Here is a 72089-nt window from a genome sequence, read left to right as displayed (position 1 = left end):
TCGCTGGAGATGCGTAGGCCAAGCGTCAGGTCGCAGGCAAGATTAGATATGTTGGGATCAGCTGCCGGTAGGAATCTAAGCGAAATTAGGAGCTACCTCGTCCCCTGGGAGCAAATACAGGCAGCGATACCTTCGAAACTGGTAATTTCTGTTGTAAATTAATTATATGATAAAAGTTATTACCGCAAATACAATTCTGAATTTGCTGAACTGACATCGGTGAAAATTACTGAACCTAATTTTGAAATGGCCTAACAGACATTCGATGAAATTCTGGAATGCATCAATTAATGGAAAGTTTTACCGAAGACAAATTTCTGAGTTAGCTTAAAATTTATGCAGCCACTGCGCAGTTTGACCGTGATTGACATCCTGTGAATGACATCAACGTACCTTATCAAGAGCATTTTGAACAATAGATTCGCTCTGGTTGTCCAGCGCAGAAGTCGCTTCGTCCAACAGGAGAACTTTGGGCCGCTTGACCAGAGCTCGAGCGATGGCAAGGCGCTGCTTTTGTCCACCAGACATCTGGGCACCTCGGTCGCCCACTTGAGTCTGGTATTGCTGCACAAGAAACATTTGATTTATGAACCAAATAATCACTAAATGAATGAAAATTATTACATTAATTTTTTTATGGAGAGGTATTCAAATTTTGCTGGAGTATTGAGCAGCTAAAGGCTTTCTAAACTTGAAACACCGATAACTTACAATACTCCTCCAGCTGAAACATTAACGCTCATTTTCGAAAACGATGCTCAAGAGTATTGAAAATAAAGAATAACGTAAATGATCTTCTAAATCAGTGGTTCCCAAACTTTTTCAGGCTGGCGCCCCCTTTGGCTCCCTAGTGAACTTCTAGCGCCCCCCACAGACACATAAAAACATACGCTTCTTTCTTGAAATTTAGTACGCTGCAATTTTAATAGATAAATGTTAAACACAACTGTGTATTTCACAAATAGAACCCCATTTAGTGAACCAATATGTTTTTAAGCTGTTTTTACTGTTTCAGCACTAGAAACCTAGGACGTCTCGGGCAAATTCACGGCCGGACTCGTGGCCAGTCGCACGACCAATCTCCAAATTCAATTATCAAGTAATATCTCCCAATCGGTGATTTTTAGCTCGCGACAATTTTTCTATTTTGTTTTCGTTCGCGAGTTATACAAATATAGGGGGAACGACCGGCTTTTCTTCCGGCCGGATTAACCAAGAGCCGTATACGTATAGCCGTGTAACTCGCAAACGAAGGCAAAACGAAAAAATTGTAGCAAGCTAAACATCACCGTTGCTGAGGTTAGGTATTTAAATACTAAGTTTCGTTCAAATCCATTCAGTAGTTTTGGATTAATTTCATGATTACTGCGAATTTAAGCGCGTATTGCTATTTAAATCACGAATGAAGGTGAAATAGAAAAAAACTCGTGAACAAAGGCACAATCGAATAAATTTTTAAGAGCTAAAACTTAACGTTCGGTAGTTAGGTCGGTAAATTCAAAATTTCGTTCGAATCTGCTCAATAGTTTGGAAAATTTTTTTTGAGAACCCGGTACTGCTATGTGAATATCGGCCCGTATTGCCATATAACTATGGCAAAAACAAATGAAGGCAAAATTAATAAAAAATTCACCAGCTTAACATTACCGTTAGGTCCTAATGAATACGTGTACCAATTTTCATCAAGTTGAGTTCATTAGTTTGAGAGATATTATTTGAACATTGAATTGGAAATTGGCCGTGAGATCGGCCCCGAGTCCGGCCGTTAATTTGTCCGAGACATAAACCAGGAGAGGTTAAGAAAACAGATCTGGGTGAAAAAAACATCGCTGGGAGTCATGTGCTGCACGTGTTGTGTACAAATCATCAAACAAACGTTCGAACTTCTGACTTCGACTTCGGACTACCGCCCCCCTATCGCCCCCCAAACGCCCTCTTCTTCCCTACCGCCCCCCAAAATCTTTCCACCGCCCCTAGGGGGGCGATATCGCCCACTTTGGGAACCACTGTTCTAAATTCTTTACGTATTTCCTCTGGCAAAACTTTCTTTTTTAAGGAGATAGGCTAGTCGGAGGCTATACTTTTCTTTCATTCGTGTATCGATTCCAGCCGCACAGCTTGCTGTTCCTCATTCGTAACCTAACTAAAGCTTCAAAATCACAACATATTGAAGGGTCTCCATATAGTCTTTTCACAATATAAGTTTTCGTCCCGAACACGAAAAGTATCTGAACAGTATTACTGGCGGCAGAGTTGATTCTGCTTATTTAGGCAATCAAATTCAGTAGGGGCAAAATATTTCTTGATTAGCTGTGATTGACTTCACAAAAAGTCTTCTAGACAACATTGTATCAATCAAATTGCAATAAATTTCTTGGAGCTCTAGCAGAGGCACAATAGATTGCGTATTATCTTAATGCTCACTTGAACGAAATCAAAGACTGAAGTGAACATTTCAAACAGTTCAAATTCTCTAAATTCGTAAAACATGCTGTAGCTGCGCAATACTCCCGTCTATTGATGTCCAGGTTCACGCTGGTAACGAGTAGGATGCGCTGCATTCGTACTGGCTATTTTTAGGTGATCAGCGTTGGGAGTGACTGCGATCTCGTCGCGTGAATCTAGTGAAATTAATCAGTAATTTTATTTACATACATTGCTGAATCTCAGTTCTATGGTTATTATATCGCGGCCGCGGCGAACTACAAGATCTCTTTTAGTGGCGGGTGGACGGGGGCACCAGACTTACCTTCTCTCTTATGGTTACGAGAATTTCGAATGAGACACCTTGAATTTCCTAATTTACTTTAGAAATTAAAGAGCACAAACTTTATACGAGTGGAAACCCAAGTTTCATGTAGTTGAGGTGTTCTCGCTTGTCGAGAATACTGAATACACCAGGAGGCCAATTCTTCTACTGCGAAATTAGGCGATTATCTCTCTACTCGTAGTTGGTTCATGATCATGAGTTTTCGTGTTGCGGTTCAATGGTTTTTGACAAGGGGGATTAGGGTTAGTGTTTGCAGCAGATATTAACAGGTCTCATTGTTGAGGGCTTTACGTTTACCTAGAAATGATTCGCAATGTTTTTTGGAAGCTCCAAATAAAATTTTGTCCCCTGGATTCTAAAATGTTTTTATTATCACTATCGCGTCAAAAATTTACGGATAGCCTATATATGTTGGAAGCTCTCCCACAACAATGCTAAGTCAACATCCAGTGCGATAATACCTTAGGAAGTTTCATGACGAAATCATGAGCATTGGCCTGCTTGGCGGCAGCGACGACGTCCTCGAAGGAGATTCCGTCTCTGCCGTAGCGGATGTTCTCCTCGATGGTCGTGGCGAAGAGTACGGGCTCCTGGCCGACTACGCCGATCTGGTCACGCAGCCAGCCGATGTTCAGCGAGCGCACATCAACTGAGTCCAGAGTTACCTGAAGAAAGCGAGAACTTTCCTCTTGAGTGTTATGGTAGAACAAAAGGATTTTACATAGAACAGAACTATTATATAGAGAAAAAAAGCTATTTTGCGAATAAAAAAACAATTTTACCAAGAAAACAACTATTTTACCAAAAAGCTATTTTGCGAAGAACAGAGCTATTTTACAAAGAAAAGCTACTTTAAGAACTACTTTCAACTTAGTCGCAAGGAAATAATGAACCTTCTTTGTACAAAAAAGGAGGAAGTGCTGCAAACTTTAAAAATAAAAGCGTAGAATTTTTCATCTTAATTTTGCAATCTGGAGAGAACAATGAAGCGTCTCGCTCAATAACGTCTCAATTTTCTTGGTATGTCTTTATAGGTATAAATTTTACACAAGGTAAGAAGTGCTCGAACGTCGTGCCAAAAATAACAACATGACACATAACTCATCGGATTCGTGTTATCGCACCTCTCCTTGTCTGGGATCGTAGAAGCGCTGCAGCAGCTGAATGCACGTGGATTTCCCGCAGCCCGAGGAGCCCACGAGGGCGACGGTCTCGCCAGGCTGAATGCGCAGCGACAGGCCCTGTAGCACCGGCACGTCGCTCCGGGACGGGTACTCGAAGTGAACACGCCGGAATTCTGCGAAAAATTCAAATCCCAACTTGACATTTACGATCACTCATAATTCTCACATCTCCGTTACCATAATTTTACTTTGTACATACACTACCTTTGTTATGTATTTCCCAGTACAATTACATATATTAAACAATATTTCGGGGTATAACTCACCAATGTTTCCGTGAACCTCATTTGGTCTGAGGCCGTCTTCAGACATGGGGTCGATGGCAGAGGGGCGCTCGAGGATGTCATACACGTTGGCAGCAGCACCGCGGGCGATGTTGAAAGCTTCCACAAATGGGGCAACTTGACCCATGTTCAGTGCGCCAACGAGGACACTGAAGAAAACCTGCAACGGGAAACTAAACTTTATTCTCATCTAGCAATGTCACCAAGCTTGTGAAAAAAGTTGTCACAAGCAAATTGAGAATATCATGCGAAAGTAAAACAACGCTGCAGCACACCTGATATTCGATCTAAAGAAACAAGTTTATCAATAGGATACCTACCAAACAATCAATATTAATGACGAAATCTCACCACAATAAGTACGGCAGGATCGTAATCGCCGTCGTTGGGGTATCGGGAATCAAGGATGAGTCCTGTGCCATACCAGAAGGCGATGGAGTAGGACGCGTAAATGATGAGCCACACCAGACCCAGGCTGATGCCCGAGAACATGCCGCGTCTTACGCCAGCGTTGCGAGCGTGTACCAAGTTAGATTCGTACCTGCCAAGTTATATACAGTTTCTTAACACTTGCTCGGCATTCCAATGAGGGCGATTTCCTTAAACAATTGACATCTAAAGGGCTAAATTTACATTTATTCCTCCAAACGAATACCTAACAAATTTGGGACGCCTGTCGGAGACCACCACTGCCGTGCATCGAATGGACTATCATGATCCCTTGATTCCCTTCCCCCAAGAACGTAGCCTATAACACTTTTTGACTGTAACATTATCAGCCGCAAGCCACCAGACAGATCACATCCACTGAATTAGATCAATCAGCCCACAGGAAAGTAGCCTGACGTAGAATGGCCCAGCATCGTCTGCCAGTACGCGAAAAAATTTTACACCACCCGGACGGAGCGCGCCGGAGCCGTCCGTATTTGTCCCGTGTGTCGAATCAGCCTACGGTCGTACGGCCACGAGTCGTACGACGATAAATTTTGGGACAGAACTATGCTATCTGAAACCTAACCCCTAGATGCTGTCAGCTAAAAGTTACGTAATTTAGCGAAGCTGCGGAAGTCGTTCGTCGAAGGACGGTAGATTTTGGAACAGAACTATGCTTTCTGAAACCCAACCCCAATGTTGTGAGCTAAAAGTGACGGTCTGGTGGTGCACGGCAGGATGCATGCAGTTCCACTGGCGACCTGGGTTGGTTGAGCGCAGCCCGTTGTCCGCTAGTTACAGTTCGAGCTGAAGTCAGGGCATGAAGTAATGATTCGGTGCAACGTTTAGTGGTGGACAACCATTACACTCTGGGCTATTCGATTCTGAATATAGTGGCGTTAAGCTCCTAATATTTAAAGCAAGATGATGTCATGGGCTGGTTACTAACGGCAGAGTTAATGTGCGGCTGATTGGTGGTCATCCGGAAATATGCTAGGCGTTCCTTTCAGGGCTGATTGGTGCAGAAATCTAGTGGTGCATGGCTGCGTACCCAACAAATTTTATAACAATGAAGTTATATCCGTACCTGCCTCGTTTTAGCTTCTCAACCTTTGGTCACCGTTCACGTGAATGTAAATACAGCAATCTATTCACAATAATTATTGAAAGGTGAAATTTATATTCATTCATCGCAAATTAAAAAAAAATTTAGGACATGAAAAGTAAAATAGAACATAATCTCTGATCAAATTTAAATATGTAATAAACAGAAGTTTTTACCTTTTAACCTCTTTAGTTTCTCCACCAAAAGCTAGGACAGTCTTGATACCCGATAGAACTTCTTCAGCTATACTGCCAGCCTTGGCATACTCTGCCATCTCCTGAGTCGTGAGTGACGACTGGATCTGCATATCAATATAAAAACTGGAAACTATGAATAGAAAAATATATCTTGTTGAACTTTACGACTTTACGCATTTAAAGGCGAATTTACAATCGGTGTAGAATTTCTTGAAAATGTTCATGTAAATAAGCCATCCAACCATAGTTACTGCATCAATCAGCAGGCATAATCATTTTACGCTTCCGTGGATCTTATAGTTCTAAGCAACATTTAGCAAATCACGTAACGGTTTTACTTAGCAGTTTCACAGACAGAGCATGTGACAATAATAAAAAGTTTGTATTAGGTATACGACGTAAGCAATTTATCACTAACAAAATTTCCGTTGATGGCGATAATATTTTAGCAAAGGCACCTATTGAATATCCTAAAAAAAACGTAGATACAGTTTCTCTATACATAAGTAGTTAAGGACTAACCTTTGATATAAGCCCTGCGGTGATGGCTAGCAGAGGGAACACCGACATGATCACAAGGGTCAGCTCCCAGCCGTGCACGAAGGCAATAATCACATGCGCTATGAAATTCACAAAGAAGAACACAATCATGCCCACTTTCTCTCCCATGCCTTCCTGTAGCTTATTCAGATCTCTGTAAAATGAAGACAATTTTTCAGTATGATTTTTTCGTAAAATTAAATGCACAAAATGTTCATCTCAAAAATTTCATAACAAATTTCCATTTCAAAGAACACTGAATTAAAAAAATAAAAAGTTTGCCACAATTACCACCTAAACTTGGCTGGTGTTCTGGAAAGACACATTATTTATTCTAAAAGTCACAAATATGGGAAAAAATCAATAATGAGGACATTGATCATTATAATGAACACAATGCTCGCTATACACACTCAACTGACTCGGTATATAATGAACACAATGCTCGCTATACACACTCAACTGACTCGGTATATAATGAACACAATGCTCGCTATACTGACTCGGTAACTTTGGAAGCGAAGTCGTTCGTTTTGTGCGTGTCGAACCAGCCCATCTCTTGGCGCAGAGTGCACCGCAGAAACTGCGTTCGTATCCTGTGAACCTGCAATGAACAAGTTTTAATAGCGTTGGGATAACAGGCAAAATGCATAAGATTATTCATGTACGTAGTGGGTCAGTAAGCAGTCTGTTGATGATGTGCATCAGGTGCTGTGAAAATTAACCGGGTTGCAGGCTAATTTTCCGGTTAACAGTCGATAAATGCAATATATTTAGTACTCGATTATTGCAATAAATGTAGACACGCATACATGTGTGACGGGACGCATATTATGTGATATTTTTTTTTATTTTTAGGAGCACCGTTTTGGCCGCGTGTTATTTTAATGATGTTCTTTTGTTAGATTAGTAACTCAATATGATTGTATATATTTTTATGACTAGAATATGGAATCTCGTTACTGTGATATTATTTTGTATGACTAAGGATTGCGTAAACATATTTTTATTTCGTAACTGTAACAAGGAATCTCCTTTGCTCTGATATCTGTCTGTAGCGTTGCGTTGCAATCGTCTGCTGGGCGCCATGCGTCGTCTGCTAGCCCTGACAAGTTTATAGACTTATTTCTGCATGTTAATCGTAAAACATTACTTGACCTAAGATTTATTCGCTTTAATGTGCAATTATTTTGTCGAAGGACTTTATTCTTTTCCGATAATCGTAATGATTTGCTGTTGTCCGAGAGTCAGTGCTGTCAACCTACGATACTATCATTAAAGAAAAGACGGCTAGGCCGCGATCTTGCGTAAGGAAGCTAGACATCTTAGAGGTAGATGTTCTATAAGACGTCGATTATAACTTGTAGTCATGTTGTCAAATGTTTAAACTCTCCATTAATATGATTTTATTAGGTGATAATACTTCTCATTGTATTTGATAATGCTTGGTCAATGTTCATTTGCTAGTCTATTAACGAACTGGTATCGACTCACGCGCTTGCAAGTTAATTATCCTCGAGAGTTATTCTATCTCATGTCAACTTTCACTTATCATTATTTGACCAAAGGATTATATTATGATTCTATTTTATTGTGATATATTATATTATCTATTTTTTTCATATAGACGTTTTTATCAGCCTATTTCTTGTACATTGTAAACGGGGTGTTGAGGTAAGCTCATTTTAGCTGAGTTACCCCTCGCGGGAAAGTTGTGTGTGCTCAGTGTTACTGGGTTGGGGTACACACGTTTCGACTCTAATTCAAGTAGCCAGATCTGGACTTCCATGAATAAACTCCACCGTGATTAAAGAGATAACTCTTAATGAGTTCCTCTATAGGAGTAATATATTTATCAGCGTTCTGGTAAAGCTTCTGCGGTACCGTTCACGCCTCTCGTGCCGTGGGAGTTACCGATTACACCTTCCGCGCTCGAGAGTAATCGGAACTTTGCAGTGCATTAGGGCTACAACCACTAGTCGCTGCGGCTGGTCGTCGGCATCTCGGTGCGGTTAGTTCCCGTACCACTTGCTGTCCGTTTTTGTGATTTGGCAGTGTATTAGGGCTAGAACCCCTAGTCTCTGCGGCTGGTCGTTGGCATCTTGGTGCAGCTAGTTCCCGTACCATTGGCTGTCCGTTTTGTGATTCGCTGCGGTGCATTAGGACCAGAATCCCTAGTCTCTGCGGATGGTCGTTGGCATATTTGTGCGGCTAGTTTCCGTACCATTTGCTGTCCATCTTTGTTATTCTTGCGGTGCATTGGGGCTAGAACCCCTAGTCTCTGCGGCTGGTTTTTGGCATCTCGGTGCGACTAGTTCCCGTACCATTTGCTATCCATTTTCTTACTCAACTGTGTATTAGGGCTTATACTGTGTGGTTTTTCGGCTGTTTGTACTCCTGAAGTGTCAAGCCTTTTCCACTGAACTTTTGGACTAAGACGAACAATAAATTGTGCGCCTCGTATGAAGAACCTTGTAATTCGCCTGAAGATTACCAGTATACTACGAAAAGTTCCTTGTGCTCATTTCTCCTCTCTCCAACGCAAGGGAATTTAGAGCCGGACCAAAGAGCGGCTCTTTAGCCCTTGTGTTTAGAATCAGCCGAAAGTCTCCACCAAGTCGGCACGCTACCCGTAATTATTTCAACTTCGCGGCGGTGTTTCCGGTTACACATGCAATGAACGTGTTATAGTTCTGTAAACGTGGAACAACCACGCGACCTAACACGTATATACACGATGAAAAAATACACCTGTATGAAATAGTTCAGTATCGTATCGTTTGATTGTAAACTGGTCTAACCTGTCCTTCTGCGGCGTAGTTTAGACACGTGACGAAGATGTAACCCGTCACCAGCTGCACGCCGCCGATGATTGCATTGCCCGCACCGAAACGAATAACGTCGCTGAAGAAATCATCTGAGTACATGGCCTGGAACGTAGTATTCGCCCTGACGAAGTACATAATTATTTCTTTTTTAGCAGCAAGTAAAACTTTTCCTCGTCATAATTGTGAAAAATGTAAACAGCGTACGACCAACATCAATTCTTGCACAATCGCACAACAGTAACCACAACAATAATACAACAGTATATAAATTAGCTGTCCATGAGCTACTGTTCGACATTTGATGGTGTGGTCAAGTTGAATTTTTAGCGAACTACTTACTCCTCGACTGTCATGTTGAGTTCGTATGCGACGACGGTTAGGTTGAAGTCGCTGTAAACGAAGGCGTTGGTTATGTCACCGAAGAGGATGGTCATTGCGGGCATGCATAGCCCGGCCAACGATGCTGCTGCAAGCGCTAAGATGATCAACGCGCGCTCAGTGCAGGTGGAGTAGCGAAACTAGAAGAATCACCACACATTATGGATAAGTAAGATATTTCTAGAACAAATATTGTATAGTCTCAATTGGACAGTTCTTGTGTCAATTTAACATTGATATTTGAAACAGTGAATCCATGTTTCCACAGAAAACCTGAAACATTTCTCTCTGACATTTATTTCCTACCCTATTTGCACATTTTTAGCAACAGTACTTGTGGTATAATAAACTGACCAGCTGAAATACGCCCACTGGAGGCTTCATTTCTTCCTTTTCCTCCTCTTTATTTTCCGATTTCTCTTTCTCTTTCATCTTGAATGGTCGCCTGAAAAGAGACATATTTGTAGAAAAGTTACATATAACTTTCCAACGAAGTGATTTAGACTGCAACTATTTGCAAAATCTGAAGATGAGTAATCAATAATGGACGCGAATCGATCCCTCGCGACAGTAGCACAGTACCATCGAGTCAAGCTTTTTCATTGAAAACGTGTATTTGTATCATGTATACGCGCCGTCATGCAGCAACCTAATTCTTCCTACCGTGAATTGAGTGCCAGGTGGCCATTAGTGATAGCGAGTCAAAGCACATGCACGAAAGTGTACCAAAAAATACTGGAGTCGACAGTGTTGGAAGAAATTAGAACACAATCAGTTCGGAATGTTACCCACCGCACGGTGTTTAAGCACCTCTACACAGCGTAAAATAAGGATGATAGCCGATTTAACGAACCGAAAGAAGTTTCAGCTATTCCCAAAAATCTATTCTTCAGAAATTGTGTTTATTTTCAAGTATTTAGTCAGCCAGTAGAAATATGTAGAGGCTATTGGACTTCAAATCCTAGTAACAATTGTGTCCGGATATTACCGAAATACGAGCAGTACCTATTTCAAGTTTTGGAATCAAGGCACCGCTGGATGTTCGGATAAACTATTTAATGAAACTATAAATTTAAAGAATAATGTTATTCTGGCACAAGAAAAAAAACTCAAAACAACAGCTAAATGGGATTTGTATTATGAAACAGGTTTGAATTATAGGCATGTTTCTATTTCATCACTTTCGTTTAGAAATAATCATGAAGTTTCGAAAGACGATTTGAAGAAGACGTCTCCACATCTCGGGGATTATCTAACCGGAATAACGTTGAGTTATACAAGCGGAGAAAAGAAGGGTGGAAACTTCCACATACGCAAATGTTGGTTCATTTAAAACTTAAATAATTATGTAACCCTCAAACTCATTTGCTCATGTGGTAAAGAAAATGATGTGTGTATGAAAACTTGTGACCACATTAAAGCCTGATAAATTTGTAAAAATATCCTCACTAACTGCTGCAAGGAAGCCGCTAATTCAGGATTGTCATCAATTATTTTGAACAAAGTAGTACCGTCTCTCACCATTTTGGCGGCTTCTTGTCGGGATGGGCGCCGTCGGAGACAAAGACTGCGGTGTGGTCTGCCTTGTGTTCAGGGGAAATAGATTCCGAGGTGCCGTTTATACAAGGCTTTGGTTCCTTCGTTGTACAAGTAGTTAAACAATTACTTAATCACAGTAAAAAATGAGCTAATCAAAAACTAGAAGCGTTATCATTATTTAAATTATTCCCTCAGATAGATAATAATATGTACTATCTTGCATCAAACAAGACGAGACTTTCTAATCAAATAGTCCCATTACATAATTGTAGTTGTTAAATGTATTTACTACGCCATTTATTACACAAATTTAGAGGCGTACCATAAACTTCTAGCAACAACTGGCTCACCTCAGCAGATTCAAGCTCAATGTTGGCATTCCCAGTAAATCTTCTAGAAGCACGTGAGGTCTGAGGACTCTTGTTGTGGTAATTATTGTGAGGCGGGACAGAGCCCGAAATGTGCTCGTAGCGGATGGAGTTAGTCACCATCGCTGTAGCAATCTCTAAATAGGCTTCTTAGAATCAAATCACATCTAATACTTATTGGCTTTATCTGCAATGAACAGTTTTATGGAAAAGTTTTTGTTATTGCATCAAAAAAATGGATATAGCACCTTTGAACAAACAACACTGAGAGTCCAACAATTCTAAAGTAATTCTACAAAAAAAAATAATTTTTCATTCAACCCCCAAAAATTTAACACTTTCAAACGCGACCAAATTAAGGCAAAGTCAATAAGAATGTTCGGTACAATTAAAAAAGCAGTTAGAACTTTAATACCACTTAATCATATAACCAGAAAACAATGACTTGCCAACATCGCAGTTGACTTGCGGTTAAGGAGCCGAAGTTTACTACAATTTACGATATAATTTATGCTGCGATAACGATTTATGGACCCAAAAAATTTGGAGTTCATTAAGCTCTTGTAAGCCCTAGAAGCTGGTAAGAAAGAGGGCTTTGCTCTGAAATACGCAGGGACTGCAGGCCACATCCTGGAAGAATGTGCATCCAGCATACCATCAAGAATAATTGAGCATGCATGTGATCGCTAGCCACATCCACTAGTATCAAAACGTTATAAGCATTGAAAAAACTGCTAACCAAGGCCTCTGTTCTCTCATGAAAGGACAGTCGGAACAGAAAACGGTTGCGGATATGTACTATCTTGCTATGGAGGAGGTAGTAATTTGGAAAATTTTGGCTGGCATTGTACCTTGTAAAAAAAAGAAAGATAATAACGTCACAGAAGTAACCGGCGTTCAAAGTGATCGCGGAAGTGGCTTTAAAAAGGCAGGACTTTCCCATATCACATTACTGAGCGAATTACGTGATGAACCTCATGACTGGCGGGCGGAATTACTCAAGGATGGACGTAGACACCTAAAACATATTTCTTGGAATTAGTGATACCAAATATAATAAAATAAAGACCAATTGAAACTGTGCTACCGTCTACACATTCCGACTAGTCCGCGCAGTTCATCGAAAACTATGCTCGGTATCTCAGATATCGCTGCAACTGTGCATGCTTCGCGCCGGCTTTAAGACTGCGTAGTTTTCCCGTCCACACGCAACGTTTTATCTGCAACGTTTTTGTCAGAGCGTCATCACCCTCGATGTCATTTGTCTCTCTTAAGGCTGGTAGTCAGAATGCAGCGAAGTCCGAGAGCGAGTTTTTCGCGACCATCGTGTGAAATCCTTCTGCCCGAAGCTCGGCCAGTCGCTACCCTGGAGCTTGTACTCTTTGTAAAATGATATCTGATATCCAAGCAAGACCCTTTTTCGCGGCAACTGGTCGTTTTCAGGTGGCCGAGGAATGGCCATTTTACAATTGTCCATTTGTGCCGCCCACTGCAGTATTTGTTGAAGATTAGGAGGGCGTTGACCACAGTACATCCACACGATGGTTCAAACATAATTTCCTGTGCAATTTTTTACCTTTTCTCAACGGACTGCCACTCACTCAATTCATCACTTTCATTCATTTCTTTCATCACTCAATTCATGACACTGAACCATCGGTCCCCTCTGGTGAGAACGTGTCACTGATGGAATGGTATCATCACTGTCGGAAAAAGGTTCATCACGTTTCTTTCTCTTAGATCTAACATAAAACTACACGTTTCCATCATGAACAGTCTGAAAATACAAGAAAGTGAGTCGTGAAATAAAAAAATATCGCAAAATAAATTTATCAGCAAATTGTTGCACGACCCATATGTGGGTCGTATTGCAGTGACATGATAAATCTCACACTCAGTTGCAAACCGACCCACAGGTTGGTTGTGGAATTTATTGCGTTAACATGCAGCACATTATCAAATATACATATATACACGCACACACATCCTCCCACTTCAATATCTCGGCAGGCACTAACGTGACGGTGACGTTCAGTGTTGCCAGGTTTTTTCTTGGCGAGAATACCAGATTGCCTAGCTCAAAATACCAGAAATATACCAGAAATTTCATCGTTCAAAAAAAGACTAATACCTCCAAATTTTATAAAACTATTCGTCAGAAACGTTGGTTAGAAAAGAATTACCTTATGTACTGTGCAGTTATCTGGCTTGACGATAATAAGCCAAATTGAACACGCTATATTTTTTCCCCTCTGTTTGGAACATTTTGACACTTTTCTTTTCCTGTGTTTGATTACATTGACAGTTTTTCATTTTTTTATCAGTGTCATTGTGGCACTTTTTCTTCTTCGCTCAACATGAGCAAGCCACGGAAACAGGTCATCTTTATTTTGCTTATTTACGTACATGCTTGCATAATACATTAATCTAACATTTCGGGTGTGATCACTTGTTGCGGCTGAGCAGATAGCTTTTGGTCCGAATAAGGGACTCCAGTACCGTAGTTGAAATTTTATTCCGTTGCTTGTTTTTCACATAGGTGACTTGTGAAAACACTTGCACCACGAATGCTTTGGAGACAGGTCAAAGTAGACAAGTGATGCAGTAGGCAGCCAGTTCCTTGAATGGATGATAATTGTCAAGATCAGTGAAATGTTGAATGGCACCCCAGAATTCAAGTGGCACTCCACTCTAGAATTCAAAACCACCAAACAAAAATGGTGGAGCTTGCGTCGCAGAGATCGGTTCGACATCCTCACTCGTCCTAGGCCATATCATCAGTTCATCACTGATCAGTAATCAATCGAAGATGGATCATCACTCTCATGCTCATATTGCACTAATCACTTCTGTTAAATGTTAACAATTAAATTGGGGTTATTTCATCAAGCGGTAAACTTGCGGTTCTAAAAATAGCGGGAAACCTCTAGTCGCGCCACTCTGAAGTTAATCTATATAATTCACGCCTACGTTGGAGGAAATTCAAACTTCAGAGGTGGAACTTAATGCAGTAAATTTGCAGTAAGTCAGAAAATACCAGAAAAATACCAGATTAGGGCAAATATACCAGATCTAAAATGTTCATACCAGACACCGTCTGAAAATACCAGATTTGTGAAATCTGGTATAGAAATATACCATCTGGCAACGCTGGTGACGTTCTGACGCTTGCGGCTTTACTGCTAGAGCAACCCAAACATAGCCGCACCAAGAGCCTCAGGCAGTCGGCAGTTTCGGCTCCCGCACGTGACGTGTTAAGCTCCGACATAATAAGCTTTTATCCCATTAACTGTAAGCTGCATTTACGATCTTCAAATAATACTATATAAACCGTACCGCTGTACCTCATTAATCCCCGCACTTACTACCACTTACCGAATTAACTGAGGGGAGTGACGGAAAACGCACTCCCTCCACAACCCAACTGCAAACACGCTTTGGGGAAGGAAGCTCACCGTCGTTGGACAGAACTTCGTGGTGAGGGGCTCAACTTACTGTGTCAGGGCAATGCAAAACTTAAAATTTACAAACGAAAATCAACATAAATAAACCAATTACACACAAGAAACAGATAACTTACAAACAAAACTAATCAACAGACAACAATCATTATGGGCATTGCCGTTAAGCCCCGTCCACACGCTCAAACTTATCGTCAGTCTTGCATGTCATGCTAGGTTTGACGACAAGACGGAGCGTGTGGACGCTCAAAGTTTGACGTCTTGCATGACGGGTGGGCGGAGTTTGAGGTTTGACAAACCTGGAAAAGACGGATGGGCGAGACCTTTGGGTTCATGCAAGACTGACGATAAGTTTGAGCGTGTGGACGGGCAACCGACTAATTTGTCTAACTTTTACTCTATATCAGTCTATATTGATGATGAGAGCTGTGGCATTGTTCCTCGCTAGGTCTAGTTTTTCATATCCCAGGATATCCGACACTGGTTTAGCGATTTATTTTGTTGAGTTTATGGAGTTATATCGTAGTTTCCCATGTTTATGGTAAATTCAATCAAAAAGCTACAGTGAGAAGAACAAGAGAGCACTGGCCTATGCGGCATTGATAGCTAAGTGCAAAGAAGTAACGACTTTGTAACGAAGAAAATAAACTCTTTATCGAAAAGAATGTGCCAAAATGAAGTCGTCAATGCTGTCTGGTGCTGGTAGGGATGCTGTCTATCAACCCTCATTGTATTTTTTAAAAACATTTTTTGGTACTACCGCGTACGTTTGCCTCTCTCTAACCTAATTATGGTGTCACAAGCTGCTCTCACTAGCTGCAGCGAGCAGCACTAGCTCGTCCATTGCCGCGAACGCACTAAAAACTGGAGGAAAGTTTGAGCGTGTGGACGCTCTTCAGCCTTCCGTCAAAATCGCTCAAACCTGGCATGACATGCAAGACTGACGATAAGTTTGAACGTGTGGAAGGGGTCACGGGGCTTAAAATAGAGCTTCCTAGGTACTTCATTTGGCTGACGTATGAAGAAGTTCCAGAATTCGCATTCAATATGAAACTATCTCTGCCCCCGCTGCATTAGTTCCCATTTATTTCAAGAAGCTTCGGCAATTCGTTCACTGACTCCTGCAACAGCAGCCAATCCAGTTTGTCACTGATGCTTGGTTTCCTATTTTGATTGCGAATAATTGAGCTAATCTAATAGAATCTTCTGCCCCGGGTTGTTATTGGAGTTAACATGGGGTAAATCCTGTAAGACAAGCCTGACTACCTTTAGAAATCAGGACGTAAGCATGGGCCCTACGGGAATGAGCGCGTCTTGGTTTCCTGCATAGAGACGCTTAACGGCATATAGCATTTTTAATTTCTTTGGTGCATTTCCATTTTTCAGAATCAAACCACGGCTTTAAATTTTTTAATTAAGGGTTGAACAGAGGCGATAGCGAGTCTCAAATCCTCTCCCTCAATCACGCTGGGTGAAAAGAACTCGCTTCTGAAATTCAGACGGAGGCAGCATGGACCAAATTTCAGAGCAGACAGAAAAGTTATTACAGGAACTTCCTGTAATAACTGTCCTCTCTGCTGTCAGGAACCGTACCACATAAAACGTACCTACTAAAATATTATGGGGGGGATACACCAAACGATTACAATGTTTTTTCTTTATCTGAAGACGTGTAAAATTGAAATACCAAGTAGGACAAACGGTTATGCCCCGTTCTCACATAGCCGGTTAAAGGGCCGGAAGTCCCGGAAACGCCAAGCCGGTTAAAATGCCGGATTCAAAGCCGGTATATGGGGCAGGGCGTAATATGCAAGGGGCAGGGCTTAATATGTAATGCCCTCTAGGTAGCTGTCCCGCGGTAAGAGCCGATAGGTTTCCCGGAAGAGCCGGATATCCGGGTGATCCGGGTTCAGTAGCCGGGAGATCCTGCAATACCGGCTATCAACGTATTCCCGGTACTCCCGGGAGCCTGCCGGAAGTCCCGTATGCCTACCGGATTTCCAGGTAGATCGCCGGAATTCCCGGAAAAAAGCCGGTAAAACAGCAGGTAGAGCCGTTTGAGCAGTAAGAACTGCCGTAAAACCAGGGTAGGCCCGGCTCTTTTCCCGGTATTCCAGGTAAGTTATGCATATTTAGGCCCGCCCCATTCAATAAAAGCTTTCAATATTTAATGAAAAGTTCCCCTATTTAATTTAATACCTTTTCCACAATATTCAGATCTAAAGTACTGTAAATGGGGACAGGTATTATAAGTTAAAAAGCGTATTAAAATGTTTAAGGAACTTTATTGAATATGGACAACTTTTCGGAAAGTAAAAGCAAAAATGTGTAGCAGCTTCAGTTAAAAAATTGTATTCATCTTTAACACAAAATTATTTCAGAAAGTGTTTACAAAATTATTTCAGACAATTATTTCAGAAAGTGTTTACAAAAAAGAAAATGGTGATAATGTTTCATTTAATTAATCACACCCCATTTATTTTTACATTGTGTATATATATATACACAATGCACCGGTATGCATATATAAACATGCATACCGGTATATCTAAAGCAAATTTGCAAAGTTTAATCAGGAGACATGAAAGAAATGTTAATAATTAACAAAATTTGCACAAAAATGTGAAAAAGTACATCATTTTAACAGCAGATAGTATTAAATATGAACAATTGACAATGCATCTGCAAAAAAATATAGAAAAGTACAAGTTGAAACAGCACATAGGCTGAAAATGTGAATAAGTGACAATGCTTTCGCACAAAAAAAAAAATTTGGGGGACGATTTCACCCCTCCCGGTACCCCAGGCTGGTCCCTCGGTCGTGCCGGTTGAGTTCTCACATAGCAACGGAAGAGCAGGTTGGCTCCCGGATTTTTATGGTTCCGGGCGTACCGGCAAAATTATTCAACATGTTGAATAATTTTTCCGACCAAGCCGGATTATGGCCACGCCCTCCAGGAACTCTAGGAACTCCCGGATCTCATTTCCCGTATCTCCAGTTTGATAACCGGTACCCCAGGAATCGATTCCGGGTGTCTTCCGGCCCTTTAACCGGCTATGTGAGAACGGGGCATTATTTTTTTTATTAAGCCCACATCGAAGAACACCGGTCACTGCTTATAGTGTGAAGGGCAGCACACAAGTATTGAGCGTGGGAACGAGGACCCCCTGAGCGGTTTTCGACCAGCTAAAAACTGCGATATCTGAATATTTTATCGAAAAATATTTACCTGGGGGAGGTGTAGGTATGAATTAGTATGCACAGGATATTTGTTCATGATTGGTTGTCTTGCATATCGCGTGCAAGTCAAAGTGACTTGCGAATTAGGTAGTGACTCCCACTCGAGTTTTATGACTAGGATTTTGTTCCGTTTTTTGTCAGATTTTACACGGTATGAACTAGTATTCAGATATCGATGGCACTTCCTTACTCACGACTATCGAGGTGCCCTGAACAATGACATAGCAAAGACGCAAACATAGAAAAATCCCATTATCTTTGAGCATGGTTCGTATTTTGCTGCGTTCAAAAAACTTCCCAAATTTCACTGGAAATATGACAAAAATAAAGAGAAAATAATCATCACGAATTGAAATTTTTCGTGGTTTGCCAATAAAACTTTTGCCCTAATGTGTAATGACTAGTAAGTAAAAAATACAAATAAAGCATAATAGCGACAAATTTCCTCGTGCAATGCCATTATCAATTCATTCCACGAGCATCTTCCTCAAGTTACAATAAATTCACGAATCCGGAATAGAGATCTCACGCTGCAAGTTAAGTTAGGTTACTTTCAAGTTTCCACCCCGACGCAACGGTGAATGAACCACAGCCTGAACTGATACTGAGAGTTACCTAGTCCCAAAGCCTCCCAGGCTGGCCAATATGCCAATCGAAAACGTGATTGGTTTTGCAACACACATCGACATCGCCATCCTGACATCATTTATGATTTACTGTTGCATTCGACATTTCGGCCACTGGAATTCACAGCTCAGATCTCTGTTAGGAAATTTTCTGAAGCGTTGCTTCGCATGTGCAACCTAGTCTCCAAAATGAATTACTTTACTGGATTATTAAACTCATCACTTTACAAGCCATTGCGTGTTAAACTGCTTTATGTAATCGAGCTGAACTGAATGGCTATGCCTAAAATTAGTTTTTGGAAAATATTTTCGTGACAGGATCTATTAACCTGACATTTCACTTGATTAATTCGTCAGGAATAGAACCCACGACGATAAATTTACAGGTCAGTTGCAAAGCCATTTTCAAGTTTCATTCATACAAGCAGGAACAATAGTTTTGTTAAATCGAAAGGTGGTTAGCATAGATCAATCATTCACATAAGCACAACTACACAAGTTCTAGCGACTAGACTCCAGAGAGAGCAGTACTTCTCACTCCTCACCCCATACGAGCGCTGCACTTACTACTCGAGTCGGGATGCAATTTGCACTCGCAAACGGTCGATACGGCGCTTTTACTGTGTTGAAGACCCAGGCAGTTGCACCATGTATGCCCTAGGGCCTATATTAATTAAGAAGAGAAGAATTGCACCATGTGTTGCAATACGAGCAAAAATGAAAAATTTTCTACTGAGGATAATTTCCGAGGGTAACTATTTTCTTTGCAGAACCTGAATTTGTCGCCCGATATCAACGTATAGTAAATGCACGTAAACAAGCCGTGTGTTTCTCGCTCATCTGTGCTGAAGACAAATCTTTTATATTGTTTAAGGTAATTTCTGTTCGGGTGATTTATTGAATCCGTTCCTCTTGAAACACGTGTAATAGTTGAATTATATACTATATAAATAAGAAATCACATACGATATAAATAGAAAGACAGTGGACTAATAGGACTATCTGTGATGAATAATAATTCATCCAGCCATGAGAACTGTTTTGCAACAGAAACACGATAGGTACGGAATTTCCACCGTTAATATTTAAACAGCAAATTGTATAATTGGATTTATTAACGAAATCACTTCATAAATTCATAAAAAGATAATTCATTTTTTCAACGAAGCAATTAAAAGCACTAATCCGAATGGCATGTCATATTTGAGACCAGTAAAAAAAGAATCGCTGGAAGGATACACCCATACTGAGAGAAGGAGAAAAGACGTAAAATTCTGTCACGCATAGACAAATCTTACATTATTGAAGTGGCACCCGCTCTTTCTGAAGACTTTCCCGCCAAATGTAACTGTACGTGCAAGCACTTTGAAAAATATTATTAATTTGACATTTTCGTAATTTGAATAATTTTAAATGCTTTAAAATAATAGCTACCAGAGCCATCGTGCAAGGGTGAAAGGGATAGTAGTTAATATTTTTTGCACCCTTGGACGGTGCTGCCGCCAGCGGTGGAGGCAACAGATTGGATTGGAGGCAGAGGTTGTTGCTTTATGGTTACACCATCACACCGAGACAGGGATATTCATTCGCGTGCTGGTGAGTAGTTTTAGATTAGTAAATCAACGTGTTGGACGACTGAAGTTATTGTAGTCGAGATTTGCTCTTACTTTATTACTTCCAACAAATATTCAAACTCTATAACTTCAAACAATTTTTTTGTTTTGAATTTGACCCCCGTAATTGGCTAGTGAGCGTAATCACATTCAGAAAATATTCATTGATGACCAAAATTGTTTCGAACCTCTAAAAATGAAACCATCCATAAGTTTCACACCTAGTGGTGTCCACCTTAAAAAATTGCTCCAAAAGCTCAAGCTATGAGCTATACTGAACAAAGTGAACTACAAGAATGACCTGGTCTGAGGCATGGTTGAATTAATACATATTAATTCAACCAAGGTCTGAGGTACAGGCTAGTGTAGATCACTGCTCGAGTGATCTTCATCGCACCTTGTTTGGCGGAATAAGCATTAAAGGCACTACTGAGACGCACTAGGTGTGCGTTTTTGACTAACAAAAATGTAAAAAAATATAACTCAGTACTCACTGCAGTGAGTGACAGAGAGCGCATTTTCTCGTCGACGAAAACTTGAGGTCACGGACAGACGGACGGACAGACAGACAGACGGACGGACGGACATGGCGAGCACAATAGTGCATTTTTTCCATAAATGAGAAAATGCGATAAAAAGCGTATAAGCGACTTGCATATTCTGAGATCTTACTTGCGCTCACAACCTGAAATCTCAGAGAGATCAGCGTTCACAACCAAATTAGGAAATGTATGAAAACTCATCCCTGCGAGGTCTTCCACAACAACGTGAAACGTAATCAGGACACGCGGTTTCTTCTCATCCTATAGATAATGTGCAATAAAAACAAAACCCTTGTTAGCCTCTACGATCAATGGTCGATAGCTTTTGAACAAACTGCGGTAATATTTCACTCATCAAAAATACTCACAATGTTTGCAAGCACGAATGTGAACTCCGGTGGAGGGGGGGGGGGTGCGCAGAGGAGGACACAAATTTAACTCTTAAATCAGCCCTGGTGCCAACGTCTACCTTCTACATGCCATAGGTAGATATGAGAGCGCAGCCGTGCACCACCAATTTTGTGCACCAATAAGCCCTGAATCGAACGCCTTGGATCTCTCCGCACATCCAGCAATCAGCCGTGAACCACGTACTCGGCTTTGTCTTCCTCCGGCCTCGCATAGAACCTGCCGTGAACCACCAGGCCGCGGATCGAATCTGACTTCCGGGCATCGTTAAATTACGTAATTTTACGTTCACCACATCCGAGGTTAGGTTTCAGATAGCATAGTTCTGTTCCAAAATGTATCGTCCTTCGACAAGTGGCCGTTCGACCGAGGGCTGGTTCGACCCACGGCCTAGATACGGACGGCTTGGAGTGTTGAAGGCTACGTTCCGGAAGGCAGGAATCATGATGGTCCATTACATCCAGGGCAGTGGTGGCCTTCGGCAGGCAACCCGTAGATATTGTCTTCCTGGCACCTATGCAGCTGTACTCAATCAACCCATCTCATCATCCGAACTTTAAACCAACAATGCCTCAGCACACAAGCTGCTACTCTACTCCGCATAATTAACGGTCACTACGTCGTTCTGGAATTATTTGTAACCCATACCATCACTTCATACACATTCCGTTATCCATAGGGTCCGCAGAGCAACCTGAATTGCAGTAAATGCGAACTGTGCCACAACGGACTACCTCATCAACTTACTTCGCAAGACATGAACACAATGGCCCGTATGCTAAATAGGGCACTAGCACTACGAAGTAGCACTACGCACTACAAGCCGTAGTGCCTACTAGTGCGAAAGGGAAACACTACGGTTGGCATGCTAAATAGGGCACTAGCACTATGAAGTAGCGCTACGCACTACAAGCCATAGTGCGGCATGGAACACTACGGTTGGCATGCTAAATAGGGCACTAGCACTATGAAGTAGCACTACGCACTACAAGCCCTAGTGCGGCATGGAACACTACGGTTGGTAATTTGGTATGCTAAATAGGGCCAAAAGCATAACGCGCACTACAAAAGTCTGAAGTGTCCTACACACCGCACTTCACGACGACACTACGGTATATTTAACCTTGTTTACTTCGTCAGCTATGGATCTGTTTGGCTTACAGCAAAGGCTTCATCGCGTAAAAACCTCAGGAACTACATGCCATGAATATAAAAAAGTGTACCGCTTCAGTGAACAACATGTTATTCTTATGGCTGACATTTTCCTTGGCGAAACAGATGAACAGCGTAGAAGTAGAAAATACTTTTCTTGTTCTTGATACCATGTTTTGAATTTTCTTTTTTGTTTTTATGGAGTCATTTTGAATTCTTTTGCAAGAACTTTCCATGCTTCTCTCTTTTGTTAGATGTCTTTGGGAAGCGTGGACTTTGAATATATGATGGGAAAGGTGCGCAGACGCATTGCGAAGTTCAGCTCACCATCACAATTTTCACTAGTACCATTACCATCACAATTAGACATTTTACATCAATCTTCTGCGAAGAATGAGAATTACTTAGGGAATAATTAATTATTTGAGCACTTAACTACCATTCTTCAATAGACTCATAGCGTAGTGCGGCACTATAAAGTACTCTAACAGCGAAGTCTTAGTGTCTGTGACGTATTTAGCATACCAACAGGACACTTCGTAGTGCATAGTGCTACTTCGTAGTGCTAGTGCCCTATTTAGCATACGGGCCAATGTCACTGTTCCCAGCCTTACTGTTCCCCAGAGTCACTGTTCCTGAGGAGGGCGAAGCAGAAGGCCACAAATTTTACTCTCAGCACACAAGCTGCTACTCCGCATATTTAACGGTCAATACGTCGTGAACTAAGCTGGCCTCCGGCATGCGCTCCTTCCCCAGCATCTTTTTCCTCCACACTTACCCCGACTTTCCACCTCACCGCCAAGGCCGGATGGAAGGCTTTACTCCCGGGGGTGAAGCCGCGATCCACAAATTTTACTCTTAAATAAGCCATGGAGACAACGCTCAGCCTCAGCATGCAGTAACATTACCCAGCCTCAGAGATAGACGCCGCAGTCTACGCTCGAACACCATAGTCCGCAACAGTGATACACTGCATAACGATAATAGCGCCGTAGCTAGGTCTTCAGCCAAAACTTCAGCTTGCTCGCTCCGAAGCAGGCTGTTCTGCATCAGGCCTCACCTACTAAGCTACTATGGCCTAACCTATCAACGCTGCCCCGACTCACAAACTTCTTGCAGCCAATAACTGGCTCCACCTTCTCACTTGGCTCGCCTTTTTAACGTCCAGCAGCCAATGAGGTTAGGTTAGGTTAGGTTCGCTCAGGTTCGTTTTACGTGGTGAAATGTTGCAACGGGTGTAGCCCGTGTAGGTTAGGCCAGAAGAGGTTGGAGAGGAACAGGTTTGGCCAGATGCTATATGGCCACGCATAACTTGGGCATGCATACGCTGTGGCTGTGGACATACGGCAATATAGCTTTAAGAAAAAGACTTCAAATGCTGCTATTACCTCTAGCGTTCTTACCCACGGAAAGGAATGTGATTAAAGTGTGAAATTGTGCGAAGCCAGCTGGTCTCCGGCATACGCCCCTTCCTCGCAGACTTTTATGCACGATACGTAGTATCCGAATTATATCATGTGCGTTTTACTTTACTCTAATTTTGATGATAATTTTTTCGAGAAATTTGTTCATCAGTTTCTTTTTTTTTCTTCAAATGTTGATAGATGAATAGTTAACTCCCAGGTAATTTCCACCAACAAAAAACACAATAACTCTCGCACGATGATGCTGTCAAATCTATCTGATCTAAAGCCTCATTTAATATATTGCAGCTAGTTTTTCGTTTATGTATAGTACAAGTGAGCTACGAGCATTTATATGATTGTGTCTATTATATAAAATATATTATTATATTATATATTATCATTATATATTATTATACTTGTCTATTATACAATTGCACAAAGCCACTGTTTGTACGTTTTTATCAAATTCAAGTTTCCGAAACAGTAGTTGGTTCTTATTCATATGTACACTATTTCACTCATCAATATTCCTTTACATTTTAACGTACTCCTAACAAGTGCGTTGTTCGACAAGCTTGCGTTATCTAACATTTGACGGATATTCTACTATCGAACGTCCTCACATATTTTTGGATTTTTGCATTAAAATTTTCAGTTACTTGAAATGGCAGCAATCTGATGATTTCAATGCCGGTCACTTACATATTAAATGTAAGTTCAATACTTCCTGGAGACGCGATGCAGTTCAGGCTTTGTTGGCATTACATTATATATGCTTTGTGCTGTGCATGGATTCGGTTCCCAATATCGACGTATGAGAGGCGCCATCTGCCTTCAGTTTGGGAGCGCAGCCGTTGGCCACTAACCTGCTTCCCATCTTTGGAGCGCAACCTTTGGCCACAAAATAAACTTTTAAACTAGCCCTGGAGGAAACGCTCAGCCCAAATATGCGCAACTACACTCAGCCTCAGAGCTGTAAAGTCGCAAACAACGCTAGAAATACACCATGCCATACGCAGTTACGCGACGACTTTAAGTCAGAGGGCCGTATGTCCGCAGCAACTTCTCAGATCACTATGATTTTCATGTATGTGCAACCAAATTCGAGACTTAAAAGAGTGGATTTCAGTCATATCAAATGACAAAAAAACTTATAATGCTTATAATATATAATAACAAAAACAGGATAGCATGAATGAAGTCTCGAACCTATTCCTCAATTACAAACCATACTTAAAAAAGGGTACACACGTTCTTTACGGAATATTTTATTCGTTAGTAGGAGCAATGGTACGTCCATGGTTTAACTAATAACCATAATAGTAACTTCGACCATGGGTACGTCAGTGCGGGATTTGCTAAAATAAAATAACTTCATTGTTGTATTTTTTTCTCAGTATTCCTACATGTAATATTCTTCGACCGGAACAAATATTTGGCTAGGTTGAAAAGGAGCAAGTGTTGCGTAAAAAAAATATGTGATGCTTATGAGACACAGTAACAAAACAGAATTAACTTCAAACGATGTAATCTTGCAAAATAAAAATAGAGCACTGTTTGCATATATATCACAGGCCCACTGTTTGTAGAATGATTTCATTTTATTTACAGGTATATTGAACATTTTTATTATGCCATTTAATAATTCATAAATATTTTGGCTTCATCTATGCAAATTTCTACTTTTCGGCAAAAAACATAATAATACTAATCGATAACAAATGTCTTCAGCTGATTTATTCATCATACGGTATTGATTACCAATGTCATTCGTTTGCTTGATTCGCAAATCCACTAAAAACCTAAAAGCAAAGAAAACACTACAAAAACTCATACCATCTTTATAGAAAAAGTTTCGTAGTCCAGCTCCATCGTCAGTTCGAAAATTCTAGAACATTGATAAATCATTAATTAGTACAGTCAAGATTACAAAGATTAGTACACGACTGTACTAATTACCGATTAACCCGTGTTCTAGAATTTTCGAACTGATGATGTAGCTGGTCTCCGAAACGTTTTCTATAAAGATAGTATTAAATTTTGGAGAGTTTTATTGCGTTTACGTTTTTAGGTATTGATTAAGGGGAGCGTCTATCCCAAAAGTTATCTCGGCTATTTACAAACGGATCACTCTGAAACTTGGTACACATATGTAAAATGGAAAAAAAACTCACATTTTGTTCCTGTGAATTTTTCGAACAAAAATGAAAGAAAACGTGAAATTCATAGAAAACGGTCAAAAAAGGGGGTACTTTTGAAAAGGGGGTACTTTTTTTCTCCTCCTAGGATTTTCAAGCTACGACATCGAGACACATATCATTCGATGCGTAAAATCTTTATCTATAAAACGACCTAGCCGTTTTTTGAATTTCTAATTTTTGCGGGTGTGGGAGCATTTTTCGTAAAGTTTTCGATTTTACCCCTTTCCACCCCCCCTTTTTCAGGAATAAAATCCAAACTATGACGAAATTGAAAAAACGGCTAGGTCGTTTTGTAGATCTATTCTTTGCGAATCGAATGGTATATGTCTCATTGTTGTAGCTTTAAAACTCTAGGAGGAGATAGGTTTTCCGTGACAATAAGTATGAATGTTGAGGAGAGCGCGACAAAGTCCCGCGCGCACCACAACATGCGCTCAATGTAGCATAGATACCAAACTAAACGTTTCTGGAGCTTGATTCCACTCAAGGATGATGGGAGCAACTACATGCGCATCTCTCCCTAAAAAGCCCGGAGGCACACTGAGTCAGACCTCACAAAAACACTATATTTGTAGTGGTGGACAGCGAATTATTTCATATCTAATTACTGAAAGAACTCCCCCCCCGCCCCCCTTTCATGAAGTGTCGTGTACGTAAAAATCGACGTACAGAGATGGTAGTGGTACCATTGGATAGGCCAGAATGTCAGCTTTTAGATGAGACTAAACACGTAACTGCAGCACAACTCAAGTAGACACTATATATAAAGAGCTCACCAGCTAATTAGTTCCTATCTAATTACTTAAAGAACTCCCCCACCCGCCCCTCTTTCATGAAATGTCGTGAAATCATAAATCAACGTTGAGAGATGGCAGTGGTACCGTTGGATAGGGCAGAATGTCGGCTTTAAAATTAGTATGAAAACCGAAAAAGTAAAAATTTTCAATTTTAGGGTAGACGCTTCCCTTAAAGTTGATGCTAGTCACCGGTTAGACTGGTATAGCTGAGCATAGTGCCCATTGCACGCCTCTTTGCTTTTACGTTTTTAGGTATTGATTAAATTTTTGATGCTAGTCACCGGTTAGACTGGTATAGCTGAGCATAGTGCCCATTGCGCGCCATGAGCTGGTCGTGCGTGCCGCTCTCGACGAGCTTGCCGTTGCTGATGACGGCGATGGTGTCGGCGCCCTGGATGGTAGAGAGGCGGTGGGCGATCACGATGCTCGTTCGTTCCGCTTGGGCTTTGTCCAGGGCCTCTTGAACAACCTGCATGAAAAATATTTTTTATTATACTTAACTCAAGCAATTTCATAATACTTGATAAAGTAGGCAATGCGATTTGGATGGGAAAAGAAATGAACTGAATACAAATGCGGCGAAGAATCTCCAACAGGCATAGTATCGGCTATAAAATCGTAACATTTATAGGCTGAAATTACTAATGTGATGAGTATCATTATGAATAAATGTTAGCAGTATCTCAAACACAAACATGTATGTGAAATATTTCCAGCCATTTGTAATGCTTAATGAGAAATGCTAAATAATAAGAATGAATAACTTAATAAAATACAACTGACAGCCTCGCTCTCGGTGTCGAGCGCGGACGTGGCCTCGTCGAGCATGAGGACGCTTGGGTTCCTGACGAGGGCGCGGGCGATGGCGATCCTCTGCTTCTGGCCGCCGCTCAGCTGCGTGCCTTTGGACCCCACGCGAGTGTTGTATTTCTGCACATGGGTGGCTTAATTATAGTAGTTTTCGCTCACGTATTCACTGGAAGACTGAATAATGCGGGAGGCAAATTCACGAGAGCCCAGAGAGCCAAGTAATGAAGTTTCAGTGTTTTTATACCCTTTTCAAGCACTTGAATTAGGAAAACAATCAAAGAAAGTAAATTTGAAGCATTGAAACATCAAAATTCAACATATTTTTGTGCAATTCCAAGGACCGGATCCTACGCGTTGAACTCGTCTATATCGCACCTCAGGAAGAGACTCGATGAAGCTGCTGATGTTGGCTTGCTTGGCGGCTGCGACGATCTCATCAAAGGGAACTTCGCGGCTGTTGTCCCCGTACGCGATGTTCTCTCTGATGCTCAGGTCGAACAGCAACGGCTCCTGAGAACGAAATTCGCGCACATGAAAACGAAGATTCGAAAAGTGCCAGTGGCTCTAAGTTTGTTTTCATGACATCATGATCAAGACAGCAATTAATTTACGGGTATTTATCGGATGAATCAAGTTTTTAAATGGGCACAAAAAAATGTTTCAAGGGAAATTACGTTATGTGGTTGTTGATCGCCGCAAGGGATGAAAATAAAAATTTCTGCCATCATTGTAATCTATCATTGGTTCAAAGTTCACTCGTATAGCCTGTTTTTCATCTTCATTTAAGGCATACTTTCAATTTTTATTTTTCTTGCCCAACACAGTTGAATGCATATCTGCATATCACTCTTGTTGTAGAGGGCTTGTTGTAAATTGTATTTCACTTTTGGAATATAAGGCTTCTATTAAATATACAGGTATTGTAAATTTGTAATTGATTCGAATCAGTATTGTAAGAATGTTTTAGAGGAAGTTGGAATCGAGAATAGAGATTGCGGATTAGGAACGAGTAGTAAGAACGTGGACTTGATGAGGAAGACATCGTCACGTGTTGTGGAACGTAGCTGTTTGAACGAAGACTGTTTATTACCTGTGTGCCACGTGAACATATGCTACGTATCCTATTTTATGCAGAAGTCTGTAATGATGATTGATGTGCAATAAATTATTTTAATGATTGTCGGTTTCATCACCTGGCACCAGAACCTGCCACTATACGCACGACATTGTTCATACTCACAAACAGTTACGAAATTATTGTTCCAAAATAGTTAACCGAATTGCAAATTTCTACCAAGAATCTAGCGACGCAAGGTGGCTTGATGCTCCAGTAAAGAAAATACAATGAGTGTCACTCACTTGAGATACAAGGCCGACATTTTGGCGCACGCTGCGTATATTTAGGCTGTCCAAGTCATCCCCGTTGATTGTCTGAAAAACATTAAAGGTTGGTTGGAGGCGCAAACATTCTCAGAATTTTTCATTCATTCATTCATAATAATATGGTGGACACTCCATAATTGAAGAAAAGACCTTAACAACGGTGGCGCGTACGCTTCCAATGAAAAGAGACATAACCTGAACTCAACAATAAAAAATTTGTAGGTTCATTCAAAGTTAGAAAGTTTTTCCAGTAGGTAAAAACGGAGCATCATCGAGGTTCAACTAATACAATGACTCGTATCCAGATTTCATATAAAGGCCGATTTGAAAGGACACTATGTGCGATTTCTTGATTCATTGAATTTTTAAACAAAATATCTTGTTACTGCAACATAGTCTTTCCTGTAAGGGATCTAAAAATCACAGCAGGACTAATGGTCAAGAATCCCACTGAACTGACATGTTTTGCCTTCTACTGATAAATGTAACACTATTTACCAATCAATAATTACGATTTACGCTTCATTCATCCATTATAATGATCATTTCTGTGCAAATTAGTGGACAAGCATCACGTTTAACTGACCAGGGTTTTTTAATAGATTATTTTTCAATAGTCAGTGGACTGATACCACGTTCAACTGACCAGTTTTCCTTATATTGACCATTGTATGAATAGTAATAAGTGGACAAATATCGCATTTAACAGACCTATATTTGTAATTGTATTATTAGTAATTAGCGGAAAAATATCCCATTCAACCGACCAGCTTTCCCTTCTCGGGATCATAGAAGCGCTCGATGAGACTGATGACGGTGGACTTGCCGCATCCTGAGGACCCGACGAGGGCCAACGTCTTGCCCTTGGACACGACGAGGCTCAGGCCCTGCAGGATCTGCACGTCCTCGCGGTTCGGGTACCGGAAGTGCACGTCGTGGAGACGCACTTCGTTCAGGTCTTCAATCTGGAAAAAGAATTTTGAACTCGTACGCATTTTAAACTAAATATTACGGTTGTATATTTTATCGGTTACGATTTGTAAGTGAGAATTTAATTTCTTTTCAGTGGTTGGGGAAAATTGAGAGAGCAGAAAATTCATCAAATTACTTTGAATTTTGGTTCATTTAATTTTTGAGCCGTCGGTATTGAAATGGTTCATCAGCAAGTGAGCTCTTCATCATCCTCACTGTGACTACTGCAAGCTAAACTGCAATGTACACAAAAGGCTTGCATTTTGCATTACCTAAGTTTTTAATCAATTGTATAAAATAACCAAATCTAGAGGCTCGAAATCAAACATTTTATTGATTTAGGAAACACAGGATTTGGTAAAGGAGATAGGGCTTTCTAACCGCCTTCTTGTTGGTCATGGACGACGCGTCGATGGCTGGCACTCTCTCGAGGAGCTTGAACATTCTGGCCGCGGCAGCCTTCCCTTTGGCCAGGCTGGGGGCGAAGCTCATCGCCTGTCCTGCCATCGCTGAGCTGAACACCAGAGCCTCGCCCACTCTAAATGAAGACAAATTACTATACTACGCACTGCGCTCACATTAAAATAATTTTTTCACATTAAAAATTTTTTTTATATTAAAATTATTTTTTATTTGTTGAATCGAGAACTTGATATGGAGAAGCAGGGGATCCTGACAATCAACTTTTATTATAGATCGATTTTGAAGTAGAAAATTGGCGTTTAGGTCAGGCGATATAAAAATCAGCGGTAGGAACCTTTGATCCGAAAGGCTCAAAAATTCTATTATAATTAGACGTATGTAAAAACAATATCTGCTCAGTGCAAACAGTGAAGCAAAACGCAGTTTTCTGGCATTCGGGAACGTCGAGGATATTCTATGAACTATATTTAAATGGCACAAATAAAAATAAATTGTGTGGACCTCTCAAATCTCGCCGGAGATCTTTTTTGTCTTTCGTAACTTTTTTCAGGAACCTAAATCAGGAGCCTGGTAGATGAGTATTCATTTTAGCGTAAATTTCGAATGATTACGCGAAGATGATAATGCTTGCAAATGACTATACTCAACTTCTTTTTGTTTACAGGTCTTCAATCTGTCATCACGTGTCCACAATCGAAAATAATATGATGCTTTATGGATAGGTCGATTCTATTTGAAGACCCTAGACCGTTTGAGGTTCTACGTCTTCTTCCACCTTTGTTGTCTTCCGCCACCGCACACTTATTATAGAGAATGAATATCTTTATCTTCAGCAAAAATTACAGAATTATTGTGAAATTTTAGTGGGATTGGTCACATAATAGGCCACTAATTTCAAACATAGCTATATGAACTTTATAACTCACTTGATGACGTCGATGAAATTCATGGTTCCTTGGCTAATGAACCAGCCTCCGATTGCCAGCACAACCGCGTGAGCCACGAACGGCAGACTCCTTGTGACACCGATGGTGGCACCTGACAACGGGACATTGTTAAGTTTTATTCCCAGTTTATTTTCTGTTTAATACAAAGTTTTTTTCTGGTATTCGAAGTAGGGTTAAACAAATCATTTATTGTTCGACGTTTTTGATTCGTTCGTTCACATAGAATAAGAATTAGCGTGTTGGGGTGACTATAATTTAAGTGAGTTTGTACAACGATCAATGCACCTTATGTAATCCTGACTCCATCCACGAGACCCTTTGTCTATTATTTCGCAAGTGGGTCAAGCCACTCAGATATGGCAGGTGAAGTCGGTCACGAAGCGAAAGTGAGTAAAAAAATTCAAAATTGCATTGCTCGCTGTAAAATGATTTACCACATTTTTCACTTGAGTATGGTAGTCAAAGAAATTTACATTAAACTTTAAATATTTGATTAATAAATACATAAATGAAGTTCTATCGAATGATTTTCAATTTTAAAACATCGTGTTGTTTCTCGCATAGAAGATCTTTCATATTACGTTCAAGGTAGCAAATATACATGTAACCCCTATTGGGTATTAACTAGACAGACTTTAAAATTTATTTCTTATCTACCTCTAATATGGGCATTGCGCAGGGCTTGTCGATGAGACACCATCAGAGCATCAGAGAAACGTTTGCAGAAATGCTCTTCTTTGTGCAGACTGGCCACCGTCCGCACGCTACTGATCGCCTCTACTGCAATCTTTGAAAAACATTGGCCACGTCAAGATAATTTTGTGAACAAGTAGCATGTTAACGAACAAAAATTTGTTACATGATATCGCAACTACCACTGCACAACACGTCCACTTGTAACTCAAGTTCAGTTTTTGATTTTTCCATTGACATGGCGGCGGTAAATACCCAATCAAGAAACTAAATCTCAATGGAGTTTTTGAGATAACTCGTTTGTTCAGTCATGACAAGCAAACCGTTCTTATGTAAACAATCGCGTACTCTGCATGTGTTCCAATGCGTCATGCGTACCTGGCTTGCCGCAAAAAGAGCGTCTGATTCTTTGAAGGAGCGTCCAAAGTCCATCCTAATGCTGAGTTTTAGGGAGTACATGAGCAGGGGTACAGAGGGGCCAGCGATCAGCCCTAGTCGCCAGTCCAAATAAAAGACCACGACTATAGTAATGACGAGCGTAGCGGTGCAATGCATCAACACTCCCAGCTGACGCCCAGTTACCTGAAGAACGTCAAACATTACCAGCAAATTAATGATCTGGGCCTATACCTTCAAAAAAGGTAAGAGATCGTACGTTCATCAGCCAATCGTTGACGGCTTTTCAAGCAAAATACACCAATCATAGACAAAAAAATAGAGCGTAAGTACTCACGTTCACTTAGCGATTTTTGAAAGCATGGCCCCTGGTCAGCGTTAGTAAACACTTTCCATAGTCAAGAGCGTACATTTTTCACCATTAAAGAATCAAGACACTGGATTTGTCTGAAACTAAATGAGAAAATTTAGGAGACAAAGTGTCTGTTCTACTTTAATTCCTACCTAATATCTTAGAAAGAGTAGATACGAATACTGTACCTGAATTCATTGCACACGCAAAAGATATGGCTGTGGCCGTTTAATTGCTAAAATATTGAACATTAATGGCTTATAGTAAAAAATTTCCATCAATTCAGATAAATCAACAAAAAATTATGTTTTTTTTAATGAAACTAACGGGGAATAAAATTAATCATTCGTAGACTGAGTGCAATCTCTTCGGCGCTACCAAATTCCCAGTAATTTGTTTATTCGATGTGGCATGCACACCTCGGCTGTAACTTGCTTTGCTAAAAGACCTATCAAGATTATTGCGGTAAGATACGTACAGATAAAAAGACGAAATTAATATTGAATGAGAGAATGATATGTAGCAAGAGTAAAAATCATAAATTCAGAGAGTAAGAATCATAAATTCAGGAGTTGAAAGCATACGGTAGTCATATTATATATCAAGCGGTCTAATAGCACTATTTTTGCTCTAGCGAAAAATTGCATGAACTTGAAACACGAAGCTTTGCCTTTTAATATTGTCGTTGTATTAAAAATAAAATGTATTATTGTAATACATTATATCATATTTTATAATATAATACATTATATTATAAAATATAATATAAATATTATATATTTAATTTATATAATATCAATTAGAGTGCCTATACGATAGAAAATAATAGCAAAATGAACCTACCGCTCCCAAATGAACAGCGTCGTGCGAGAGCTTGGAGCAGAGGGAGCCCACGGAGTTCTCGGGTAAGTCGAACCACCCGCGCTCCTGCCTCAGGATGGCAGCGAACGAGCGACCGCGCATGCGCTTCGTAAGTTGATGACTTGACAGTTGGATGAAGAACGTCTGCATGACAGATGGGTTGAAAATGTTATCAAGTTAAGTTAAGTAAAGTGACTTGAGAGTTGGATGAAGAACGTCTGCAAGACAGATGCGTTGAAAATATTATCAAGTTAAGTAAAGTGACTTGAGAGTTGGATGAAGAACGACTGCAAGACATAATACGTTACAATCATCGTGTATATCATAATACGTTACAATCATCGTGTTTATCATAATACTTTACTATAAATACGAGTGCATTCCAGCATAATGGAGCGCCTGAGTACCTCCATAAAGAAGCCGAGGCCGGCAAGCAGCGCAATGACGAGGATGAGGAGAGAGTTGCGGTTGGAGAGGCGGCTGGCTTCGTCGAGGTCTGTCACCGCAAGAGTCTGGCGAGTACGTTTTAGTTATTATCTCTTATCTTAAATTAAGGCACATGATATAGTTTGCATACTTGTGTGATTCAAAAACTTTGCCGTAAGATTTATTTGTTCAAATGAATATAATCTGAGTGCGGCGAAGTCTAAGAGCGCGATATTCACGACCATCGTGCGAAATATTCGATCTGCCCTAAGCTCGACTCGTCGCTACCCTCAAGCTCGCAGTCTTTGTAATATGATATCCTGACCAGCATCCTTATCGATATCGCGTCAACTGGTCAACTGGCGGCGTGGCCGTGTAATGGCCAGGGGACGGCTATAAGTAACTAAAATAGGCGAACACTGGCCTCGCCCCCACATTGAGTTCTCCTTAACCGTACCACCCGTCGTGGACTGACAGATCAGTAATTTACGACGTCTTTTTCCCTTGATACCTCCATCGAAACATTTAATATCGAAATCGATATTAAATCGATATCGATTTAATATCGATAAAGCCTCCATCGAAACATTTAATATATGACATTTTTACTCAACGTATAAGCATGCTCGTTCATAACTAGTTTTTTGTACGTAATACCTTAACAAGGAAGCTGATCAGAAGATGCTGAGTATATCATTCAGTAGAGAATAAAAAGTAAAACCCGTTGACATCTCGAAAAAAGTGTAAAAGTCGCAGACTTCGTGAAGAATAGTATTCAAAAATCCTTGTAATTTCTCCCATAATAACTCTTTTAATAAAAAGTTTACATATTTTTTGTTAGTGACCACCGTTTGTAAATAAATAGCTGGGTAATCATGGGAAAAATCAGATATTCGTAAGGAATGAACATACCAGGAATGAACCAAGGAATCAACGTAAACCAATCAAGTTTGGTAAAATTGAACATAAAAGACTCGTTGGCCAAGATGTTGATGATCATGTCGATTATCTCACCCCTAAAACATCTCCGATGACGACAGCGAAGGCAGGATATGTACTCCCAGCGATGACACTCCCCAACACCCCGAGTGCGATGTACAGCCACTCTCCCCTGACCATGTCCAGCAGCTTCCACAGTAACAACGTCTGATCTTCCTCGTTAAGCTGGACAGAATTTCCTCCATTTAGTGAGAATTTACAGCCGACTCGCTATCACAGGATACGTTTTTTATTTACATTCACGTTTGAAAATATTTTTCTGTACGTGGATCCATCACAATTTATTTTTAATGATGATTCTTTTAGTATTTTTTTGATTGGAAGAAACTTTAGAAAATAAGATGAGTTCATACGATTATTGTTTAATTAATTTAAAAATTTTTTATTAAGATTATTAATAAGATTATGCAATTAGTTCATAAGATTATAGTCATTAGCCAATACCTAACATCAGTTGTAAACAGTATTATGTGATGAATAATCATATGCAAGAACTATATCAGACGAAGAGATCGCTTCCAAAACCTAATTACTGTGACCATCAAAAAATGCGCGAGCGAGAATAAATTTGACGCACTTTGTCTGAGTCTTCAATCGAAGGTAGACTTTCTGCGAAGACTGACGTACCGGAAAGACGTCGTAACCTACAATTAAGAAAGGGAAAATTGAGGATTGCGATCTCAATTTTGACAACTGGTTACAAAATTAATAAAAATTTTCACATAATAAATAGTAATAATAGACAACAAATTATAATAAAGATCGACTGCCCATGATACACGTTATATTAGGTTTCATTGTACGTTAGATATTGTGCTTATTTTTCCGTGTTTTATCAACATTGTTCTTATATTTCCGTGTTTTATCTAAAAATATATCATCAGTACTTCAAGCCAACCTGGATAAAGGCCTCTGACTCGTTCCCTCGCTGTCATCAGAACTATTTCGTCTCAATCTCCGTTTGGAGGGTTCACTTTCTTCTAAAAAAAACACAAAGTTTATTATTCGATTTGCTACAGAAACCATTAGAATGGCTCCATTCCCTCACAACTTTCCTTAAAGCTCATATGGAAGAGAAATGTTACTCAGGGGGAAAGAAACTTTAGTTATACACGAATTGGAGTCAATAAGGGCTTCACACTTAAGTATATATATATATATATATATATACATTTGTTGCAAAACTCGTCCTCTACTTGATAATGAATGAAGTTGCATTCGAAACGTCGTAAAATTATAATAAAATGTCCCTTGGAAACCTGATATTTGGATTTTCACTTCCTATCAAGAGCTTAATTCGCCGAATCGAGAAAAATAATAAGAAAATTGTCAATAAGAAATACTCTCTGGTCTTCAATGAAACCTATATATATATACAGTGTACTATTCATAAATGATTAAAGGTTGGTGTTGTGTGCATCTCCAGTTTAGTTCCCTTACTTGGAGTTGCAGCAGAGTTTAACTGTGCAGTGACGAGTGAATGATAGAGGCCTCTTTTAGCCATGAGCTCATCGTGGGTTCCCATCTCTTCAGCCCTGCCATCCTTGAGGGCCACGATGACGTCAGCAGACCTGATGGTGGTTAGGCGGTGGGCCACAATGATCGTCGTGCGGCCTTGGCGAGCCTGTTTGAATGCCGGAAAATGCAGTTGGATTATTAATCATTACTGCACATGAATGTTGCCTTTGTGCCGCATACTAGGCAGTATCAATCAGCTACTGGATGTGTTCACTCATCCATCTAAAATTGGATCTACTCTAAATTATTTTTGCTCACGGATCACTGAACAGCGCTGACGAGTATTATTTACGTACCTCATCCAGAGCAGCCTGGACGACAGATTCGCTCTGGTTGTCTAGAGCGGATGTCGCTTCATCCAAGAGAAGAACTTTAGGTTTCTTCACCAACACGCGGGCGATTGCCAGACGCTGCTTCTGACCTCCCGACATTTGGGTGCCGCGGTCGCCGACTTCGGTTTGGTATTGCTGAGGTAAGGGAAATGCAACGCAGTCAAATCTCGAGGAAACGATTCAAAATTTAAACGCCGGCGTTTATTGTCACAGTCGTGGAATCAAAGCGATCGAACGATGTATTATATTCAAGTTGTTAATTGTTTTGGTGGCACCTATTTTGCTTCTGAGAATTTCTAAGGAGGCGTGGTATATGGTGTTTCTTTAATTGAGTCATAACAGTTATCGTGCATAGACAAGAGTAGGAATTAAACAAGACTAAAATTTGAAATATATCGGGGAATAAGCGCCTCAGACTATCACGACAATCACAAACGCTCTCAGCCCGACAGCCGTATTTTTTCAAGTAGCCGCATCAGGAGTATAATAGCAGTATGTTTTCGCGGCCTTCACTCGGAGCTGTTCTGTCATTTTTATAGATATTATCTTGTTTGGACACTTCTCATGATATCTCACGGCCGGCTTTGCGACAAAATTAATGGTGACCGTTCTTCTTGATGCATGTGTTGCCTCCCAGTGCTACATTGCGACTGCTGGTTCGATGCCGCACAGCTAACTCTATTATCGCCGATTATTGCTAATTACGATTTCTAATAGCAGGCACAGCCGTTGAGGCAATAGGAATTGAAACAGAGACAAAAGATCGAAATAATGCCGGGCACGCCGCACCGCACACGTTGATTGTTGATGGACGATATAACGCCGTTGTCGCTGGCCTCATCACCGTAGCCGTTACTGCATAAAAAGTAGTTTCTTTAGTCATAGCTTCTCGAAAATTCCCACGACTGGCTTTCTACCATGGCCGCGCACCGTCGCTTAAATAGCTAAATCTGAAGCTTGTGTTCACGTCACAACTTCGCCAGAGCCACCCATGGAGCTAATGTCTGTGTTATTTTATATCTAAACCTCGCCTACCAATAGCGTGCTTTGTTTTGAGTCTCCCAAGACCCGTAAATTAAATATCACATAAGCAGCAACGGCAGTTTAGAGTAAAAAATCTACTATAGCCTAGGAGACTTCTAGAAGTCTTCGGAGTGCCCATTTGCATATTGTACCTGTGGAAGTTTCATGACGAAATCATGAGCATTGGCCTGCTTGGCGGCAGCGACGACGTCCTCGAAGGAGATTCCGTCTCTGCCGTAGCGGATGTTCTCCTCGATGGTCGTGGCGAAGAGTACGGGCTCCTGGCCGACTACGCCGATCTGATCGCGCAGCCAGCCGATGTTCAGCGAGCGCACATCAACTGAGTCCAGAGTTACCTGAAGAAAGCGAGAACTTTCCTCTGGAGTGTTATGGTAGAACAGAGGGATTTTACAAAAGAAAATTCTCATTTGACTGAAAATTTTAAGCTGACTATTTAGTACCTAGCACAATATTTTACGACTTTGTCTTCTCACCTTTCCTTGGCTGGGATCGTAGAAGCGCTGCAGAAGCTGAATGCACGTGGATTTACCGCAGCCCGAGGAGCCCACGATGGCGACGGTTTGCCCGGGTTGCACTTTCAGTGACAGGCCCTGCAGCACAGGCACATCGCAACGCGACGGGTACTCGAACTTGACGTCGTGGAATTCTGAAGAAAATTTCGTAATTTTTTAATAATTTCAATCAGTTTTTCCATAATCCAAGAAAATCATTTCCCGTTGCACAATACAATATGTACAATTGTCCGATATTACCTCATTCTTAGATGGTATGATTTTTGCACAGAATGATCAAATTTTGAAAATAAAAACTTCAAAGTGTATCAAAAGTTTAAAAGCGATGAGCTACTTACCAAGGTGGCCGGTGACAGTCGTAGGCCGGAGACCATCCTGAGACAAGGGATCCAGTTTGGACTTGCGTTCTATGACCTCGAATATGTCGACAGCGGCACTGCGGGCGCAGTTGAAGCTCTCAACGAAGGGTGCAATGTTGGCAAGGGAAAGTGCTCCCATGAACACGTTGAAGAATACCTGTGCAGAACAAGTTTAAAATAACAGATAATATTGTGAGAACCATCTGAACACGAGTGAATGAGACTAGTAAGATTCAATCTGTAAAATTCACTAAAAGATGGTTCATATGCGTGAAATAGATAGATGATTTAAGATAAAAAATTTATAGCAAGAGGGAAGGAGTTTGAGTCTAGTGATAAGTCAAGTTAAACGGGTTCTCATCAAAGCTTTGTGGCATGGTTTTAAAAGCGTTTTTTTCTTATCTTGGCAGAACTGAATACTCAACTGAATCTTTATACTGAAAAATGAAAATGGCAGTTGGATATTTCATCTTGTAGATAATGTTAATGAACAACCGTACGTGTTCTAATAAGGACTTAGGGAACACACTGACCACCATGATGATGGAAGGAGAATAGTGTCCACCTGAGACACGCGACTCCTGCACCAGACCGATGCTGTACCAGAAGGAGAGGGCATAGGACCCATAGATGACGAACCAATGGCAGCCCAGCATGGTCGCCGACACAATTGTGTGCTTGGCTTCTGCTCTCCGGCAAGGCTCGAGGAGAGCTTCATATCTGTGATAAAGACCAAATTTTAAATGATTTAATTCGCCTTTTGACGCACGCATGATGAATCACGAGAAAAACATTTATGGGAATTCTAACCTGGTTGGGATGATGCAAATTGTTTTTATAGTCATTTCAGTGTGCATGCGGATAGCCTTATACCATTGTAGGAAATGTAACTTTGATTTAGGACTTTTTTTCTTCTGCTGTGATAATGTCCGTCATGCCTGCTCTAATATTGAGTGAAATTTTTCTAGGGCAAATAATAATAAAATTAACGACTTTATCATACGATGGAGTTGTATTCTAGCAATAAATTTACCGTTTAACCTCCTTATCCTCGCCTCCGAAGGCAAATACGGTAGAGATGCTGCACAAGACTTCTTGAGCTACGCTGCCCGCTTTTGAATACTGGAGAATTCCTTTTCTTATATAGAAGACGGCCAACTGGTGGCGGAGATATCGATTACAAATACTGGTTATTGAAAACAGACAAAAATCACGAACACAAATATACGTCCTTTTTATCGGAAACATTTGACAAAAGTTTACTGAATAAGCTTTTTGTACGGGCTCTTAATTCACTCTGAAGGCTCTTTATATATCAAAAAATAATACTTTGTCATCAACATATCCCGATTATAATTTTTCACCGATTGTTCTCTAGAATCAGTTGTTAAGGTATCCATTTATAACATGAATTCGAAAGGTTCGTTGTATGTTTACCAGTACTTATATATAGTTATATTATCAGTTTACTTATATCGCAAGTTCACAAGGAATTTAAAAGCAAAGAAAACGCCAAGCAATTTCACCATATTGAACCCGAAACCCGATATTGAACAATATCGATATGGCAAATTACATCGATATGGTGAATTTGCTAGGCGTTTTCTTTGCTTTTAAATTCCATGTTTACCTTAGTGGCGACAGTAGTGGTGACGGTTAAGAGGGGCATCACAGACAGACAGACGAGTGTCAGCTCCCAGCCGAAGGTGAAGGCAGTGACGAGGCACACACAACAGCTGCTCACCCCGAAGATCAAGTGCCCTAACTTCTCTGATATGCCTTCCTGCAGCTTCGACAGATCTCTGGTGAAATAAAGTATTAATTATTTAATATCTACAAGATATTGAAATTTGATATGCCGTCCTGCAGCTTCGACAGATCTCTGGGGTAATTAAGTATCAATTCTGTAATATCTACATGATATTGAAATTGATATGCCTTCCTGCAGCTTCGACAGATCTCTGGGGTAATTAAGTATTAATTATTTAATATCAACAAGATATTGAAATCTGATATGCCGTCCTGCAGCTTCGACAGATCTCTGGGGTAATTAAGTATTAATTCTTTAATATCAACAAGATATTGAAAACGAGCTTTTAAGAGTACGGAAGTTTCTTCAGGATTCCTCAACTGACAACTTTTAGCACATGTCCAAGGAAAAATTAAATGTTACTGGTGTAGAAAATAAAATCAAATTAAAGATAATTAATTTACTATACTCAATTAGAAATAAATGCCGCATCGAGCCAGATAAAAATTTTGCTAACCTTTCCTGTATGTAAGGCTACTATAAATACCTCCGGAGGGAAGTATTGCATGTGTTATTTGTCATTCACACAATTAGCATAATTCTACGGCGTGGATGATTTGATAACTCGTGTTTGTTATTGTTTTTCTTTCCAATATTAACTTGTCTACTAAAACAAATATTTTTTCAACCATAAGATGAAAAACAAATGATCACTCAAAAAGTTGAGGATTTGCATCAAATTTTTAACCAATTTTTTCCATTCAGAATGACAGGTGACTTTCAAGAAACAGGTTTAATCAAAATCAGCCAAGTAGCTGAACTAATAAACTGTTGAGAACTTAAAAAAAATTGTATGATATTTTGTACGATGCATTTATTTGACGGTCAAGCAATACTCACTCGGCTAATTTATTTGCAAAGCTGTTAGTTTCTCGCGTGTCGAACCAGCCCATCTCCTGGCGCAGCGTGCACCGTAGGAACAGAGTGCGTATCCTGAATACCTGCCAAGACCACGTAAACATTCACTTGTCAGTCGTTCTAATGTCAACACGAACATCATTGATGTAGCAAATTATGTTATCAACTAATATGAAAATAGCAAGTGTTATCATCGACGTGAAACTATGGAATGGGAAAAATGTTATCATGGCATTACTATGGAATTATTGGATTAAACAAAATTTAAATCATCGACGTGAAACTATGGACTGGGAAGAATGTTATAATTTTTCCCATTCCATTTAATCTGTTTAATCCAAATTATTGACACAAAATTAAAATCATCGATGTGAAACTATGGAATGGGAAAATGTTATAATTGTTTTACTAAGTATTGGAGTAAACAAAATTAAAATAGGAGTTTATATATTGAATCGAAGAAAGAGCTACGAGAAATATATTGAACATATTTTTTCATCTGAATGCGAATCTGATGTACGAATACAATCAGTTACGAATGCTGGACCTAAAAATTGCCACGTGAAAATCTATTTCACATCTATTAACATAAACATTGAAGTTCAAGAAATACCAACGGCAAGTCATCAAACACGATTGAGAACTTAGACATACAGGAACAAATTACTCACCTGCTGTTCAGCTGTGTAGTTGATACAGGTTACATAGACATAAATAGATAATATTTGTAATATCCAGGCTATTGTCGTCCCAGCTCCAAAATAAATTACTTCACCAATGAACCATTTATCTTCTGTCTCTGTGTCGGAATCCGTTGTGGAGTTTGAACTGTAACATAAACGGCGAAATGTTTTTACATGTTTATTAATGATAACTATTAATATTAGTCAAAACGTTCCGTGCCTATTCATCATCAGCGTATCGCAGTTAATTACAATAATAGCAGTCAGATTACGATTTTCTGAAATATCAAACCCAGGATTATTCGCATCAATTGTTCATGTGAAATTTTAGCGTACTTCAAATGTAGCATATTTAGCAAAATAGGCTACATTCACGCATAGAAATATTTAATGGTGCGCTAATTCGTATACAAATGACGAGGAATTCAAGTCTTACTTTTCAAGTTGTTGATCTTGCAGCGTGAAATTTGATTTGATGGCGTGAGTGACGAAGACGTTAGTGACGTCACCGAAGAGAATGATCATGAAGGGCATACAGAGCGAGGACATCACTGCAGCCAGCAGGCCACCCACGAGAATTACGCGTTCCCCACACGTTGAGTACCGGAACTGTACAAACAACATCAAAATTACGCGTTCCCCACACGTTGAGTACCGGAACTGTACAAACAACATCAAAATTACGCGCTCCCCACACGTTGAGTACCGGAACTGCACAAACAACATCAACATTACGCGTTCCCCACACGTTGAGTACCGGAACTGCACAAACAACATCAACATTACGCGTTCCCCACACGTTGAGTACCGGAACTGCGAACACTACAGCAACAAAGGCGAGCTTAACCACAATTATCTTGATGGTGGATAAAATTTTCAATAAATATTCATGTGAATTTTTATTAAAATATAGCATCCGTCGCACGAAAATTGCGACGGTATCACAATCTGATCTGAATCATAAGAAGCAAGTTTTGCTGCATGATGACCCATGAACAGGTTCACCGAAGTTCACCGTTCATTTCAAGAAATTTCATCCATTATGTTATCTGATAAAATGCCTGCGAATTCCTCGGTTCAAATATTTGCGAAAAATACCGATGTTTCGTCAATCGTTACCACAAAAGCGGTATTATTTGTACACAAAATGAACACTCTAGTCTTGTTTATACTGCGTCTCAGCTTCAAGGATCACGATTCATTAAATATCTTCAATAAGAATGCCCACTCACCAGTTCAAAAATCCCGACTGCAGGCTGCTGCTTCTGGGACTTCTTTTTGTCAGCATCTTGGTCATGGATTGCATTGTTATCACTGACATCGATGATCGCCTCGTCTCGTCTGCCTGACGTGTCCCTGAAAAATTGTAAGCGGAAAGGAAATTCTATAAGATTCTATTATAAGGGGAAGGGATATATAAGATATTCTATAATTCTAGCATAAAGAAGGGATTTAAGATTGACAATTATTTTTACATTTGTGAGAAAAAAAAATTGCTTATGCGAATGTAGCAAAGTATCCATGAATTGCTTTAGCATACTTTCTGTAGAAAATAATGTATAATATACGACTCTGTATAATTTTTTACTGAGAGTTGATACTCTCTGCATAAAGTTTTTTTTTCAGTAAGAATGCTAATTCTCATGCAAATGTAATTTTAGATTTAGAAATAATTGTCCAAGCCAGCAATTCATAAATAACCACAATACTCAAGTTCTTATTAAGAGGAATATTTCATTTCTACATAAATGCTAATTTTTGATAAATTACTCACATAACCCGTAAATTAATATCAAAATCATTCATCATAAACTCAATTTCAGATCCAAATTTAGTCTTCTAACTATTAATAATTAAAAAAACCTTACAACGACAAAATTTATTTTACAGTTATTGTCTTCAAATGAGAATTCAAATGAATTTTAGAAAACAATTCTTCTAAAATTCATTACGGAACGCACGGACCACCTTGACTGTTTGGGATCGTCGGGAGAGATGACAAGCGATGTGTGGGTTGGTCGATAGCGAGCAGCAGCTTTTTGAAACTCATTCTGAGGATTTCCCTGCAAATGAAAATATTAATCATTGGTCACAAACATATTAGCTGCAGGCACAACGAGCTTACTTCATTCGGATAGTCTTCCTAAAGAGCTTTCCTTACCGTAATCACAATATTAGAGAGGAAAACGTTTGCTTTTCATCTTATAAGAGGCTGTAATGAAGCACTGCGTGTCATTTAGTCAAGATTTTTGGAAGGACGCTTATTTCTTTCTTCTACGGTGACCGTAGCAACACTAACGCCTGAGGAAGACATTGCATTCATTGTGCAAAAAAAAGTCGGTGCACCTCAAGCATTCCGGTAATCCCATTTTTTAATGATACATCGTTGCAGCAATCGAAACACAAAAAGTTGTCAAAAATCAAAATCAAAAGTCGCTCTCAATCAAAGCAAGTTGAGAGCGACTCAAACTAGCGGCGGGGAGTGCCATAACTATAGGATGCATATTTTCCTGCGTTTTGTTGGGTGCTGGCTCGAGATAAAGAATTTTTGAGTGCGGCCTTTGCGTGAGTAAGGTTAGTGGCGAGTGATTTAATGTTACTAAAAAAATAAATTCTATAGCCTCAGTACAGTTAAGTTGTTAAATTTCCACCATTACCATCATTCGTATCTCATAATAATTATTTAATATCTAAAGGGAAAATTTTAAATGGATATAGAGATAAGCATTCTCTTATGTCTCATAATACTGTATCGTTGTCAATTTCTGTTTGAAGCGTAATAGTAACAATAATTTTCAAGTCCCGCCTTTATTTAATCTGTGACTAGAAAATTGAAATTACCAGAATAAATGCTGAATAAATAATTCTTCATAGAAAGATCAAGCTTGAAGTTTAGAAGGAAACACCGAAACAGTTAAGTAAGTGAAGCTACATAAAAAAATCCATATTTAAATGCGCATGAAGTAAATTAGAATCAATCATCCGTTTTTTAAATGCATCATATGAATTTTCAGCTAAGCATTTGTTAAAGTGTTAGCTTATCACTGAATTGTTAGCTGTATGCCACAATTTTTTGACGTCGATTTGAACGTTTAACGTCGATTTGAATGAGGCCCAACAGATACCAACTAAAAAACAAGATTATTACACCGTCAAAAAATGATTGGATTTTGCTTCAATACGCACGCCATTTTCGATGTAAAATATTGCCTTGAAGTTCTCAATAATCAATTAGGAAAAATGAATGATAAACAGATTTTAAGGGTAAATCTTATTTAATTTATTATTTAGACTTAGTCGGAATCTGATTCTGAAGCAATAAAACGTTAGCATTTAAAATAATTTTGAAATTTAACGTTTTTTCGTGAAGTTGAATTTATTGAGTCTGCCGTTCTTGATCTAAAAATTCTAGCTCATGGAATTTGCAAAGAATTTCTCCAGTTCGCGGTTATTTCAGTTAGTATTAAAGTCAAGAACTAAGAACAGTTTTGGCGCTTACTTCGTCAGGCACGAAGGCAGGGTTGCAGGCGCCCATTCCTGCCGACAAGCCAGCAGGCGGCCGGCCAGAGGAGCGGGCGACTCCGTTGCTCAGTCCAGTCGACGGTGGCTCGGCCGTGTCATGAACGTGTTCAGTAGCGCGGACACTGTCTTCTACTTCACTGTTCGTCACGGTCATCTTAAATGTTATTGGGTAATATTTGCTTCAAGTTACTCGCTATACCAAGTGTATTTTGTATGTTAGCTATCCGACTTAGATTTTTATTTTATGGAGCTAGTGTCATAAATATTTCTGGAATGGTTAATGAAATATATAATTGATATTAATTAATCATTTACTATATTATTACTAATTAAGTATTTAAACAATAAAACAACCTAATTGGACTAATTATTGATTTAAATAATTAATTACCAAAATTATTTAATGAATTTAAAAAGTGAAAAATATGACTAATAATTTTACACGAAGCACGATGCTGATGAATAAATAACAATCCGAAAAAAGTTCACTCGGGCTGAGAGTTGAATGCACAAGAGAGTTGACCTACAACCGGAAGCGAACAAGGAGCAAAACGACTTTTTTGTCCGAAAAATCTCGCTAGTTTTGACAACTTTCCCAAACTTCGTATTCATACAGTATGTATTTGATCAACTTCTTGTCTTGCCTCGGCTACAAAAAATTGAAGCCTAAGTATTCGCCAGGTATTTCGACTTGACACTAGTTTAGTTGATAACTGACATAAGATTTTTAGGAATTTATAATAGCTGTATTGAAGACAAGTGCATGAAAGTTCAATATTGCTTACTACCTTAATTGAAAGCTATGCATTAAAATACCCATTATATTTCAAACCACACGAAACGCAGACCAGTAGAAGTACTTGCGTAGATTGAAGTGCAGTGCAATGTTGGGCACAATTTCAAGATCATCGTAGAGATTCTAGGCGAAGGTCGTGTCGGCAGTGAAGTAGAACTCGTTTTTATGAGCCGCCATGACGCTAAGGCGGAAGAGAGACTGTTTCGACAGCGATCTTCTCTCGAGGATCGCTCTTATATTGTGTGCTTAGGTTGTGTTTGGACTCTATGGTCTGCTAACAATATATACTTTCGACCCTGATGGCAAAACTTTCTCATATGTTTGGTTTGAAACCTTTCCCACATGGGAGAGTTTAGAAATTATTTACTATTGTACTTACTTGATGTCTATTAAGTAAGTTGACAAAATAAATATAAGGAAATATGTTTAATGAGACATAAACCACATCAGTAGAGACTCAAATCGGAAAATTTTCGTTCTCTCAGAAAATTCGAGAAATATCCAAATGCTATTACCCGAAGGCCCTAGTCTTTCGTCTGTGAATATTGTGTGGCTTCAAAATAAAAACAAAAGGATGAAATCTGGTGTTTCCGTAGGCGAGGAAATTCATGGCCAGAAGCAAGTTTTCATCTTAAAAATTTATGTTGAGATGGATTCAGTTACGGAATTCAAATAAAATACACAGTGTTGTCCCACTGAGTCAAGCAATAACACGAATGGAACTAAATATCTTCTCTCCTGATTTGGGCGGTTATCTCCCTCCATAAATTTAATACTAATTCATATTAGTATATCTTTTATACAGTGTTTGTCGATAATTTGGGTTGTTTCGTCAATGAAGTTTCACATTTCACCAGAATAAGTCATTTCTATGTACGGCCATCCAGTCGTACATAGAAATGTATGTAAGGTTATGTCGTTGAAGTCCAATCTGACTGCATTAGGTTGTATGTGACTCATATATGAGTAATCACAATCAACGATAATAAATGATAACGTAAAAGGTCAAAAATCTAGTATTTTTTTTAACAATTTTGCTTTACTCAGTCAGCAGTCTGCAGTATTCAACATAGCCTAAGTCCTCTCCTATAACGAGAAATATTTTTAGAACTTCACACGGGTTTGATAACTAAAACTGGTATGACTCTCAATATTTGATGTTTTTTACCGGAATGGCCGAACCATATGGTGACAATTGAATAGTAAAATTACTGGACATTGAATGACAAAGTCGCATGTAAAAAGATGTGAGCCAAGGCGTCTATACATGCAGGAGCGGCCATGACATCAGGTGTCCACTCACACACAAGGTCAATAATATTACAAGAAAAAAACAGGCCCGAAAAACATCTTTGGTTAAAATGCCCGTTTAGAGCTTGATGAATTAAGGCGAAAGAAATTTGATTAATTTAAATTTATGGATATAACTGAAAACCAATTAGTGGAGTCGGTTGGGAGGTTTCATACGTAGAAGCGTACCTGTGCTTCGTATGAGATAAGCTTCGCGAACACCAATTTACCTCGAAAAATAAAGATATAATAACTATTTTGAAACCATATTCTTATTAAATTTCCTTAGTAATAGATGCCCTCGCATCGAAACCTTCAAGTGACTACGAGCTTGAGCGAAGTTATTTGCAAAAATTGCTAATTATCTATCAAATTGCGAAAGTTTTAATGTAAGCATCGGTACAGAGCACTCTGTACACGTGAATTTCATGTATAGCATGGCAGAGGTGAGAAGCAACTGAGCTAACACTGACAGCATAAAAACTCTAACGGTCCAAGCAAATTGATATTTGTGCTAAAATCCAAAATTGAGATGAGGAAGCAAGTATTTCTGCTTTTTTTCATCGTCACATAGAACATGCATTGAGGGTCAGAACTCTGACGAGCTAAAAAAGTTGTTGCTTTCAATTCGAGTTATCTAGACAGAAGGAAATTCTAGAAAATAATACGGTTCTCCGTTATTTACGACTAAAAAATGATTGCGCAATAATATATAACAGACGCTCATTTATATTATTCAGGGAATTTCTGACCGAATTGAACAGTTTTTCTTGCATCACTTGTTAGTTATAATATTTGCTCTACGAAATGTGATATCTTGATTGGCATGTAGAGTCCGTGACATACGCAAAGATTGTAGCTACAAGAAGATTGTTCCCGGTAAATCGACGTTTACCACCACCAGGAAGAGCATTGATTTCTGGAAAGGTCGATCACCGAATCAAAAATTTTTAAAACGCATAAAATCAGGTCATATGTATGTCAGTCACAAATGAGAACGTGTGAAGAAGTTTTACAGCAACCTAACAACGCAGCAGATTAATGCAAGCTAGGAGCAGAAAACAGGACCCGACGAGTGCAACTGCATGAGCTGAGTTTGTTTCTATAAGTTTTGCGGGTCGCGTCGACTTCTGATTTCAGATCTGCCAAAATTAAGCGTCGAGTTTCAATGTTACGGTCTACCTTGTTTGTTGTGTTTATTCGTTTTTTGAGGAGGTGGGGTTGTCCCTCATTTCCCTCACGGCTCAGGTTGTTACTTAGGCTTTACTTTTTAGTTATTCTTATGGAAGTACGGGGAACTTGTCAATAACGTCCTGAACTGGCTTAATTAGTCCCTAACCACTACGGTCTACGTTCGATATGCCACTAAACAAGTCATTATTAGACGTCAATAGGAGGAAACTGCCAAAATTTCCACTAATAATATAAAGCTCATGTATGCTAATTAGGAAAAGACCTGTTCGAACCCGCATTTTATCAGGAGCATAGAACTTTGACTCTCGTTTCCATTAGTGAAAAAACTATTTTGCGCATTGCAAATTAATCTAAAAAATATAAATTCATAAAACACGTTTGAATTTTTGTTTATCTATTCATTACTTTCAGTTTCGCCATGCTTACTATCCTATCAATAAGAATCTTCAGGCCCAGATCGACACCATTAGTATGGTATATAGGTACGCGCTCGAAAAGCCATGTAGGTACCAAGATTGTGGCAGTTAGTTGTGGATTCGATTCCAGCTTTCTTTGACAGTTCTGGCCAAAATCCGCGAGCTGGCTAAGCACAGGGGATATTAGTGCAGTGAGTTGCGTGTTCGAACCCCACAATAAACTGCGAAAAGTACATGACAGGCTTCATGACCTAATCTTCTAAGCTGACACGGTAATTAATATTTATTATTATCGTTAATGGTGGGCTCCTGACACCAGGTAGGTTGTGTGGGGAAATTTCTTGAAATCGTTGCCCGATTATCTTGCCTTGTGTGTGGCAGTTCAAACTTTTGAGAAGCAAAAAAGATCTAGGTAACTAATATTCTCTCAATAACTTGGGAGTGTAATAGCTGGAATTTCTCAGTGAAACACTAGGGGAACGCTTTTCACAGTTTTGAACTCTGCTCGGAATGGTATTTAGCCATTTTTGCGAAGTGAATATTAAACAGTCATTTTAATTCGATGTCATTTATTGCTACTAACAATTAATTACTTAAAATTGCCTAACGACAAAAGATCAAATCATAATGCAAGCCGACATTTGATTGCCATGCGCTAAAATTATTGTGGGAACTATCCTTGTGAAGATTAAAATTTTGAGTGTCGTAGAACCTAACTTATTTGTTAGATTAATGTAGCTACCCTACCATATTAAAACGTTGAAGAAATAAATATTTTGTTTATAAACTAATAACCACGTTTCCTCATAAATTGAACAATGTGATTATAAACAATTATCTTCTATATGGGCAGGAAGAAGCTCCGCCATGTGTATATTGTAACAAAAACTTGTTCTGGTTGAATTATTTTCTACGTATAAAACCTGCCTGACGCCTTGAACACCGACGTGGATAAACAAATAAAAATTAGTAAACGAAAGACAACATGAGTATATGTAGCTTTGCAATCCGTGGCAATGGGACAGCGATAAATATAAAAAAAAACTTCATGCGAGTTGCAAGTTGATTGAGTCAATAGATGGCAAATGCGTGTTAAGGCTATACCTCTTAGATAGGAAGTGTCACGATTAAGAAGTAAACAAGAATTGTATTCCATTTATATATCATCATCAGGCGGACAAGAAATAAACACTAGATTTTCCAGCAGACGAACACTAAATTTTCCTGGGACACAGTTCCCTGAAACTGAGCTGGCGAAGTTTTAGTGATGTTGTTCGTGCAGAAAAGAATTATTTATTTAAACTATGAAAAGCACTAAGATTTCTACTATTAATATTATTTCACAACTGATTTAAAGACAACAACTTTATTTGGTAGACGTAACTGTAATTCACGCACGAAATAATGCAGCGACACGAGATATCTACCTAACCTCCAAGACCGCACGCTGCAAAGCAACTAGCCACTAGCCAGTAGCCAGTTTGCAGTTTGGCGCTCCGGGGGCTAAGCCAGAGCATCTCGTTCAAGAACGTTTTTTGTGCGTACACCATAGCAGGCAACTGGAAAATCCAGTATTTTTTTCAAGATTTCTGTTTTTATAGCGGCACATGCATGTGTTGAATATTGCCACAAAACGGACTTTTCATTCGCCAACTTTTATCATTGGAATTGAAGTGTTATATAAAAAAATAACGAACACATGAAGTATCAAATGATCTTAATTTAATTTTAATTTTTTTAAGGACAGACAATGAAAATTTATTAAACATGTTAAATATACTATGTAGACAATAGGTTGCATGCAATAAAATATCTATATAATTAAAGCTGCAAAACTTAACTTAAAAAAACTGAAAGTGGCCGAGATCCTGTTTCAGAGCCATGATGTAAAAGCGCCCGCTCAGGAACGTAACATAAAAATGTATCAGCATAATTCCAAATTAATCGAATGTCTTCCAATAACTCAGCGGTTCTTTACTGGATTGTGATCGAATACCATTTGAGGTTCGGTACAACTGCCTCATGCCTTAGTGTCCAGCCGCACGCCATATGTACTGCATATTAGACACTAATTTGTAGTATTAGTAAAATTTTTTCCTATTTATTGTGCCAATAATCAGCGCATCTAGTAAGAAGACTCCTTGAAATCAACGGCGGTCGATGACATCAGTATGATGTGTTTGTCAACAGTTGAAAGTCCCATCTGAATTGTACGGTGTTTTGCCGAAAGCTTCTTTTTGAAAGATAAAGTAACTAAGTGCAGTTCACGACTCCGAGAGTTTACCGTAGCTTGGTTACACGGGGAAAAGTTTAGGCACATGAATGTCAAAAGCTCAATAAAAGGTCATTCAGCAAAAAAAATGCACAGTGCATTATGAAAACTCAAGTTGAACTCTAAAAATATACTACGAAATTAACCTTGTCAGGCACCTAGCAAGCCAGAGACATCAAACTCCTATGGGGAAACTTGCGCCGGCGAGCAAGGGTTTTCCCAGTGCAGTAAAAACTTGCCTCTTAATGCTGGTACCCGAACTTGGGACTATGGAAGACCCCAGTTTCCATATTTGTTGAAGAAGACCCCAATGCTATATTTGTTGATTACATAATTATTTTCTATTTGGATCAATTTTTGGGGTAAGGTTATTAGAAAAATTGTGCATTCTCTTTTTGAGGGCAGGGTGGCCCAGTGATTAAAGTTCAGAGTACCAAGATATTGGCGCAGAGAGGCGCGGGTTCGATCCCAGTGCGACAGTTTCTGGTCAGAATCGGCAAGGAGGCCGGGCGGTTAAGCACATCAGAATTGTAGCAGCGAGTTGCGAGTTCGAGACCGCAAAATGCTGTGAATGTTCTGCGATGTTAGGAATCGGCGACAGGCCCACGGCCTAATAAACGCTGAAACCGCTATTATTATTATTATCTTGCTTAGGACATCGCATCGTGTATTATATTACTGTTGGATTCACGATTGAATTAAACCTAATATTGATTATGTGCTTTTTCTAAATTTTACTTTCCAAAATAAATAAATCTATTATTGTCAAAATTTCCCTGTGTAATTTTAGATAGTCGTTTCGTTCAGTTAGCGGATTTCTAGATTACAGGTTGATGCGACGTTGCAGAACTATTGATGAGTCGTTATAGGACTATCATTACTGTTCATACTACCAGCAGGCCTATTCTTCAGCGCCGAAATCACTGTTATGTAATGTATAGAATAGAATACCCATGGTCAATAGGCCATAACAGAAATATTACATCGAATTGGGCACGTAATGAGATAAAAGATTTGCAGTGCAACTAACTTCTCAAAATGATGCGGGAAATGAAAATTTTTACGTACAATGATTAGTTATATATTTCATGGTCATTCAAACTCGCTTAGAATTGTTCGCCAGAGAAGCAATTGCGTAGAATGTAAGACAAATTTGTGAAAAGCCTTTGCTGACAGAGCTTCGCTAATATTAGTTATAGCAAAGAGATTTACAGAAAATAAGTTTAGAGCCGGGAGAAAATGTAACGTACGATGACAGATCTGATGAGTCTGAGTTTCTTTAAAAATATTTTAATTAAAACAAGCAACTTCAAATTGAATATTTTCAGTAAAATTTTTTACACAGCATAAGACTTCGATCTCAGAATCACGACGGTGCTTAACCAAAGCATTGCCAGAAACAAGTGACTACTAGAACACGACGAAGTAAAAATTCCAACAGTAAATGCTAGTCATTTCACTCAGAATTGAAAACCGAATTGAAGCTGCTAGATGCACGTCGACCCGTTCAATAGATGGCACAACAATGCCGACAAAATATCAAGAGTCCGCCGGTTGCAGGGTAATAAAAATAATATTTTCGTGGTACTCTGTAATGATGATGTAGAAACGCAACATCTCACATGGGGTCAGGTTTTCAAGAATGAGTTAAATCCTTACTCTAGAACAGTCCTAATGCTGGGACCTGTAAAGATCTTACATGAGCGTAGCTGTGGTTCCAAACTGCTGCGCGCTCAACGATTTCAAGTCAGTAATTTCGGGTATCACAAAAAGTTTGCAACTCACATAAGCCACAGAAGTTTTCGAATCTTAATTTTAAGCAGCACGCTTACTGAACATGAGAATTCAAGTAAAAGAGCGTTAAGTAAGATAAAATGCAAACAGCACTATACGGGACTTCTAAGCGGTACCCGAACATGAAAATTTTGGGAACCTCTGGTCACCAAGGGTATTGTAGTTGGTACAGATAAAGTTCACGAGGTCAGTACCACCTGAGAATGTTTACAACAAAATAACTGACATCTGAAGTGAACATTCAATTCCAATGAAACATATTTCTTACAATACTCACTCAGGAAAATGAATGGTCCATGTTTCCAAACACTGACACACTTTGTGCATTCAACACTAATAAGTCTTTACGCCAGGCAAAACTGGATCCGGATGGCCCATACAAGGACAAGAAGTGCATCGATATTTGGACGGTTTCCTCATTTTTCTGAGTGCTTGCACCAGTTAACAGGATTATTTTAACTAAAGAACATACCAACTACGCAATTTCAGAAAACATGAAATTCAATTCGATTAGAATTGAGTTGAAATTGAGTGTGAACGAAACATCGTCCAGTCTCTGGGAAGTTGGTATCAGGAGGCTTACAAATTTCCTAAAATTATTCGATAATGTACACGTGCTTTGGTACACGACAAATAGCATAATTACAAATTGCAATATACAATAAGACTAGTATATTTACAACTAGTAATGTACAAGACAAATAACATTAACTAATTTTTTTTCACAACTGCAAGTTCACACCCCAGAAGTGTTTTTTTTTCTTCGATCGCCTCTTCTTCAAAGTTTTGTAGAAATATTTTGAAAGTCTCCTGCAGCCTACGTGTCAGTATATTTTATTTCACAAGAGCACTCCCAAACTGTAGCTCTAGCTGAAGTTCACACCGGACGTCAGCGAACGGAGTCGTCTCCAAGCGTCAAATATAAATTACATAAATAAATTCCTAAGTACATTAATTATTTCAAGAAAAATTATTCAAAGCTGCTCTAAGCACCATTCCTCTCCTTCAGGAACGAATTTTTATTGACTGGAGCAATATATAATACTTTTGTGGACGATCAACGACTTCTCATAATAATAATTAACAATAGCAAAATAGCTGTAAAGCAGTGCGGTGGATTCTGAAACTACAACTTTTAATCATCTGTACTCAAAAGGTCAATTCTATAGACCTAAAAATAATCACCACTAAATAACAAGCAGGTAAATGGAACTATCATCTGTTGACCACCGCTCGCACCGACTAAAAATGTATGTTGAATTGTTCATGCGAGCCTCTGTTGTGCATGAGAACAAACGCTGCTTGCCTATGACTGAAGTTGTAGACTGCGGGACGCGAGTGAATTTGAAGAAGGACGCTTCAACAGAACTCCTGATCACCAGATTTCCTGTAGAAGAAATATTCTATTAGGTTTTGCTCTCAACCAATAAAATCACTGTAGAACCTTATTCTCTACCATCATTCTAGTCGTCATGTATCAATTTACTAATTTGTTTCATAACCTAATTCAATTATAGAAGGAAAATTGATTTCCTTGCAAGGAGAATCCTATCTATTAGTTTAATGGATGTTTTATCTTGATTGATCTTCACGAACACTCATAATCGTTAAGATATTGACTCAAGGATCAAATGACAGCATATTGGGACGTTCACGTTACTTCTAACTCATGATTATCCATTATTTGACTAAGTTTGTCGAGAAGAGGTCTGTCAGCTCGGAAAAATTTTGCTCTAATTAGTTCAAAGAAAAATCTAATTGATCATCAGAACAACGAACATTAATTAGAATAACCTTTAGTTTACTTTCATTTTCAAAGCGTTTCTAATCAAATGGAAAATTGAATTTCAACAAATAACATCACGCCCTCAACGAGCCAGTAAGCAAAACTATTACTAACCAGTACTCTGGGGACATCACATCCATCATCTTGTTCATTTTTGATCACTATGATGGCGGGGCAGTCTTCTGAGTCAATATCGGAGTCTGGAAGAGTGGAGCGCGAGTTGGACCTCGAGTATTCCTTTGATGAGGCACGATTTGGTGTTATTCTTCTTCTAAATGGTAGAGAAGAACTTGAACTTCTTAATTTAGAAGGTCGCGCTAACCTATGATGATCTGATGAGACTGAGCTCAAGATCGCTGTCCGGTTAAAGTCTTTTTGATGGCTGCCATGCCACTCGGGTTCTTCCTTAACAACAACTCCGTTTACGGACACATCTGGTATTTGCAGAACATGCAGGTCATGAAGAGAAACGCGTACAGTCCCAAAGCTTCTCCCATGTAAGTCTTCATTTGAAATGATCGAGCTCACTACTGGACTAAAGTTTGATCCTTTCACCACGGAAGAACCATTGTTGGGATGCGAAGTAAAATGATAAGGTTCAGTGAGGTTATTAATGGAATGAGCATCATCTGAAAGACTTCTGGAAGTGTCGAGTCTTATCCTCTTGTTAGGACGGTCATGCCGTGAGCGGCTGGAAAGGAAAATGGGGCCGGTGTTCGGGACGCGTTTCACTACTAAAGAGTTACGGCTAGGAATAAGTGGCTTATTTTGTGCAGCAGAGTAGGGCCGAACAAGTGAGGAATTTACAGCAGTAAGAGGTGGATTTGGAGTAGATGAATTAAGCTGAGGAAGTGAAGATTTTATTGAGGAAATAAGTGGCTTGTTTTGCACCGAAGAATTGTGCTGAGGTTGTGCAGACTTTACGGAGGGAATGACGGGAGCAGGCTTGGGGAGTGTAGAGTGAACTCTAGAAGAGCTTTGATAGCTCGGGTCCAAACTTCGATATAAGTCTTCGGCCACTTTCACTTGGAATGTTGTCGACATTTTTCTATTGAATAAATGTATTGACTTGATTACTTCCAGAACTTCTCGTCCTGCTGTCAACAAATTTTCCGCAGGTACTTTAGCAAGAGAGTCGGTAAGCGCACGGCATTTTATCTTGAGGTTTTCCTTTTTATTCTGCCGTTCCTGTTTTAGAGCAGCCTGGAAGGCAGGGTCATGTTCTGCTTCAGCATTGAGGTCGGAAGTCTGTCTTGAATTAGGACCGGCTATGGTCTGTTTGTTGATTTCTCTAAGATGACGACGTTGACTTTGGCGTTGGATCATCAGAAATACGCATCGGCCCAACTTGCGATTGTTAAAGCCATGCAGGCCTTTGAGTTTGTCTTTAGTGAAGGTCATGAAAGACAAGGCAATGTCCTCTATGAACTCAGGTAATGAGTGGTGAGCCCATTTAGGATGTTCGAGAACAGAAGAGTCGTGGTTAATCCCAGGCAACAGAGTTTCTGAAATGTAATCCAAAACTTTTGAGGCTCCCGGCAAAACATTCAACGTTTTGATCAGTTGAGCAAGCTTTGCTTCGAAAGTCTTAAAGTCCAGTTCTCTCACAAGGCTAACAAACTCATCACCAATTTCTTCCAAAACAGTCTCAGGTAACATGGTCGAGAACAGAACTGATTCAAACTCCGCTATTATAAACCATGGACTAAGTAATTGAGCTGGGACATGATCAGTGAAAACTTCCATCCAACAATTGAATAAACACGTTCTCTCGTTGACAAGAAGTAAGTTCGGTTTTAGATTGCCGCATTTCTCCTTCACAGCTAAGAAGAAGGATCTGAAAGCTCGTGTGTCAGTGTTAGGACAGCTGACGACGAAGAAGCCGACTTGCAGCTCTCGGCCCATTTGGTCCATGACGAGTACATAAAGTTGCTTCACGCTGTCTGCAGGATCACTTTCTTGAGGCAGGACGAGCTCAAGAATTATGGTGGAGGTGTAATGGCGCAACAACTCACTTTGTCTGTCAGTCATCACACCCAGCATGAATGTGTCAACAGGGATATCTTCCATATCAAAACGATGATGAATATTCTCGGCTCTGCGATCAGTAATGATTTCTCCCTTCCTTTTGTGTATGATAATGGCATTGCTTTCTTTCTTAGGCATTAGTCTCTGCCACTCAGTGACAGCAGACTCGGCAGTAAAAGTTTCTGCCCAACTATAAATTCCATGGAAGCGTTTCTTATCAAATTCATTCTGATAAAGAGCTCTTTTTACTGGGTTTAGATCGGCTTTCATCAAGTACTCCCGAACTAAGTCCTTATCAAAATCCAATGAACGCATCACCTCTTTGAACTCATTCCATTCTTTCTTGCTTAGTCCCGGTGTTGCCTCAGGTTTAGGCACAGGCGGCAGATGACCGTAATGACCATCAATGAAATCAACGTAAACCTGTTGGTAAGATTTAGATTAAAACTTGAATACTTGAGAAATCAAATCCATGATTACAAATGCAAAAGACTAAAAAAGTCATCTTTTAAAAACACGACAGATTAAAGGCAAAAAAATATACTCATGAATAAAATGCACTTCAATATTAACTAGTTTTTTAGCAAGAAAGTGACTAACAAGTGAAAGAAGAAATTTCTCCGAAAATCATGTAATTTTTGGGGTTAGATAGTATTCTTATTTCGAGTTTCATTACCAAGTATGATAAAGCAAACTATACCTAGCTAAAATAGAAATTGTCACCTAAATTTATTCAAATTTCCTACCCAGTTTTTGATCACAGGAATGTTTCTTGGGAAATCATAAATTCCAGGTGACTTTGCAGTACCACAACATCTCGTCACCACTTAAAGCACATGAAAATGCACAGAGATTCTTATAATGTTCAAGTCTACTAATGATTTACATTTCTTTGAATATTAGAGTTAGTGACAATACTTAATGAGATTTGTTCTTCAGTTTATTAAAAAATTTTGAAGCTGGTCCCAATTTTACTGAGAAGATTAGTCACAAACATTACATACCTGACCAGTCTTCTTGTTAACGTTGAGAACCAGCCGCGTGGGACATTGATTAGTCATTCTTTTCTTGCCATTGACTTCCCTGACTTTCCGCCCAAGGTTGCAGTAATAGTAGACGTGATTTGCTTTATCTTTCGTCGTGAGCATATTGAAGACAAAACCATGACTTCTTTCATGTTCTTCCTTCCATTTGTAGAAAGCTGTAATAATTCAGTTCAATATGAGAAGATATGATGCATGATATGATGTAAATATGATATCATATTCAAGACATTCTCATAAAAGTAAAACTAATTAGCATGAATACCAAAGTGAAAAAAGAAATTAGAAAAATTTTTGGTCATGAATATTTATATGAAGCATCATTAACTCAAACATTCCACACAAGTATGTATGGCAGATGGGGCTGTTATATTGTTTAAATTTGCTAAACTTGAAAAGATAAATTTATTAGAACATGCTTAAAATATTTAAAATCTCAGTGCCAGCAAAATTGGTAAGAGATCTATCGACTGTACACACCATGTTTATTTACTGCCGCTGGTAGGGTTTTTTTTTTGTTAAGTACTTAGAGATCAGAACTTAAAGAAATATAAAACAATGCATCATTTTAAGCCCTTCTTTTGACATTCCACCAATGACAAGCAATTCATACAAAAAAATATAACTTACAATCAAGTGATAGGAAGTACATGGTGCAAGTTTTCACTTGGATGTCATGTTCAGTTGTAAGGTGATGTTGGAACTGCTTGAGTCTGTGAATTCTGAAGTTGCAGCCAGGCTCCAGGCACCTTATGTTGCCAGTGTCGACTGAGGTTACACTGCATGGCTGGATGCTCTGCTTACTGCTGTAATACATCTTGCACTCTGCAGGCCAGAATAGAATTATATAGGAGTCAATCATCCTAACCATAAAAAATGCAAACTGATATAAATAAAAATTATCAATCATGCAACAAAGTGAGATGTGAATAGACATCTAAATTAAGTCACATAGCAAGCATTGCAGACACCTGTTCATAAATTCCCATTCTGTCAGACTGATCCATTAGCTGCTAACATTGGTTTGACATTGAATGAATTAAATATTATAGAACCCTTGTAATAACCTTTATAATACTGATAAACCTTTATGGTCTAGCAGCCCAACAGCTCTTATGTGGGAAGTTTTCCCCCCTACAATTTTAAAAGGATATTAGAGAAGTTTTTATTTTATTGGATTTTCAGCTAAGATTATACAAGGCAAAAAAGTAGTAGCATAACAAATCTTGTCTCCAGACAAAAATTCTGCACTTAGGAACCTCTGAAGATTTCATCATCATCATCATACAGATTTGGCAACTGGCTGCCAATTCCATTGAATCGGCAATTCCACAATTTTGGCAGACATATACAGTAGTATTCATTTGGTTGATGCATGACTAAAATGGTGAACAGCTTTTAAATGCAATCTAAATATGAGCTCGGAACCTGAAATGTTGCCAGAAGGCTAAACTGTATTTTGCATCACACTTTATCACTGCTTATAAATCTAATTTATTTGCCTCAGGCCTTGTCTTTGAGTTTACCTCAGTGCCCAATTTTTTTTTGTTTCAGTTTATGTTGAAGACATATGGTGATGTTATGTTTCAGTTCATGTTAGTATGTGGTGCCAATTTATAAGTGATATAGCTGAGCCCTATGAATGCAAAACTCAGCTGTGTAAGAGCATGTCTGACAGTCCAGACTTCATGTGCTCAGACATGTTGGTCAGTGTCTTAGTGAGCATTTCAGCCTTGGGTATATTCTGTTAACATGTTAATTTACTTGTGCCTTTTCTAAATAACGAAATGGCTCTTGATTCATAATACGGATCTTTTGCTAATTATGCTTAAACCTAATTGCCTTGGGTTCTTATGTCATGCTAAAACCAAGCAAACAATGATTTCTGCCCTCCATTTTGTTAGGTAGGTATTTTTTAGACATCTTACATAAGCATGATTATTTACCAGGCATTAACATAGATAATTTCCTGTCAAGTGCAGTCTTAAAACACACAATTTTGAACTCAGAACCCTTTTTTTTCAAAATTATCACTCAGATTGTTAAATTAAATTTTTATTTTGGTAATTTGCTAGATAGGCAAATTTTATTGTAATCATAGACTCAATGCTCAATGGCATGTCCATTGATCCGGTAATATCACATAAATAATATGGTAATGTATGGATATGGTAATATCATATCAATAAAGGAAAAACAAGTACAAATCGCAGAAAATATTGTTTATTCTACAACAATAAAAGAAGAGGAGGGCTTCAGAGTACCATTAGTAATGGAAAAGTAAACTCTGCATGCTTCAAATGCTTTAGAATCAAGTTTTATTTTATGTGTCCCAAATTACCCTGTTTCCAGGGGTAATTTGGGATGCTTTCATTTTGAGTCTGGCACCTTAGGAACAGCATATGGAATTTTTTGGAGAAGCCATATATAGCCCTTGCAAAGACCTTTAAAATGAGCTCAAACTAGTTTATGAAATGTTTCATGGTAAGAAGTTATTAACAAAAAATGCGCAAAATCGTACATTATTACCGTAAAATGGGGTAACTTAGAGTACTTTAAAAAAATGATGCCACTTTTCTACTAGCTAAATTATAGGTACTTAAATTGCAACATTCAAAATACAGGTCTATACTCTAGGTTCACTCACCATATATTGCTGGCTCCTGCCTCTCATAGTTTTTATGTAATTTCAAAAAAAGTGATGGTCTTTGTTACCTTGGGGTATCTTAGACTGGGTGGTAAAATCAATTATTCTTGGTAAAATAACTCCAGGTTTTGGTGCATTGTAGTAGAACTCTTCTAGTTACATATGCAAATGACAAATTTGAGGAAAGTGTCATAGTTTGCAAATGGGGGGCACCACCCCTGAATGGGGGAACTTAGACCACCTAAGATCAGCCATGAAGGGGTAATATTGACCGGCTTGGAAATAAAGTTAAAATTACCATATATAAGACTCTGTATAGTCTGAAACATAAAGAAAAAACATTAATAGGTGTATCAAACATAAAATATGTTATATAGGTACCTATGGTAATTTTCACCTAATTTCCAAGCCGGTCAATGTTACCCCGTCACTGCTGCCATTAGGTGGTCAGAGTTCCCCCATTGGAGGGCGGCATATGTCATTTGCATATGTAACTAGAAGAGTTCTACTACAATGCATCAAAACCTGGAGTTATTTTACCAAAAAATAAAAAAAATTGGAGGGGGTACTCCAACAGGCTTTAAATAATAGCTCTTTTTCATGGGTCACATTTTCAACTTTTTAACCTATTAGATATGCAAACTTTTTAAATCTTTCTATTGTGTTACGTAGCCTCAGTATTAGGACTTTAATGGCCATTGACAAAATTTTTCTATGTCAAATAGTTTTTGAGTTTTGGGGGTTCTTGTTAAAAAATAAAAAAGTGGTCAAAGTTATCCCAGGAGTCAAAGTAACACCATTTTACAGTACTGTCAAGCGGGGCTCCTCGGGACGATTTTGAAGATTTTTCATTCATAACTTCTTACCATGAAACATTTCATAAACAAGTTTAGGCTCATTTCAAAGCCCTTTGCAAGGGCTATCACATGGCTTCTAAAAAAAAATTCCATATGCTATTTGTAAGGTGCCAGAAGCAAAAAAAGGGTCCTGAGTAGCCCCGTTGAATGAGGCTACTTGGGACACTTTGAATAAAACTTCATTTTAAACATTTGAAGAATGTTGAGTGTACTCATCCATTACTAGCAGTACTCTGAAGTCCTCCTCTTTCTTTGTAGATGATGTAGAGGTAGAATAAATGACATTTTCTGTGATTTTTACTCGTTTTTCCCTTATTGATATGATATTACCATATACATTAATTACCGTATTATTGATGCAATATTACCATGTCCATGAACATGCCATTGAGCATTTACAACAACCTTGTCCACTGCAAGCTTCATATCAGCAGCCTTATAGCATTTTTTCTGTATCTGTAAGCTTACAGGATGGCTTGGGGGGTGTCCCAAGTAGCCCTGCCATGCGGAAATGGCCGCCATTTTTTTTTTGGATTGAGGTATGTAAATTCCACAAATAAAGTTTTCATGCTGACATTTGTCTGCCACTTTTTTCTAAGCAAAATTTTCTACTATGGCAAATATTTTTTTACTACAGACCTTAGCAGAAGTAACTTTTCAAAATATCGTTTGTCACCATTTTTTTCAGGAATTTTTCAAAGCTAGTAAATGTAGTATTTTTGAACTTCCTTTATACTACATAGATAGGAAAAATGTTGACATATATGCCACAATATTTAGTCTTGCAATATTCCAGTTAGTTTTGCTACTAAAACAGTTTTATGCCATGTTGGAGGACTGTCCCGAGTTACCCCGCCCGTCCCGAGTAGCCCTGTTGACAGTACTTCATAGAAGCTTAGCATGCCCATATGGCACATGTCATTATTGTCATACATATTTTAAGCCTATAAGAATTTCATTTTGTTTGCCTCAAATAACATTGTTGGATCAAAAAACTGGTCTTGGTGGATCAAAAATAATATATGAACCATCATTTTTAGAATTCCATCCTGGTTGAGATACTCTTTATCTGAGATCTATTTTTGGTGTCTGATCAATAATATTTTAATCTATTTTGATCAATAATAATTAGGTAGGTCATTTAGTAACATATGTACGAACTTTTGCAACCAAGTGAGCAGCTCCCCAAGTCAGCAGGAAACTGTGCTTCTGTCTCACAACATCAGTATTCCAACTTTCCAAGAGCTACAGAGGTGGGAGGAACTCAAGCTTTCCACTGCACTCATGCATCTCATTGTGTGTAGTTTTTGCAATGGTGGGCTATGAACTCACAGACAATGAGATCAAAAAAACTATTGGGGCAAATAAACTTCGAGAAAGAAACTATCAATGAATAATGAATATACACATGCTCCAGCAATAAGGATGCATATGTTCTCAGGCACACACACTGATGCACATGTGAATGATTTTCAGTCTCCTCACAATCAGTAACATCAATATAATATTGAGTGGTCCAAATTATCATACACAAAAAAAAATAGTTAAAAAATGCTTCAGACCACAAATTTAGTTGTTTCATTCTGGTAATTAAAAAAAAATAGTTTCACATTCAGAATTGTATGTTTGATCTAGGCCTATATCAATGCCTTGTAAAATAATCATGGCACATGTAAGCAGTAAGATGAAAGGTATCTGAAATATACTCAACAGAATGGTGGGCTGAAATCATTGTGGTGCCCACAAGGTTATAGCATGATACAATAACCCAAGGCAATTAGGATTAATTCATGGCTCAAAGCCTCAAAAAATTCAGTCATGCTTTGAAAGTAAAAAGGGTAATTACACCATATTCCGACATCGTGGGTAATTCTGATACTACTCAACTTTTTCCTTTATGTTAAGCTTTGTCTTCGTTCCACACATGCGTAAATGGTTGAAATAGTGACGTCATACTATTGTGAGCCAGATTTACACAAAACACCAGGTTTGGCGGGAATATGTTAAGATCCTCAGAGCGAAAATCCGTGTCACCCAGTGAGAACATTGAAAAACATGTCAAAGTTGATAGTTGACCTTGCTCTACCAAAAAGTGATAAACTGTTTGTGTAGAAAGAATATTATATGGTTTGAGACTTTTAAATAAGTCAGTGAATATATTAGGAATCTTCTAAGTATACTTGTATTTGCTGATTTTAAGTGGATAAATTATTAGATGATTAAGTTAAGAGACGGTTTTAGACACATAAAAACTAATGGGTTGCCTGCCACTGCCCTGGACGTAATGGACCATCATGATTCTTGCCTTCCGGAACGTAGCCTTCAACACTTCAAGCCGTCCATATCTAGGCCGTGGGTTGAGCCAGCCCTCGGTCGAACGGCCACTTGTCAAAGGACAATAAATTTTGGAACAGAACTATTCTATCTGAAACCTAACCTCAGATGCGGTGAACGTAAAATTACGTAATTCAACGATGCCCGGAAGTCAGATTTGATCCGCTGCCTGGTGGTGCACGGCAAGTTCTATGTGAGGCCAGAGGAAACAAAGCCAAGTGATTCATGGCTGATTGGTGGATGTCTGGAGAGATCCAAGGCGTTCGATTCAGGGCTTATTGGTGCACAAAATTGGTGGTGCATGGCTGCGCTCCCATAACTAATTCCAATACAGCTTGGAATTAGACACACACAGCTTGTTCCGAGCTGTGTAGTATTCTGATACAGCTCACACAGGGTGTCAGAATTACAAATTACAGTTTTGAAACTCTCTGTCCGCAAATCTACGGTCATCACACCAAGCATTTTAGTGACATCAGAATTAGTCTCACAATATGCCAAATTTAGTCACACACAACGTCAGAATTCAGAAATTTTGTAGATTTTCAATTCTAAAGGCTTTTAAATAAATATGGCAACAGTTTGTGACGTTTAATCATTGCTGATGCCGTGGCGCATAGTGTTGTTTTGAGAGTGACGTAAACCAATCAGAACTCCAGTTGCGCATACGGTGATCATTTTATAGCCATTCATTTCTTGCTACATCCTTAAAGTTTTGGAATAGCTATGGTGTGTTTACCCTATTTTCTACACTGTCACTAATTATTTAGGATGTCATTTAGTCATCACATTACCAGACTAAGTCACTAGGAGAGTCCAACTAACTTAGCAGCTTAGCAAATAGTGTAAAAAGAGATTTTTTATAGAAACAGTTATTTTCAATTTCCTGATCTAATTCAAGATTTCATTTAATGTAATTTCATGTAAAGTGGCAACCAGTGATTTTTTTAGAATCAGTTTATTTTCAATTTCCTAATTTACTCAAAATTTTAGCAGATTTCTTATGTATGATAATTCTGGTATGATGGTATCCAAGATACTTTACTGGTCTACTTATAGGACTCAAAAATGAACTTGAGGAAGAGTCTAAAAAACTCTCTGCTTTGCCACTATGAATTCATGTATATTAATTTATAGTCAATTGTCAAATGGGCAATTCAACAATTTACAAATATACATGGTCCTATATGGAAAATTGGGCAAAAATCACCTGTGGGCTCACTGGGCTGTGGGCAAGCAAAAATCAACCATGCACCGTTTAACTGGTGGTCTATATATTCAAGCAGTACAAGCTCCATGAGCAATATTCTGCATCACTAGCCCGGCTAGTGATGCAAGTTTACGATTACGTAGTTGCGGTCACATTAGAGCGGTCAGCAGGCTGGAATTCTAAGAATGGAAGTTCACTTATAAAAAAGCTTTCTACCCAAGCTGAAAAGCTTTCCCACAGTGCTGTGCCAAGTGACTGACTAAAGTGAGTTAAGTGACTATAAAAGAAAAGGAGGATCAAAAGTGGACAAAATGTTTCAATTTTATAGGACATTAGATTTGTAAAAGAATTATTTGGATGTCTCTTGTTTGATAGATATATTTTATTTGACTTTTATTTAATAGATTTTTCACATTTCCCAGGCCTTTTGTTTGTAATGATAAAGTTTCAGTCAAGTAATTTAGTTAACCACTACTGTAGTTAGTGTAGTTGTAGTACATATACCATACTTGGGGGCAGGGCTTATGGGCACAACCAATCACAGCTTGAAAGCATTCCCATCAACCAATCACAGCTTGAAAGCATCCCCATCAACCAATCACAGCTAGAAAGCAGATAACATTACAATTCCATTATCCAACCACAGCTGGAAAGCTGAAAGGGGCTAAAATCACAATCCTATCAACTATCAAGTATCAACCAATCACAGCTGGAATTCAGAAAGAGATAGGATATGTAAATAATGGACTGAAAGTGTAAAGTTCCTGGCCTTTCTAAGTTTTCAGGTCCTGCTTTCCAATATGCTATGTGTACTGGTTAATTTATTATCCCTCTAGAATTCCACACTCAGAGGCTCAGACGGCACACCTGAGTCTCTCAGACTTTAGAGCATGGTTGTTTTGCCTCATTCACTGTTCACATAATAACATTGTTCAGTCCAATTTTACACTTTTGATACTTGTCTCCTAGAGCCCTAGACTATTACTATTAGTACCTAGGAGTTAGGACTCTATGAGGAGGGAAAACAAAAAGTCTCTTGTTTGCCACCATGCTTGACGGCTTGAGGCCTAAGGAGCCTAATGGCAATGCCAATCCTAATCATATGACAAACGCGATGACGGTATGAACTGCAGTAAGTTCCCTACATCACATGTGACATGGTACATTTGCAGTAAGGCCTACCTGCATACTATTTCGCCTGCAATGCATATTTTCAAACAAAAACACTGAATATTCTGACTATGTCTTCTACCTCATATGTGCTCTTATTGCTGAACTTTACATCTCAACACTTTCTTACAATCTTACCTATATCCCAAGATATTGAATAGTGGATACATGTAACTTTTCAACAGCAGCTCTTCAGAGTTGACTACTCGACGAAACCTCGTTGTTGTTGTTGTAGCCGGCTTGAAGGTGAAGAAGTAGCCGGAAGATGACCACTCGTTACACCTGGACTCAGCAGAAAGTTTCAGCATTAAATGTAATCATTGTTCAAAAGTTCCACCTCACAGAAATGCTGGATCTGGGAATCAGTGGGCATGTGCTTTTCCTGAAGCTGTATGTCCAGCACACCTGGATCTATAAGATCGGCTGACTCAGGATTTCCAGCCATATGGCTTGACTGGAATTATAGTCACACTGAGATTGCAAGGCAATGGAACACGTCTTACCTTGATCACAGTTCAAACGAGACTCCGACGAAACCTCAGGTGTTACTGAATCGTGAATCCAACTGACTAAGCAGTGTTGCCAACTTTTTCCTCGCCGAAAATCTCGGACTTTCCAGCTAAATAAACCAGAAATTATCAATTTTTCTGACATTGGAGGCAAAACTCACTGCAGCTAATTTGCTTAATTTTAAAAAGCATTTAATTTTCATGAACAATTCTTACAAGTTTATTTGCACTGTACTGCAAAATTTACTAGTGTTATCATTATCAATTTTTTACCTTTCCTAACATATTATAGTGCATGGTTGAACTATAAAAACTATAAATCTACTAGTTCAACCATGATTATAGTGTATTTTACTTGCAAATTTCATTAGCCTATTCATATAAGTTTATTTTATACCTATTGGCATAGTTTGCTAGCAAGATGTACTAAATGGCTCACAAAAAAAAATTAAAATTGCTTACAAACAAGACCGCAATAAGCTGTGAATATCCTTCGATGTTAAGAATCAGCGACAGGACTACGGCTTAATAAATTCTGAAACCGCTATTATTATATTATTAGGTATCTGAAGATACAAGATATATATCAGATTTTGGTAAAAATTTCCCAGTTCAAAAATATACATTACAGACAATGTCCGAAAATTCCAGGTTTGTGAAATCTGGTATGAAAAAATACCAGTTGGCAACGCTGCTGAACTGAGCATGTTGCTACGAGCTGGACACGAATCATGCAGTCGCAAGACTTGTACATCGTATTCTCAAAGGTTTTACGCAATATTAGTAATTCTTACAGGAAAATTTAATCCCTTTTTTTACAATTTCGATTTTTTATTACGCTGGGAAAATGTTCAAATTGCAAGTTGTAATTTTATCATTTCAGTCTAAATCTTTAGTGTTAATTCTTTTCCATGATTACACATTGCATCAACTTCGGCCATTAAAGGACAAATGGACGCCACATTGATAGGCACGGGGAAAAACAGCGTGTGCGGCACTAAAAATAATTTTTTTTTACATCCTCATCTCTCGGTTTTGAAATGCCTAGTACTCTACGGAAATTATGAAAATCCGGTAGAGATTCTAAAACACCGTCAGTTGGAAAGATCTTGTGATATCATCATTTTTCAGATCTTTGATCAAGTAACAAAAAAAAAAAGAATAGGCGACAGGCCTAACCAGCCCCATTCATCAAAGGCAATGTTACCATACTAACTGCGTTTTGTTAGTGCAGTCACGAAAGGCGCCAGAAATGTTTGTTTCGTCTTACTTGGGTAAGAAGACATAGACTTTAGATAAGAAGATAAGTTTCTTTCAATGTTATTCGAATTTCAGTGCTCTTCAACGCTCAGTATCTAATAGATCCCGCCAAAAAGACTTCAGCCCAGCTGTATTGCGCGCTGCGACCTAGTTGGATCTAATTCGTCGATTAAAACGCAATTATTGCTAATATTTTCTACCAAAATTATATTTACTACTACAAAATTACATTTATAGAAATTATTTACCCAAATCTACGGAACTGCTTTCCTTCGACGATTAAACTGATTCTGAAGGAAACAAGATGGCGATAGGCCGCTTGAACGGCTATTTCTTTGTCCGTGGTTGAAGTGAAGAAGGGTACACACGCATCTCAGCCTTCCGTACGACATGTATTGTTCCGCTTATGACGTCACACCTACATGAACGTGTAAATATTACTCATATAGTCCTTGTTAAAAGTGGCATTCTGAAACTAACTTTAATAACAACTGACCTGTTTATAATTTCTGAAAATAAGGCCACAATGGCAACTAGTTTTATTCGACGCATTGCCGGTGACAAAATTCGATAATTTCGTGCAGTTAAAGTAATAACATAACATAACAAAGTGACCTCGGTGCTGCAGTGTGGGCCTGATGTGGCCTGTCGCCGATTCTTTTCCTTTTCGTGCCTTATTCACAGAAGATCTAAAATTGTGTCATTTGACCGGATCTTTTCACGACTGACGAAAGTTTGAAATAGCTACTCGACTTCCACCGGGTTCGATATGGTGCTAGGTATTTCAAATCTGAACATATATTTTTCCATAGCTTTATCTAGTCTGTTCTTGAACGTGTTCATACTTAGAGCGCCAACGAAGTCATCGGGGAGGCTGTTCCACATGTCGGTGATTAGAAGCGAGAAGAAATTTTGTCGCGTGGAGAAGTTGCAGCGCAGTTTTTTTAGTTTATAGCTGTGGCCCCTGGTGTTGGTTCTTGTTTCAAATTCTAGTTAATAACATGAGAATGAAAACAAACAACCCAGTGAAGTGAATCCTTCTGTTGGTTTTTAAATGGCGGCCCTCAGCCTAAAAAAATGTCAAAAAATATAACTCAGTACTCACTGCAGTGAGTGACAGAGAGCGCATTTTCTCGTCGACGAAAACGTGAAGTCACGGACGCGCAGACAGACGGACGGACGGACAGACGGACATGGCGAGCACAATAGTGCATTTTTCCATAAATGAGAAAGTGCGCTAAAAAGTGTTGACACTTTATTTGAAAATTGTTGGAGATGCATCAAATGGGTAAAAAAACAAATAATATCAATCAATTTATCGATTCGCGTGTTGTTAGATTCAGCTCCACTATGCTTTCTGCCCACACTGTGCACCAACTTCGACGGAAATAAATAATTCTAGTAATTATTAATTTCGAGTAATAATATTTTATATTGCATATCATTGATAATTGTATAATGTTTTTTTACATTTTTGTCCCTTTTGAGTGGTAAAGATTTTATTATTAATTCAGATTTTTTTTTGCACTACCATAGGCTAATATTTTCAGAGTTGCCATATATGGGCGGCAAGAGATTCTGCCAAATATATGCCCACAAATTTAACAAAAAAAGTCCCAGTTAAATATACATTTGTTAATTGAGGTGCTAAAATTATTTTAAATGGCTGATAGAGTTTAATAGGTATGTTAATTGTCTGGCCCTGACATACTTTAGCCGGCTAAATCAATTCGAAAAGGCCCAAATCGACGAACATGGCCGGGAAAATGCTCACGTGGCAACTTCTGGTGTTGACCAAATCGACATTAGCGTCGTTTTGCTTTGTTGTTGCGTATTATGTTATAATTTGCAAATTTTCAAATTTTTTACTGGAAAAAATCTCAAAATAAATATTGTTGAAGTACATAAAGAAGTACATAAATATCTCAACTGCAAAAAAATATCATAGGCACTTTTAGTCAAACTAAACTTCTATGTGATTCGTCGAGGTAGAAAGCAAACATGGTAATAAAGTGTGAAATGAAAGGCAATAGAGACAATTATGTTTAATCAAAAGCCTTAACGATCACATACAACTTTGTGCCACCAATAAGGCCTCAGATATTCATTGTTCTAAACGGATGTTATTGATAATATATCCAAGTAAATTAATGTTCACGATGGGATTATGATCATGTGTTTACATGGACTTAGTCCCATCGAAAACGTGATCCTATTTTGTCTTGGATGAAAATATAACAATGAGGTACCTTGACGACAATCAATTATAAAAAACTGGCGGTAACTATAGCTAGTTTGAGACTTATTAGTTATTACATATTTTATAACTACGTAAGGCGTTGAGTTTACTCATCTGTGTCAAGAGTGCAAGTCAATATCTACTAAACCACGTGAACTAAAAATAGTGCATGGAGCGTGTGTTGAGAAATTTGGGTTAGTAAACTACAATATTTTGAAGCTATGATAAATACGAGTACTAGGACACAATGCAAGTCTGCGACAGGTTTATGTGTTTCATACTTTGATTCTGTCAACGAACTCCAAAGCATCTTATCAGTCAAGTTTAGCAGTATTGCCCTAGAAAACTCAAATGAACCTACAGTTTATACTGTAGCCAGTATGAGATAAACCGCATATTGCTTTTTAGCGCATTTTCTCATTTATGGAAAAAATGCGCTATTGTGCTCGTCCGTCTGTCTGTCTGTCCGTCCGTGACTTTTCGTCGACGAAAAAATGCGCTCTCTGTCACTCACTGCAGTGAGTACTGAGTTATATTTTTTTAAGCCTTTGCTACCTAATCTTGACTTTGTAGTTGATTACTTCCGCATGCAGATTTAAAAGAACTGTACGAGTATGTTTTTTTAATAAAAAATTCAATTGGATGGCCGGCTCCGCCTATGATTGAGGTCTTGGTTTCTGTGGAAAGCATTAATTCTTACATTTCCATTCGCACTCGACCATGTGACGGTGACTGATTGAGTTTTAGTTGAGTTTGAAAATCTCATCCATACAGGTCCAGTCCATGGGTATATTTATTTGAAAAAGATCAGCGTTTACCAGGTTTTATATTTTTTTTGGATTATGATGAATCACGAGATGATGCAAAAAGCTGAAAAGGGCCACTCTTTTGTTAATAAATAATGATCTTATTCTAAAGGTACGTATTTAGTGGAGCCGTATAAAATGGCATCTCCACTATCTAGTGTGAGATTATGTTTGCTAATTTCAAAACAAATAACACGTTTACTGCGGTTGACCGAATTCGTGAAGTGATTCTTCGCAAAATATTTTTCGTTCAGAAGGAACCTTCATCGTTACGAATATCAAAGCGCCACGATTATTATGAAGTAATTTTCTCCACTAAAGAGTTTTTCAATTATTTGCCAGAAGTATTGAGTAAATATTTTCAACCCCATTTGAATACTGCTATGAGTGATGATCTAACTGCTGAAGTGACTAGTGTGTCATGCTAAGCTCCTGCGACAGCAGCCGTCTGAAGCCGCGGTTGCCA

At 38.9% G+C, this 72089-nt stretch overlaps 3 protein-coding genes across 3 annotated transcripts in view; all 3 read right to left on the bottom strand.

Moving 5' to 3' along the window:
• Nucleotides 1–11812, bottom strand: part of LOC108678559 (ATP-dependent translocase ABCB1) — a 27187-nt gene extending 15375 nt beyond the window's left edge. The window contains exons 1-13 of the mRNA XM_018167012.2: nucleotides 11608–11812; nucleotides 11240–11355; nucleotides 10073–10163; nucleotides 9680–9858; nucleotides 9314–9461; nucleotides 7016–7116; nucleotides 6495–6666; nucleotides 5952–6076; nucleotides 4590–4779; nucleotides 4221–4398; nucleotides 3895–4067; nucleotides 3232–3435; nucleotides 394–564 (exon numbers count right to left, since the gene is read on the bottom strand). Of these exons, the coding sequence (XP_018022501.1) occupies nucleotides 394–564; nucleotides 3232–3435; nucleotides 3895–4067; nucleotides 4221–4398; nucleotides 4590–4779; nucleotides 5952–6076; nucleotides 6495–6666; nucleotides 7016–7116; nucleotides 9314–9461; nucleotides 9680–9858; nucleotides 10073–10163; nucleotides 11240–11355; nucleotides 11608–11748 (1989 nt within the window). The 5' untranslated portion in view covers nucleotides 11749–11812. The remainder of the gene's footprint in view (nucleotides 1–393; nucleotides 565–3231; nucleotides 3436–3894; nucleotides 4068–4220; nucleotides 4399–4589; nucleotides 4780–5951; nucleotides 6077–6494; nucleotides 6667–7015; nucleotides 7117–9313; nucleotides 9462–9679; nucleotides 9859–10072; nucleotides 10164–11239; nucleotides 11356–11607) is intronic.
• Nucleotides 11813–27250: 15438 nt separating this feature from the next.
• LOC108678560 (ATP-dependent translocase ABCB1) lies at nucleotides 27251–46240 on the bottom strand. The gene is made up of 28 exons (XM_018167013.2): nucleotides 45950–46240; nucleotides 44419–44513; nucleotides 43683–43806; nucleotides 42887–43059; nucleotides 42439–42595; nucleotides 41750–41850; nucleotides 40730–40901; nucleotides 40133–40257; nucleotides 39633–39819; nucleotides 39079–39256; nucleotides 38702–38874; nucleotides 38360–38563; nucleotides 37149–37319; nucleotides 36775–36958; nucleotides 36233–36314; nucleotides 35912–35978; nucleotides 35350–35499; nucleotides 34317–34421; nucleotides 33892–34053; nucleotides 32679–32882; nucleotides 32265–32394; nucleotides 31587–31698; nucleotides 30619–30775; nucleotides 30033–30230; nucleotides 29242–29313; nucleotides 28258–28392; nucleotides 27856–28002; nucleotides 27251–27541 (listed from the first exon to the last, which is right to left on the bottom strand). The coding sequence occupies exons 1-28, from the start codon at nucleotides 46124–46126 to the stop codon at nucleotides 27350–27352; spliced, it is 4134 nt and encodes a 1377-aa protein (XP_018022502.1). The 5' UTR covers nucleotides 46127–46240; the 3' UTR covers nucleotides 27251–27349.
• An 8251-nt stretch (nucleotides 46241–54491) lies between these two features.
• On the bottom strand, nucleotides 54492–67369 carry LOC108678568. The gene is made up of 6 exons (XM_018167023.2): nucleotides 67347–67369; nucleotides 66948–67025; nucleotides 59222–59416; nucleotides 58553–58749; nucleotides 55635–57971; nucleotides 54492–55121 (listed from the first exon to the last, which is right to left on the bottom strand). The coding sequence occupies exons 3-6, from the start codon at nucleotides 59406–59408 to the stop codon at nucleotides 55110–55112; spliced, it is 2733 nt and encodes a 910-aa protein (XP_018022512.1). The 5' UTR covers nucleotides 59409–59416; nucleotides 66948–67025; nucleotides 67347–67369; the 3' UTR covers nucleotides 54492–55109.
• Nucleotides 67370–72089: the final 4720 nt, after the last annotated feature.

The sequence above is a fragment of the Hyalella azteca genome, unplaced genomic scaffold, assembly GCF_000764305.2.
Source record: "Hyalella azteca isolate HAZT.00-mixed unplaced genomic scaffold, Hazt_2.0.2 contig16984, whole genome shotgun sequence".
Taxonomy (NCBI): domain Eukaryota; kingdom Metazoa; phylum Arthropoda; class Malacostraca; order Amphipoda; family Hyalellidae; genus Hyalella; species Hyalella azteca.
This window is presented reverse-complemented; position numbering and strand designations above follow the sequence as displayed.

Coding starts and splice junctions, on each gene's coding strand:
- LOC108678560 (XM_018167013.2), bottom strand. CDS start 46,126: ATGACCGTGACGAACAGTGAAGTAGAAGACAGTGTCCGCGCTACTGAA. Junction 43,807..44,418: donor GACGATCCCAAACAGTCAAG/GTGGTCCGTGCG, acceptor ACAATTTTTCAG/GGACACGTCAGGCAGACGAG. Junction 36,315..36,774: donor AAACTCTGCTGCAACTCCAA/GTAAGGGAACTA, acceptor TGTTTTTTTTAG/AAGAAAGTGAACCCTCCAAA.
- LOC108678568 (XM_018167023.2), bottom strand. CDS start 59,408: ATGTATTACAGCAGTAAGCAGAGCATCCAGCCATGCAGTGTAACCTCA. Junction 58,750..59,221: donor GTACTTCCTATCACTTGATT/GTAAGTTATATT, acceptor GAATTATTACAG/CTTTCTACAAATGGAAGGAA. Junction 57,972..58,552: donor TTAACAAGAAGACTGGTCAG/GTATGTAATGTT, acceptor TCTTACCAACAG/GTTTACGTTGATTTCATTGA.